The 71,436-nt window shown below is 47.7% G+C and overlaps 2 protein-coding genes across 3 annotated transcripts in view; both read right to left on the bottom strand.

Annotated features, from left to right (window-relative positions):
• Positions 1 to 19,693: 19,693 nt before the first annotated feature.
• Positions 19,694 to 42,920, bottom strand: wdr31 (WD repeat domain 31). Of its 2 annotated transcripts, XM_085965893.1 has the most exons (10): positions 42,448 to 42,910; positions 41,392 to 41,554; positions 37,914 to 38,043; positions 37,434 to 37,508; positions 35,437 to 35,581; positions 34,538 to 34,638; positions 31,924 to 31,991; positions 29,564 to 29,705; positions 26,824 to 26,986; positions 19,694 to 21,689 (listed from the first exon to the last, which is right to left on the bottom strand). In XM_085965893.1, exons 2-10 carry the CDS (start codon positions 41,436 to 41,438, stop codon positions 21,529 to 21,531), a joined length of 1,032 nt encoding a protein of 343 aa, XP_085822019.1. In that variant the 5' UTR covers positions 41,439 to 41,554; positions 42,448 to 42,910; the 3' UTR covers positions 19,694 to 21,528. The 2 variants fall into 2 exon arrangements, with proteins under 2 accessions (XP_085822019.1, XP_085822020.1); XM_085965894.1 differs by lacking the exons at positions 19,694 to 21,689; positions 26,824 to 26,986 and adding an exon at positions 27,003 to 28,328 and having other exon boundaries at positions 42,448 to 42,920.
• A 15,574-nt stretch (positions 42,921 to 58,494) lies between these two features.
• The window catches only part of LOC147101880 (ganglioside GM2 activator-like), a 13,033-nt gene continuing 91 nt past the window's right edge, over positions 58,495 to 71,436 (bottom strand). The window contains exons 1-5 of the mRNA XM_085965896.1: positions 71,394 to 71,436; positions 71,154 to 71,288; positions 65,930 to 66,091; positions 63,698 to 63,880; positions 58,495 to 61,025 (exon numbers count right to left, since the gene is read on the bottom strand). The exon at positions 71,394 to 71,436 is cut by the window's right edge and continues 91 nt beyond it. Coding sequence (XP_085822022.1) covers positions 60,870 to 61,025; positions 63,698 to 63,880; positions 65,930 to 66,091; positions 71,154 to 71,264 — 612 coding nt within the window. The 5' untranslated portion in view covers positions 71,265 to 71,288; positions 71,394 to 71,436 and the 3' untranslated portion in view covers positions 58,495 to 60,869. The remainder of the gene's footprint in view (positions 61,026 to 63,697; positions 63,881 to 65,929; positions 66,092 to 71,153; positions 71,289 to 71,393) is intronic.

Here is a 71,436-nt window from a genome sequence, read left to right on the forward strand (position 1 = left end):
CCGGAGGGCGTCGAAAAATTGGACACTCTGCTAAGCCTGGTGGAGCTGACCGGTGCCCTTGGCCAGCTCTCCAGGGGAAAGTCCCTGGGGCTGGACGGGCTGACCGTGGAGTTCCACAGGGCGTTCTGGGGGAAAGTTTGGCGACCGGGGAGATGCCCCTCTCTTGGCACAGGGCGGTCATTGTCCTGCTGCCTAAGAAGGGCGATCTCCGCCTACTCAAGAACTGGCGCCCGGTCTCCCTCCTCAGCACGGACTATAAAATCTTTGCCAGGGCCATGTCTGCTTGCCTCGGCACCGTGCTGGCCCACATGATCCACCCCGACCAGTCCTACATGGTCCCAGGCCGGACCATCCATGGTAACATCCATCTGGTCTGGCACCTGATCCACCATTCCCAGAGGGCTGGTCTATCGGTCGCCTTCCTTTCCCTGGATCAGGAGAAGGCGTTCGAGAGGGTGGATCACGAGTCTCTCTTCGGAACTCTGTGCGCATTCAGGTTCGGGACGCATTTCATCGCCCGGATCTGACTTCTGTACGCTGCCATGGAGTGTCTGATTAAAGTTAACGGGTCTTTGATGGCGCCCCTTCGCTTCGGGAGGGGGGTGCGTCAGGGATGCCCCATGTCCGGTCAGTTATATGCCATCTGCGTGGAGCCTTTCCTGCGCCTCTTGCGGAAGAGGTTGATGGGACTGGCTCTGCAAGGGCCAGGCGTGGAGGTAGTCCTCTCGGCTTACGCCGATGATGTGCTCCTCATGGTCACAGATCCCGTCGATTTGCGGAGGTTGCGAGAATGCCAGATTTACTCGGACGCATCCTCCGCCAAGATCAATGGGGAGAAATGTTCTGGGCTCCTGGTGGTTCAGTGGCGGGTGGACTCCCTGCCGGAGGAGTTCAGGCCCTTCGCCTGGAGCACCACACACCACCTCTACTTGGGAGTCTAGCTTAGCCCCGCCGAGGATGCCTGGCCGGCGAACTGGCAAGAGCTGGAGGCCAAAGTCACCGCTCACCTAGGACGCTGGATAGGACTGCTCCGAGTGTTGTCCTACAGGGGTCGAGCACTGGTCATAAACCAGCTGGTGGCCGCCATGTTGTGGTACCGGTTGGTCACTTTAATTCTCTCCCTCAGCGTTTGTCGCTAAGATGGAGAAGAAGCTCATCGACTTCTTTTGGGACAAAAGGAAGCACTGGGTCTCTGCTGCAGTTCTGAGTCTCCCACTTAGGGAGGGCAGTCAGGCGCTGGTGTGCCTTCGCACCCAGGCTGCGACTTTCCGTCTTCAGACCCTGCAGAGATACCTGTACGTCGAGAATTCTCCTCGATGGTGTGCGCTGGTGACGTATTTCTTCCGCCAGCTGCACAGCCTCAACTATGACACGCAGCTCCTGTTTGTGAAACTGGGCGGTACACGTGCCTGCCTGCGGGAGCTGCCTGTCTTCTACCGGGAACTGCTATGGGTCGGGAACAACGTTGCCTCCAACAGGAGTGGCGGCTCTCCTTCGGGAGCCGCTGCTCAGGAATCCACACCTCCACGACGGCTGGTTCAGGTGGCTGGCGGAGGACAGGGCTGTGCCTGGCAAAGTGACTAGAGTTGGGGACCTGCTCGATGGCGGAGGAGCGGGCTGGATGGCGCCGGTTCGTGGCCAAAGCCATCGAGTCGCTGAAAGTGGCACTGGGCCCCGACTCCACTAGGCGCATCGAGGAGGCTCAAGCACGTGGGGCGATCCCGTCCGAACTGACCCCCGTTTGGACGGAATTCCTCATCGGCGTGCGGCCCCGAAACCCCTCTTGGGAACCGGTGCCTCACAACTTGAGCCATCTGTGGGAAATGCCCTCCGTGCATTTTAGTTCTACATGGAGGGGTTTCCTGTACGGGCTGCTGCTGCACGCTCTCCACTTTGCCATCTTTGTCTGCTGCCCGGACACGGCATGCCATCTTGCCATCCGGCAGAGGCGGGGTCCCCAATAGAGGGCACTCTATGTGGGAGTCCTCAATTTTTCTATTGGGGACTTGGCCTGGAGGATGTTGCACGGAGCAGTCCTGTGCAACAAGGTTTTAAACAGGTTCATGGACTCCCAGGCTGCCTCCCTTTTCTGCGGCCGAGAGGAGTCCGTTTTCCATATATACTCAATGTGAGTGGTTGCAGCCCCTCTTTCACTATTTGAAGGGGCTGCTTCTCGATTTTTGGTTGCACTTCAGTCCCACGCTCCTGATCTTTGGTCACCCGGTGCGGAGGGGAGCGGGCAGATTGGAGGACCTCCTCGTAGGACTGCGCCTGGGCCAGGCGAAAATAGCCATTAACAGGTCCAGGCAGCAGGTGGTCGAGGGGGTCGTTCGGCCCGATTGCCTGCCTCTCTTCCGCGGCTATGTTCGCGCCAGGGTGGCCCTGGAGATGGAGCACGCGGTGTTCGCCGGCACACTTGAGGCTTTCCGCAACCGGTGGGCGCCGCGGGGACTGGAGTGCATCATCACCCCGGCCAACAAAATTCTAATTTAATTTGTTAAGTTTTATTTAATGTCTTAATGTTTTACAGTTGAATCACCCCATCTGAAAGAGTAGACTCAAAGCGCTAAGCAATTTCAGGTGCAGTCTAATCACTAATCATCGTTACCACAGGCTCTTCCCAGTTATTAAAGGGAGGTTCAATCACGCTGCAGAACCTCATTCTCAGCATTGCTGGTTCTGCAGCTGTCTCAGCAGCTGAAGACCAAAGAGAAGAAACCGGAAGAGGTGTCATTATGGCAGATCAACGACCCAGGGAGGGAGCTCGCAGATTCTGCGACCAGACATTGGAGGTGTTGGTATTCGCTGTGGAGAGACGGAGGGCAATGCTGTACCCAGCAACTGGCAGTAGGCCCTCGCCACAAGTCTTCTGCACCATGTGGAGGGAGGTAGCCCAGCAGGTCTCGGGCAGCACTGTGGTCCCCAAGACCCACACACATTGCAGGAAAAAATTTAACAACTTCACTTGGGTGGTCAGGGTGAGTCAATGCTTCAACAAATGCTACATACCACCGTCTGAACCTCAGTCTGCACACACTGCCCAAAACACCACACCCCCAGCACTCACCCACCAACAATCTCCACCTACCAGCACTCACACCCACATCTCACACCTTGCCCATAATGAAAGCTATTCAACAATAGCAGGCAAATCTCCCAAACACATTGCTCCACACTCACTCACACACTTCCCTTTCTCTTGCAGGCCAAGGTCGCTCACAACAGGAGGGAGCAGGAGTGCACAGGTGGGGGACAACCTGACACCCAACCACTTTGAGTTGGAGGAAAGAGTGTTGCAAATCACGGGACGCCAGGTGGTGGGCGCCGTGGCCACCAGCCACATTGACCCCCTTGGTGATAGCCATGGTATGTTCATCCCTAATCCTTCTTCTCACATCACACTTCCCCTCACCCCACAAGCCTTTCACACTTTCCACCAATCATGCCTTTCTCCCTTCCTGCCCCCCTCCCCTCATCTTAACCCGACTCTTGTGCCTTTATGCTTTCAGATAATGAGCAAGCAGCTGAGCAGCCTGTCCCTGAGAGTACCATAGAGAGCGAGGTGGAAGAGGAGGATGAAGAACACACTGCGTCACTGGCATTATGCGTTTTTTAGAGGCTAGCATAGTAGTGGGATTTGCATAGGGTGATGTACCAGGGATGAGCGGGCTGCAGCAAGGGCAGGGGGAAAGGATAGCTCGGGAGTCAGCTCCCCAGAGGGCGAGTTCTACTGCACAGGTCTCGGATGAGGACCTCGATGGGGAAGCCTTTAGAAGAAGGGTGATGGGCATGCACACGGAGATGATCGGTGCAATGGCAAGGGTGCCTGACAGCCTCTCGGTAATGGTAAGGAACATGGAGGAGTCCTCCATTGCACAGAGCTCTGCGCACACCATGGAGCCAATCATTTCCAGTCTGCAAAGGATGGTGGACTCCTAGAGAGACCGTGACGACCCAGACCTCATGTCGCGTGTGATGGGCGATGTCGCAGCTTCCATTGCAGCACAGGCAGAAGCCACACAAGGTCTTAGTGCTGTAATGCAGTCTATGCTTGATGCCACTGATTCTCAGTCTGCTCTCATGCAGTCTCCGCTCGTTGCCACGCAAGCTCTGACTGCTGCCATCGTGGCTTGGTCGACCACCATCCACTGGGGCTTTCATGGTGTCGCAGCAGGCCAGCAATCTGTGCTTCAGCAGATTGGTAGTGATGCTGAGGTGCTGCCCTGGGGGAGTGCCAGTGGGTCAGTGGAGAAGGAAGCTGCTGTTCTCTCAGGATGACAGCTTTCCTGCTTCCACCGCTGGCACTCCGCCATTGCCCTTGTCACTGCCTTTCATCCAGCCAGCCAAGACTGCTGCCGCCCATGCTGAGGTGGTGCAGTCTACAGCCAGGCCTTCCAGGCCCAGAGCTGATCGAGGGCATCCTGCAAGGCCATCTAAAGTCTCCCGCACAGACACTCAGCAGCCTTCCACCTGCCAACACTTCGTAGGAGCACTAGAGTAGGCAAAGGCATTGTAATGAGATTGCACAAGGGTGAATAGCTAATATTGTTGTTGTAAATATGTGTTCACTGATTATTGATAAATGTATTAATTGGCTTTGGATGATTTTGTGGTGTGTCTCATTTCAGCTTTGTGCCGTGGTATGGCCTGCGACAGGGATGGAATGATGGGGATGTGGTGAGCAACAGGGATCTGGGGTTTAATTTATTGGCACCGCAGTCATATGAGGCCGACCGAGTGGCTGCCTCCTCCCTCGCTCCTGTTCCTCCTCCTCCTCTTCTTCATCCTCCTCCTGAGGTGGTCCCGCAATCCCTGGTGTCAAGTGCTGGGCCCTCATGCTGGCCAAGTTGTGGAGCATGCAGCAGAGCACCACAAAATGGGACACCCGCTCAGCCGAGTACTGGAGGGCTCCTCCCGCGTGGTCAAGGCAGTGGAACCGTTGCTTGAGCACCCCGATGGTCTGCTCGATGATGCTCCTGGTGGCAGCATGGCCCTCATTATATGAGTACTGGGCAGGAGTGTTGGGATTGCGGTGGGGAGTCATGAGCCAGGTGGAGAGCGGATAGCCCTTGTCTCTGACCAGCCAGCCGCAAGCTTGATGTGGTGGCTGGGACAGAGCTGGCACACCGGTCTGGCGCAGGATGAAGGCATCGTGGCTGCTGCCAGGATAGCGGGCATTCACATTGAGGATTCGCTGTCTGTGATCGCACACCAACTGCACATTAAGTGAATAGTAGCCTTTGCGATTATGGAAGATCTCAGGATTGTTATGAGGTGCCCACAAAGCCACGTGGGTGCAGTCAATGGTGCCCTGCACCATGGGGAAGCCTGCTATCCTGGCAAAGCCACAAGCACGTTCATCCTGCTTCTCTCTGGTGATGGGGAAGGAAATGTAGTCCCTTCTCCTACTGTAGAGCGCTTTTGTGCCCTCCCAGATACATCGATGGCCGGTGAACTGCGAGATGTCCACTATATCTCCTGTTGCAGACTGGAAGGAACCCCTGGAGAAGAAATTGAGGATGACAGTGACCTTGACTGCCACTGAGGGAGCCGTGGTCGACCTGATCTGAGGCTCGAGGTCTGGTTGCAGGAGGTGGCAGAGTTCGGTGACCACATCCTTGCTGAAGCGGAGCCTTCTAATGCACTGTTTCTCGCTTAATTGGAGGTAGGAGAAGTGCTCTCTGAATACCCTCGGAGGGTAAGGCCTGCTGTTGAGGGCCCTGATGGCCCTCCTCCTCCCTCTGGTCACATCTTGCAATATTTCTCACTGCCTCCGCAATACATCCTGGAGGGCAAGGTACTGCCAGTACATTAATGTAACGATGTGTAGCACTTTGAAATTTTGTCAGAATTAATGTAACATTTTTAGTAGTCACAACACTCCTGATACTAAAGAACCTTTAAATGACTGTGTAAGAGTTTAATTCAATCGAGGTGCCAAGGCAGGGGGCGATAATCAATTTGGCAGATCAGGCACTCAGTGAGTGCTGCACACTCACGAACTGCCTGGCGCTAAAGCCCCAGGTGCTAACTGTTAGCGGCAGCGCTAAGGGGTGACTGGATTTGGCGTGTGACGCTGGATTCGCCTCACCCCAGCGCTACTTCATTAGCGCCCCAGCTAGGCACTAACGGGAGGCGCTAACCAACTGAATTTCTCCCCCCGTGTCTTTAAATCTCTCCATGGCTTTTCCCTGTCCTGTCTCTACAAACTCCCTAGCCCATGTCACCCCCAAACACTCTTTCTCTGACTCCAACCTCTTGTCCACCCCCCCTCTCCCTTCAAACCTCATCATTTTACTCTCTGGAACTCCATACCTAAATCTCTCCGCCTTTTCTCCTTTTAAAAACCATTTGAAGACCCATTTCTTCAGGCTTATGGACTCCTTTTCAGGCTTGATGCCCGTTTCCTTACACCTGTTTGTGAAGCGGACATTTTCTTTACATTAAAAGCTCTATATAAATGGAAGATGTCATTGGAGACATTGGTTATTATCTCAACTGATATAAATGTAAAAGACAATCAAGCTCATCCATGTTCATCCTATCCATTTGATGGTGGAACCTCATGCATCACCCTTCCCAGGTATTAGCAATGGTAACTCCTAGAGAAGCAAAATAAGAAAGGAAAACCCCGTGGCCAATTTCAGGAAGGACTCTCGGAAATTTTCCCCAGCCTCCGCAATCAAGCATAGTCCAGGACACTATGGTCACCCAGTACACTCCACTAGACGTAACCTCTAATAGCCCATCATCCTTTTAAAATTTATAATATCCTCCATTTCCGCTGCCTCTCTGGGTAGGAATTCTGTATACCACCATCCTTTTTGTGGAGAAGTTATACCTTAACTGTGTGTTCACCTTTTCTCGTCTAAGTTTGAATCCATGTCCCTTTGCCCTAGAGCTTGTTTTTAAAAATGTATTCTCGGAATGTGGGCGTCGCTGGTAAGGCCAGCATTTATTGCTCATCCTTAGTTGCCCCTGAGAAGGTGGTGGTGGGCTGCCTTCAAGGTGACTTGATATAATTGAGCGGCTTGCGAGGCCACTTAAGAGGGCAGTTAAGAGTCAACCACGTTGGGGTGGGAATGGAGTCACGTACAAGGACGGCAAGTTTCTTCCCTAAAGGACATTAGTGAACTCGTTGGGTTTCTAACAACAATTCAACAGCTTCATGGTCACTTACTGATACCAGCTTTTAATTTCCAGATTTTAAAACTGAATTCAACTTATCAAACTGCCCCGGTGGGGTTTGCCCTCATGTTCTCTGGATTAATAGGGCAAGCCTCTACCAGTCCTTTGTCCTAGAGCTTGTGTTAATATTCAACATCATTCTGGGTTCCAGTTTGTCTGTTCTCCTGAATATCTTAAATACCTCAGTAAGCTCACCTCTAAGTCACCTTTTTCCAATATAAACATCCTTAGTCTTTCCTCAGAGCCCAATCCCATTTAGCAACTCAGCTGTCCTTCTTTGTCCTCCGTCCAAGGCCAGGATGTCCCTCTGTGGTAGGCTACCCAGGACTGTACTTGTGTGCAAGTGCCAATGCTAGCTACAGGAAACTTTTTTTTATCCGGCACCGACGTGGTGCCGGTTCATCAAAAATTCCGGATCACCGAGCGCTATAGTAAAAGATACCGAGAGCCGAGAGCTCCGTATAAAGCAACAAACCCTGTTGCTTAGCAACAGGTTCAGAACAATGGCCACAAGTTGCAAGCGTCTCTGTAGCTTAGCAACAGCTGCAGCCACACCCTTGCACAGCAACAGATGGAAGAAGGCAAGTAATATGAAGTATGAACCTACTCCTGAATTTTGCTGGTTAACTGAGATTTCCGGTTATTTAGGTGCCAGTAAATCGAAAGTTTCCTGTACTTGTTAGGGTATTTGCAAATGAAAAGGTTATTGATGCCAATGTGGATTTTGGTGCCAGTGTTTGAGGTGTATGTTCCACAATGCACTGCAGGGAATTACTGCGGACACAAAGCTGACTCCCAAATAGCAATTTAGAAAAGGGGGATGAGGCATTCTATATTCCAGTACATAAACCAACACATTCAGAACGAGTGACAAATGTAATAAAAGGTAGAAACAAAACATTTAAGAAAACATCAATGTAAAAGTTAAATAAACAAAAGAAGCTCCCACACAGCACAATATCTGAGGCTCCAGCTGCATCCCATCTTTTGCCTTCTTGAGGATTTTTCCCCGTACATGCCTCCATGGGCCATACACATCGAGAGAACGTCACGCTGCCCCCACCTGCTCCACCAATGTTCTCCTTCAAGCACGAGCTACACAACAGTGGTCTGATGGTGAATTTCCAATTTCCCTTCCCTTCCTAGAGAGATGTTGGCCAGAGGCTAGGCTCTAATCCGCAACACCAGACCTTGGTCGGAGCAAATTACTGTTCAAGTATCATTTATTTTAAATCTCCTTTGCTGTAACATCATGATATCCTGCTCCTGCGGCACCAACTACAGGCAGTGCTACTCAGTGTCTTGTCCTATTGTCCGTCTTCATTTACTCACCATTATAGTCAACTGGAAGTGGCTAATATTGATGCTCCACATGAATCATTTTGTCTTGAGGAAAGGGGGGAGGGCAATAGTCACGTCCAGTTGACTCTGATCCTAAATTACCCAGACGCCCAACCCTCTAGTGCCTAATCTAAGTGGCTGTTTTATGTGCAGGATGGGACAGTGGGTGCAGGCTGGCTGTTCAGCACCAGAGCCAAGCCTGATCCTGCCCTTTCCTGAGGGCCACACACACATGCAGTTGAAGGGAGTTATTTGACATACAGTCTGTCGATCTTTGGAAGTGACCCGAATGCCTGTGGGAATCTGACCGTCTCAATGAATTCTACATAGGAGATACAAGCCGCAGAAAGCGGTCCTCAATAAGCTGTGCACACAACTCACCGGAAGGCGAGTTCCCAATGGTGGCTGCGTCTTAAGCGAAGAACTGGGGATGAGGGCACTTCCCAGAGAAAGGCATACAGCACAGGAAGAGGCCATTCAGCCCATCGTGCCTGGGCCGGTTCTTTGAAAGAGCTATCCAATTAGTCCCACTCCCCTGCTCTTTCCCCAGAGCCCTGGTAATGTACTTACAAATGGCTCAACACCAGCTGAATGTAATCTATCAAAGATCAATTTCCAGCTCCCCTAAAGGCTTAGTGGGTTAAAGCGCTCCGTGAAATCATACAGGCCGGACGATCCTGGGTTCAATCTCCAGTCTCTGCTTCGTTAGCTCTCAGCTAAAAAGGGGGCTACAGTTGCTCAAGCGCTAGGGAGGGGAGAATGAAAATGAAGCTTCTGTTTGCTATCCAGTGACTTGTGCTGGAAAGTACATGCGTGTGTTCAAAATAATGAGCGGTTTCGATAGCGTAAATAAAGAGAAACTGTTTCCAGTGGCAGAAGGGTCGGTAACCAGAGGGCACAGATTTAAGGTGATTGGCAAAAGAGCCGGAGGTGACATGAGGAAACATTTTTTTTAAGCAGCGAGTTGTTGTGATCTGAAATGCGCTGCCTGAAAGGGCGGTGGAAGCAGATTCAATAGTAACTTTCAAAAGAGAACTGGATAAATACCTGAAGGGAAAAAATGACAGGACTATGAGGAAAAGAGCAGGGCAGTGTGATTAATTGGATGGCTCTACCAAAGAGCCGGCACAGGCACGATGGGCCGAGTGGCCTCCTTTTGTGCTGCATGATTCTATGATTCTGTGTGGATATCCAGTAAGGATAGGATCAATCTAGTGCTCATGGTCAAAGCTGAGGTGTAGAACGGACTCTTGGAAGAGTTGCGGGAGGACGCCTGGTGACTGTGGAGCCGCACCCCAGTGAGAGTCAGCACCACGAGCAGAGGAAGAGAGAAAACTGGAAAACAAAGGCAAAATGCTGCAGCTGCTGGAAATCTGAAATAAAAACTGAAAATGCTGGACAACACTCAGCAGGCCAGGCAGCATTTGTGGAGAAAGAAACAGGGTTAACGTTTAGGTTTATGACCTTTCATCAGAAGGTCATCGAGCTGACTCTTGCCACAGAAAGCTGGAAAAGACTGGTTTCTATACAAGCTGAATGTCCTCATTTAACCGTTGCCTGGGGAGCGGGCAGGGAGGAGGGCTTGGGTGATCATTGTGGAAGTCAACATTTGTTACACTGAATTTATTGAAAAACCTCGTGAATTTATTTTAACCTGTAGAAAATAAGCATTTAAAGAGCTTATTTAGTTTAGGGAACGTGAGTTGTGATCAATTCTTTGCACGCAGCGCCCTCTGCTGGATTACCAGACACAGAATAAGAGGGGTTAACACCGACAACCTTTTCACCTGATCAACATAATTCAAGCTCTCTATAGGGAGCCGTAGTGTTGACTAGATAGAATCATAGACTGTTGCAGCACAGAAACAGGCCCAGCAAGTCTGTGCTGGTGTTAGTCTGCACCAGCTAGTTAAATCTCACTCCCCATACCCTTAAATGTTTCTCTTTTTCAGGCCAACTATCTAAATTGCTTTTCAAATGTGTGCAGCTCTTGGTACCATTTTACTGACTTCTGGAAACAATCTATTACTATTAACCCTTCATAATCATGAATATCTCCATCAGGTCACTCCTCAGCTCTAGTGAAAAAAAGCCCCAACTTCTCAAGTCTCTCTTCATAGCTGTAACCCCTCATCCCCAATAACATCCCAGTGAGTCTACGCTGTACCTTTTCCAGTGCTTCCTATACTCTGGTGCAGAAAACATTTTATTTGTTCTCAGAATGTGTGTGATGCTGGCAAGGCCATAATTATTGTCCACCCCTAGTAACCCTAAGGTGGCGATGGTGGTACTGGGCCTTTATCTTGAACCACGGCAGTCCTTGTGGTGAAGGTGCCCCTACAATACTGTCAAGTAAAGAATGCCAGGATTTTGAACCAGTGACGATGAAAGAACAGCGACATATGTCCAAGTCAGGATGGTATATTACTTGAACAGGAAGTGAGAGGTGATGGTGTTCTCATGATATTGCTTCTTTTGTCCTTCTAGGTGAGATGGTATGGGGCTGGGAGCTGGTTGATAGAGACTTGGTGAGTTTGATTTTTATTCGTTCATGGGACCTGGCCATCGCTGGCAAGGCCAGGATTTATTGCCCATCCCTAATTGCCCTTGAGAAGCCGGTGGTGAGTCACCTTCTTGAACCGCTGCAGTCAGTGTGGTGAAGGTGCTCCCACAGTGCTGTTAGGGAGGGAGTTATAGAGTCATAGAATCATAACGGCACAGAAGGAGGCCATTCAGCCCATCGAGTCCGTGCCGGCTCTCTGTAGCGCAATCCAGTCAGTCCCATTCCCCCGCTCTATCCCCGTAGCCCTGCAAGTTTATTTCCCTCAAGTGCCTATCCAGTCTCCCCTTGAAAACATTGTGTGTCTCCACTTCCACCACTTCTGTCGGCAGCGAGTTCCAGGTCATCACCACTCGCTGCGTAAAAAAGTTTTTCCTCACATCCCCCCCTGTATCTCTTGCCCAAAACCTTAAATCTGTGTACCCCAGTCCTTGTACCATCAGCTAGTGGGAACAGCCTTTCCCCATCTAGCCTATCCAAACCAGTCATAATCTTGTACACCTCTATCAAATCACCCCTCAACCTCATTTGCTCTAATGAAGACAAATCCAGCTTCTCCAACCTATCTTTGTAGCTAAGATCCCCCATCCCCAGAACCATTCTGCTCAATCTCCTCTGCACCCTTTCAAGTGCCTTCACATCCTTCCTAAAGTGTGGTGACCAGAACTGGACGCAATCCTCCAGTTGTGGCCTAACCAGCGCTTTATAAAGGTTCAGCATAACTTCTCTACTTTTGTACTCAATACCTCTATTTATGAAGCCCAAGATCCCATATGCTTTGTTAATCACTCTCTCAAAAAGTCCCACCACCTTCAGGGACCTACGCACATTAACTCCCAGGTCCCTCTGTCCCTGCACACTCTTTAAAACTGTGCCATTAAGTGTATATTGCCTCTCCCTGTTCCTTCTGCCAAAATGCATCACCTCACACTTCTCTGTATTAAATTCCATCTGCCACTTGTCTGCCCATTCTGCTAGCCTTTCTATGTCCTGTTGCAGTCGATTGGTATCATCATCACTGTTTGCCACACCCCCAAGTTTGGTGTCATCGGCAAATTTAGGAATTCTACATATTGTAAAAGCAGTGGCCCCAACACTGACCCTTGGGGAACACCACTGTCTACCATCCTCCAGTCTGAAAAACAGCCATTTACAGCTCGCTGTTTTCTGTCCTTAAGCAAATTCCTTATCTAAGCTGCCACTGACCCACCTATTCCATGAGCCTCAATTTTGTTATCCAGCCTTCTATGTGGTACTTTGTCAAACGCCTTCCGAAAATCCATGTAGACAACATCCATTGCATTCCCTTCATCAATCCTCCCTGTTACTTCATCAAAAGATTCAATTAGATTAGTCAAACATGATCTGCCTTTTACAAATCCATGTTGGCTTTCCTTAATTAGCTTAAACCTCTCCAAGTGCCCATTAATTTTTTCCTTGATTATTTTTTTCTAAAACTTTACCCACCACTGATGTTAAACTGACCGGCCTGTAGTTACTAGGATTGTCCTTACACCCTTTCTTGAACAATGGTGTCACATTTGCCACTTTCCAATCCTCTGGCACCTCCCCCACATCTAGGGAAGATTGGAAAATTATGGCAAGCCCTTCCGCTATCTCCTCCCCCAATTCCCTTAGCAACCTGGGATGCAAGCCACCTGGACCAGCTGACTTATCCACTCTAAACATACCCAGCCTTTCTAGTACATCCTGTCTATCAATTTTCACCCCTTCCATTGCTTCTACCTTTCCCACTTCTATTGATATTTTGTCAGCATCCACCTCCTTAGTAAACACCGATACAAAGTACTCATTGAGTATTCTAGCCTTGCCCTGCGCCTACAAGCATATATCACCTTCTTTGACACTAATAGGCCCCACCCCGCCTCTTACTACCCGCTTACTGTTTACATGCCAGATGATGATTTTTGGGTTCCCTTTTATGTTAACCGCCATTCTACTCTCATATTCTCTCTTTGCCAATCTTATTTTAATCTTCACTTCCCCTCTCAACTTATCGTATTTTTTCAGGTTCTCCCTTGAGGAACTCACCTGACATTCATCATACACCCTCTTTTTATGTTTCATCATCTTCTCTATCTCCCTCGTCATCCAAGGAGCCTTTGCTTTGGTTCCCTTACCCTTCCTTCCTGTTGGAATGTACCTAGCATGTACTTGGAACATCTCCTCCTTAAAGATCACCCATTGTTCCGTTACAGATTTTCCTGTCAGTCTTTGGTTCCATTTTACGCTGGCTAGATCCTTTTGCATCCCATTGAAGTTAGTCCTATTTCAGTTTAGAAGTTCCACTCTAGATTGTTCCTTGCTCCTCTCCATTGCTAATCTAAACTTTATGATTCGATGATCACTCGTAACCAAGTGTTCTCCCACAGACACTTGGTCGGCCTGGCCCACCTCATTCCCCAGCACCAGATCCAGCAATGCCTCCTTCCTAGTTGGGCCAAGAACATAGTGGTCAAGGAAATTCTCCTGAACACATTTCAGAAATTCCTCCCCCTCCTTTCCCCTAGCATTATCCCAATCGCTATTTGGGTAAGTAAAGTCCCCCAATATCACCAGTCCATAGCTCTTGCATATCTCTGCGATTTCCCTGCAGATTTGCTCCTCTACCTCCCTCTCACTATTTGGAGGCCTGTAGAATACCCCCAATAGTGTGATCATACCCTTTTTGCTCCTCAACTCTAACCAAATGGATTCTGTCCTTGTCCCCTCAAGAACATCCTCCCTTTCCAAGACTACGTCTTCCTAAATCAGCACTGCCACCCCACCTCCCTTTTTTCCTTCCCTATCTTTTCTGAACACCATGTACCCTTGAATATTAAGTGCCCAGTTCTCACCATTTTTAAGCCACTAGTCCTGGTGTGATGAGCACTGCAACCATGATGTTAGTACTTGAAAACACTTCAGCCTCAACTCTTGCACTCAAGTGGTGGGCTCTGCCGTGGTTGAGGCTGCAGACGTTTATAGGACCTCTTCCTTCTGTTAATGCCTAATTCTTCACCACCATTCTGAACTGGATGTGGTATGGCTGCAGAGCTTTGCTCTGATTCACTGATTGCCAGACTGCTTGGTTGTCTACATGCTGCTTTTGCCGTTTGTCATATAGCTAGTCAGTGTTGCAGCTTCATTAATTGACACTTCATGGTATGCCTGGTGCTGCTTCTGGCACGCCCTTCGGTTGGTCTCTGGCTTAATGCTATTGGAGCAGTGAGGGATGTACCCCGCCATGAGGTTACAGATTGTAGTGGAAAACAATTCTGCTGATGCTGGTGGTCCACAGCGCCTCGTGGATGCCCAGTTTTGGGCTGCTAGTTCTATCCTTAGTCTGTACACAATACTCAAACTGAAGCCTAAGGTCTTGTTTTAAAAAAAATCATTGTTCGGGATGTGAGCGTTGCTGGCAAGGATGGGATTTATTGCCCATCCCAAGTTGCCCTTGAGAAGCTGGTGATGGGCTTTCTTCTTGAACCGCCACAGTCCGTGTGGTGAAGGTATCCCATAATACTGTTAGGTAGGGAGTTCCAGGATTTTGACCTAGTGACAATAATGGCAATATATAATGGGATGGTGTATAACTTAGAGGGGAACTTGGAGGAGATGGTGTTCCCATGCAACTACTGCCCATGTACTTCTAGGTGGTGGTGGTCGCAGGTTTGGGAGTTTCTGCTGAAGAAGCCTTGGCGACTTGCTGCAGTGCATCCTGCAGATAGTACACACTGCAGCCATGGTACGCTGGTGGTGGAGGGAGTGGATGTTAAAATTAATGGATAGAGTGCCGATCAAGCAGACTGCTTTGTCCCGGATGGTGCTGAGTGTTGTTGCAGCTGTACCCATCCAGGCAAGTGGAGAGTGTTCCCTTACACACCTGGCCTGTGCCCTGTAGGTGGTGGAGAGGGTTTGGGGAGTTAAAAGCAATGTTCCCTCTAAGCTGCATGGCCAATGGCTTTTCCAATGTTAAGTTTCACGCATGCGTCAAACGGTGAGCCACTTGCCGCAGAATACGCAGCCTCTGACTTTTTCTAGTAGCCACGATATTTGTATGGCTGGTCCAGTTGAGTTTCTGAGTCAATGATGATCCTAGGAGGTTGATGGTGGGGAATTCATTGATGGTAATGCCATTGAATGTCATGGGGAGGTGGTTAGACTCTCTCTCGTTGGAAATGGACATTGCCTGGCACTTGTGCTGCCACTTGCCACTTATCAGCCCAAGCATGGCTGTTGTCCAGGTCTTGCTACATGTGGGCATGGACTGCTTCATTATCTGAGGAATTACCAATGGAATGGAACACTGTGCAATCATCAGCGATCAGCCCCACTTCTGACCTCATGATAGCGGGAAGGTCATTGATGAAGTAGCCTAGGTTGCTGCCCTGAGCAACTCCTGCGGCTGAAATGATTGGCCTCCAACAACCATAACCATCTTCCTTTGTGCTCGGTATGACTCCAGCCACTGGAGAGTTTTCCCCCAGATCTCCATTGACTTCAATTTTACGAGAGCTCCTTGATGCCACACTCGGTCAAATGCTGCCTTGATGTCAAGGGCAGTCACTCTCACCTCACCTCTGGAATTCAGCTCTTGTATCCATGTTTGGGCCAAGGTTCTGATGAGGTCTACAGCTGAGCGGTCCTGGCGGAAACCAAACATAAGGCACGATCTTGCCAGCCCTGGGGAGGCAGGTTTGGAGGCAGGACTGCTGGGAAAATGGCAGTGCCCATCCCGCCCCCAACCCGCCTCCATGCCATCTTCCCAGGAGGCGGGTAGCCAACCTGCGCCGGGTCCCGTCTCCTGGAGGCGGGAAGGGGATTCCAACCACATAACTGCCTGTTAACAGGCAGATAAGAGGATTATCCCCATTTTACCCACACTTAGCTAGGCTTCCTGAAGGCTGCAAACCCCGCCAGGGCCACAGAGGGGAGCAGTGGGTCTGCAGGGGTTGGAGGGGTGCAAAAGTGCACTGTGAAGGTAAGTGACGGATGCAAGTGTGGAGAGGTGAGTATGTGAGGTAAGTGGAAAGTGTTAGAAAAAGTTAACTTACCTTTGTTTCTTCCTGCAGGCTTCAATCGTTGGGGATGTGGAGAGTCTTGCATCTCCGTGGCAGAGATGACAGATGGCTGCTGCATTCTCCAATTCAACAACCATCTAATTTCTGCTAAAGAAAAAGAGTTTTGATGAGTCTTGAATGCAAGAACTCATCAAACTACACAGAGAATGGCCCGGATATTCCAATCCTTACGGGTGTGTACGTGCAGTGTACCCACCCATAGGGACATCGGAAATGCCGGTTTCAGGCATGCACAGCGCATGCACGGAAAACCGACATTTCCAATCTGTCAAGAATGCTCTTGACAGATCCTCCGGCTGCCCGAGAGAAGGGCCTCTGTGGGCAGAGAGTTCAGCTTTCTGCAGAACCTCCGCCCGCAGAAAACCCTTACAATTCTTACGCCTGGTAAAAGCAGGAGGAAGGCCTACTTTTACCAGGAGGAGTTGAAAAAAGTTTTAAAAAAAAATAAAACATTTGTTTTCACTGATTTATCATTTAAAAATACTTTTAAAAAGGTAAGTTTATTTTTAGCCCCGTAAAATACTTTCATTATTTTTTTCAAAAAATTAAATTGTTTAAAATACTTTGTCATTTTAAAAATGTGATTTAAAAAATTGTTTAAAGTTTTACTATGGGGTCGATTTTCAGTGTGCCGTGAGGCGGGCTTTTAGGCGTGCGGGGGGCAAAAATCCCAAATTCGGGGGTCCCGACACCATCCCGCCCAAAACCCGCCTCCACGTAAGTTTCAAAGGAGGCGGGTACCCGCCCCGCACTGGGACCCGCCGACCCGAGGCGGGAAGGGATTAGTGCCAATTAACTGCCTGTTAACAGGCAGTTTTTAGCCTAATCCCTATTTTGAGGGGTTTTGTGTGGGATTCTCGACGGCTCCAAACCACGCCAGGTTAGAGCAGGTGGGCCGTCGGGTTGAATGACTTGGAGGGGTCGCGATGTCGGTGTTCAGGTGAGTGATGGGTGCATGAGTGTTTGGTGTGTCTAAAGTGTGTAAAGAAGTTTAAATTACCTGTACTTACCTTTACAGCCTTCCTTCCTCTAGGTTTCGGGAGTTCATCACTCAGCCGGCACAGAAAGCAGAATGGCCACGAGCTGTCAAAAGTGACAGCCTTCAGCTTTCAGTGCCGGTGAGATTTCTAACTGAGTCTGCATAGAAGGACTCAGGTTAGAAGTAAGACTGTCAGTGTTTGACAGCTTCAAACAGCTGTGAAACACTGATATTTCATGTCAACACGTCCTGACAGATGAAATTTCAGTCTGTAACGTCACCTGTTGCCAGGTGGCCCTTAATTGGCCTGCTGAGCCCGCTGGGCGGGCTCAACAAGGTCAATCAAGGGAAAATCACGTGGATTGGCCGCATCTCGACGGAGGCGGGACTAAAACCCGAAAGTTGTAGTCCCGCCTCCTTCCCGACTTCTGAATGAAAATCCAGCCTATGTTTTTTCATTGATCTCCATTCATATATTTTACAGGTCCCTTCTGTGATTGGCTCCCCATGGCCCACGCGATCCCAGGGACGCTGCGAACTACATGCGCCCCTGGGCTACGTGGGCCCTGCGCACCTGGAGTTTGGAGAGGCCCAGGAGCGGAAGTGTGCACGTCCCTGGAGCCCTCAGGTAAGGGCGCAGATTTTTCCAGATCGCAGGTCTCCGCCCACGGGAGGCCTGCGATCGGAAAATACGGGCCAATGTCAGTGTTTGACAGCTTCTCGGAGCTATCAAACGATGACAATTCATGTCAAAAAGTTTTGACAGATGAAACGTCATACGCTGTGTAACCGGCTTCCCCTCAATTGGCCTGCGAAGCCCGCTGGGCAGGCTTAACAAGGTCAATCAAGGGAAAATAGCGTGGGTTGGCCAGAAGTCGATGGAGGCGGGACTAAAAACCCCACAAGTGGGAGTCCCGCCTCCAAAAGCTCCCCATTGGCAAAATCCAGCCCAAAGCATCAGGAGCAGATTATTGTTGAGCAAGTGATGCTTGACAGCATTGTTGACAGCCGAGTCCATCACTCTGATGATTGGGAGTAGGCTGATGGGATGGTAATTGCTGGGTTGGACAAACCTGGACAATTTTCCACATTTTCGGGTAGATGTACAATGTTGTAGCTGTACTAGAACAGCTTAGCTAGTATTCCATGGTAACACGTGATCAAATCAGTATAGAATAGTCGATTTGCCGTGGTCCCCATTGCAAATTATGTTTATAATACCAGAAATCACAAGACATTAGAAACCTTCATATGATTTTTTTAAAGCACTCAGTCAGGTGCAATATTGTTCAATCATCCCAAAACTACTTTTCTGTTAACATTGATATAAATTACATTTTTAAAAATCTATGATTAAGATCAGCATTTTTACCTTTCATTTCTATGCTCATTAAAACTAAGTTATTTACACCTTGCACCCAGTGAGTAATTTCCTGGGGTACAGGAAGGGTAACTTGCTTTGGTGCCCACTGCTTGGACAGGTGTATCACAAGGGACCATCACAATAGTAATCCAGCAATGTACACTACACACCATATAAAAGCAGCTCATTCACATACTGTATGGGAGCTGGATGTAGATTGCACAGGAGATGTGTTCCGTACAAATGGGACGGAAAGGACGTATTAAATACCAATTCTTCAGTCACTAACGCTGCTTTTTTGGTGCAGATACCTGCTATGGTGGGCATCACTTACCCAGTTTACAGTACACGTGTCGACGAGTCATATACAAGCCAAACAGTACCAGGTTGAGATGGTCAGTCAGCAGCAAGTATTGCATATTTGCAGTGCTGTGTTACATCATCACCACTCCCCCTTCTGTAGCTACATTATTTCTGTTATTTACCATGCTTTACTAACACCATTACTGCATGGAGCCCAGCAACAGATTGGCGGAACCTACTGATAAGAGTTCTCAGTACTTTGCTCCCTTAGCATAACACCACTGAGCGCAGGCTCCAATCAAGTGGGCTATGTCACTGTGTAACTGTACATAACATACTACATTTGCCAGTAATGACGTCACAGAGATAACGGAGTCAGCAGTGTATAAAACGGCATTGCCTCATGGAATCGTAGAAGTTTACAATATATTCAAACATAAGGGCCCAGAAATTCGGGTCTCCATGGGTGAGTACACACGGGGTACTCACCCGTAGGCCCAATGGAAGTGCCGGTTTCCTGCATGCACTGCGCATGCGCGGGAAACCGGCACTTCCATTCCTCTGAAAGCAGGGGTTCAGAGGTGGAATGCGTGCGCGGGGGAGGCTGCGCGTGCGCATCGAACTTAGGTTTTTTTTTTTAAAACAGGTTTTTCCGGGAGGGTCAGTCTCCAGAATTTAGAAATGTAAAAAGTAGGCGTAGGGCCTGCTTTTTCCAAGGTAAGTGGTGAATTCATTAAAATTAAAACATTTTTTCCCACAGGTTTATTATTTTTAAATACTTTAAAGCAAGGTAAGTTTATTTTTAGCCCCGTTAGAATATAAAATTATTTTTTTCAAAAATTTAAATTATTGTTTAAAATAGTTATTTCATGTGATTTAAAAAAAAATTATTTGAAGGTTTAGTGCTATTTTGGGGCCGTAGTATTTATAAGTCTTGACAGCACTTCCTGTCAAGACTTATGAATGGAGCATTCCCTGCTCCGATTGGCTGCCCATGGCCCACGTGATCCCAGGGGACGCTTCAAACTAACTGCGCCCCTGGGATACGCAAGCACTGCGCGCCGGCAGCTGGACTAGGCCCCGGATCGGAATTCCACGGGAGCCCAGAGCTCAACGGCCGGCGCGCTAGGTAAGTGCAGATCGGGGGCTTACACCCGCGGGAAGCCCCCGACCCGAATTTCTGGGCCAAGAAGGAGCAGGAGTAGGCTGTACAGCCCCTCGAGCCTGCTCCGCCATTCAATAAGGTCATGGCTGAACTTTTACCTCAACTCCACTTTCTCGCTCTACCACTGTGTCTCTTGATTCCCTTAGTGCTCAAAAATCTATCAACCCCAGTCTTGAATATACACCGACTGAGCATCCACAGCCCTCTGGGGTAGAGAATTCCAAAGATTCACAACCCTCGGAGGTGAAGACATTTTTCCTCATCTCAGTCCCAAATGTCTGACCCCTTAACCCGAGACTCCGAACTCTAGTTCTAGACTCTCCAGCCAGGGGGAAACAGCCTCTCAGCATCTACCCTGTCAAGCCCTCTAAGAATTTTATACGTTTCACTGAGATCACCTCTCATTCTTCTAAACTCCAGAGAATATAGGGCCAATCTACTCAATCTCTCCTCATAGGACAACCCTCTCACCTCAGGAATCAATCTAGTGAACCTTCGTTGCACCCTCTCCAAGGCAAGCAGGTCCTTCCTTAAGTAAGTTGACCAAAACTATACACAGTACTCCAGTTGTTGTCTCACCAAAGCTCTATGTAATTGCAGCAAGACTTCCTTACTCTTGTACTCCAAGCCCCTTGCAATAAAGGTTAACATACCATTTGCCTTCCTAATTGCTTGCTGTACCTGCATGTTTACTTTCCTTTTAACTTTACTTCCAGAAAGTTAAGTAAAGTAATTCAGCCTATCGTATCTGTCCGAGGGCAGTCCAAAGTTCATCCCACTGTCCTTCTCCCCTCCCATTGCCTCGTGGTGTCTTCTGCTTCAGTTCATCCGTTCAAAGAGCCAATGGTCTCTCCCTCAACCACTTCCTGTGGCAAGGCATTCCATGCTCCCAACAACCTCCTGGTAAGAAATTTCTCCTAACTTCCCTCCTCACTCTCTTAGCCTTGGGCAGGGGTTGTCTTATAACACTCATATCGCTAGAACAAGAACTACACCTGGTGAGAGATTCAGAGCAGGAGGAGTGGACACACGAGCCACTCGGGAGCTATATCCGCCAAGGTGCACTCCTTGGATGGGTTCCCGAGCAGAAACCTGGCTGATATTCCTAACCCAGAGCTCGGAGGCCAATTGCAGCAGTCCTACTCCTGCCCCAGCTGGGATCTATTAACTCAGCACAGACCAGGAATGAAACATGGGCCCATTCTGATCTGTGTGGCTCCGTTACTGAATGGACCATCCATCAAGGGAGTCTAGAACAATTCAATCCTGATATAATTCAGTGCAGTAAATTAATCTAAACCACTGTTCTAATCCTCATTCCTGAGGATCCACATTACACACAGACACGATTTAGAACAGGAAACTTCCTAAAAACAGAGCTCACTGCTCTTTCGCTCTTCGATTGCTGAATTTGTGTCCTACTCTTGTGTGTCTGGTCTGGTCCTGCTGTGCAGTCTTCAAGTGTTCCACTGCCATCTGTTCAGCTAGGGACCTGACACAAACGGTCCCCAGCTCTTCCGCTATGTTGCTGCATCTCCGACTTGCTCAGAACCTAGCCACCTCACTCAGACTGCAGCTGTTTGATTGGTTCACTCGGAGGTGGTGAATTCCCATATTAAAGCTGCCACACAGCAGACTGGCACCATCACCGAAGGCCAACGACGTGAGGGGTCCCGCACCATCCAGGCAAAGGGAACTCACACAGACTACAAGATAAAGAGAAAAATAATGTTTGGTCAATCTACGAGACAGCCTTTTCAAATCAAATCAAATCAAATCAACTTTTATTGTCATTGTTAGTGCACAAGTGCAGTACAACGAAATGTAGGCTTGCGGCTCCCGAGAGTGTACATTTAGATTAAGACATTTAAACATTCAACATACATTTGGCTTGTAATACATTAACATAACCATAATAAAGTGCATTGGCAGATGTGCAGGCTTTAGAGTTTATTTGTGGAGTTCAGTAGGATGACAGCCCTGGGAAAGAAGCGGTTCCTAAATCTGGTCGTACGGGTGCGAATGCATCTGTAGCGTCTCCCAGATGGCAGGAGGGCGAACAGACTGTGGCTGGGGTGGGTAGGGTCTTTGATGATGGACCGTGACCTCCGTAGACAGCGTTTCTGGTATATGTGCTCTATGGTCGGTAGCCGGGTGCCGGTAATGCGTTGGGCAGTTTTGACTACCCGCTGCAGGGCTTTCCGGTCATAGGAGCTACAGCTGCCACACCATACTGTGATACAGTTCGTCAGGATGCTCTCTATTGTGCAGCGGTAAAAGTTAGAGAGGATCAGGGGTGACAGGTTACATCCCTTCAGTCTCCTTAGGAAATATAGGCGCTGCTGGGCCTTCTTCACCAGAGAGGAGGTATTGAGGGACCAGGAGAGGTCTTCTGTGATGTGGACTCCGAGGAACTTAAAGCTGTCCACCCTTTCCACCACAGCCCCATTGATGTGGATGGGGGGGTGACTTCCGCCCTTAGACTCCTCCCATCGGAATACCCAATATAAAAGGGTCTGTACCTCTCAACAGAATTTTTAAAAAGAGAGAGGCTACCCTCTCCACCTCAAAGAAAAATCACCTGGTCTTAACAACAACATTTGCATTTATAGTGCTTTTAACATGGCAAAATGTCCCAAGGTGCTTAACAGGAGCATTATCAATAAAAACATTTTTGATGCCAAGACACAGGAGGCGGCATCAGGACTGATGACCAAAAGCTTGGTCAAAGAGGTAGGTTTTAAGGACCATCTTAAAGGAGGAGAGGTAGAGAGGTGGAGAGGTTTAGGGAGGAAATTCTAGAGTTTAGTGCCCAGGCAGCTGAAAGCACGGCCACCAGTGGCAGAGCGATTAAAATCGGGAATGCGCAAGAGGCCAGAATTGGAGGAGCGCAGAGATCTCAAAGGCTTGTAGGGCTGGAGGAGGTTACAGAAATAAGGAGCTTATTTTCGGCTGGTTTGAGCTCTCCACAACTCTCCGCACCACTGGGAGGAGCTGCTAAAAGAAATAAAGAGGCTGAGCCACGCTCACTGACTGAGGCAGGCTGGGAGGAGACTGGAGCAAGTTACTCTCTCAACCAGGAGTGGCGTGGCATAGAGAGACCAAAAAATGGAAAGTGGGATACAGATACAGGAGTGGAAAACGCCAGTTAACAGGGCCGCTCCACACTGGGTGGAGTAAGGCAAGGTCTGTCCTATCTGCTCCACAGTACCTGGACTATATGCTTATTCAAGTGTCTCTTGAAACAAACTGAGCTCAATAAGAAAGATAAAGAAATAACTTGCATTTATACAGCACCTTTCACGACCTCAGGATGTTCCAAACGCAAATGCACAAAAAAATGATAAATGTTCCAGAAAACAGAAATATTTAAATGCTTAGTACACAAACTAAGTTGGGGCACGCTATGGGTAAGTGTTTTAGATGATCGCACTTAGCCAGAGCGTTTTCATCCCTGTTTATAGGAAGCAGCCCGGAGTGAGTACTCCGAACAGGAAGTATTTATCCCAGATGAATTGCTCCTTTTTATATCAATTGATATTTAAAACAGTCCCATTTACAGGCTCCTCTGTGCAGTTGTTGACCATTCGCTGACTGAAACCACAGCGAACACCCTTTGGGGAAACTCTTACTCAGGGGGATATTCACTTTCTCTAATTGAGAACAGTGCATTCAGTAACAGTTCCAGACAGATAGCGAGCAGTTCTTTTATCAACTTCTTCATCACCTTTTGTTATGTTTTATCTAATAATTGTGTTTTACACCATGAAAGAAATCTTTAAAGGATGCAGGGCCTATTCACAGCCACTGGGTCCTATAGTGGAGAAGCATCCTGACTAGTTAAGAACATAAGAAATAAGAGCAGGAGTCAGCCATTTGGCCCTTCGAGCCTGCTCTGCCATTCAATAAGATCATGGCTGATCTTCTACCTCATCTCCACTTTCCTGCACTATCCCCATATCCCTTAATATTCAAAAATCTATCGATCTCTCTTGAATATACTCACCGACTCAGCCTCCACAGCCTTCTGGGGTAGAGAATTCCAAAGATTCACCACCCTCTGAGTGAAGAACTTTCTCCTCATCTCAGTCCTAAATGGCCCACCCCTTATTCTAAGACTGTGACCCCCTAGTTCTAGACCCCCCAGCTAGGGGAAACATCCTCCCTGCATCTACCCTGTCAAGCCCTGTAAGAAATTTGTATGTTTCAATGAGATCACCTCTCATTCTTCTAAACGCTGGAGAATATAGGCCTAGTCTACTCAATCTTTCCTCATAGGACAATCCCCCCATCCCAGGTACCAGTCTGGTGAACCTTTGTTGCACTCCCTCTATGGTAAGTATATCTTTCCTTAGATAAGGAGACCAAAACTATACACAATACTCCAGGTGTGGTCTCACCAGGGCCCTATATAATTGCAGTAAGACGTCTTTACTCTTATACTCTAATCCTCTTATAATAAAGGCCAACATACCATTTGCTTTCCTAATTGCTTGCTGTACCTGCATGTTAACTTTCAGTGATTTGTGTACAAGGACACCCAGGTCCCTCTGAACACCAACATTTCCCAATCTCTCACCATTTAAGAAATACTCTGCTTTTCTATTTTTCCTATCAAAGTGGATAACTTCACATTTCTCCACATTATATTCCATTTGCCATGTTCTTGCCCATTCACTTAGCCTGTCTCTATCCCCTTGAAGCCTCCTTGCATCCTCCTCACAACTTACATTCCCACCCAGCTTTGTGTCATCAGCAAATTTGGATATATTACATTTGGTTCCCTCATCCAAATCACTGATGAAGATTGTGAATAGCTCAGGCCCAAGCACTGATCCTTGCGGTACCCCACTAGTTACAGCCTGCCAACCCGAAAATGACCCGTTTATTCCTACTCTCTGTTTTCTGTCCGTTAACCAATCCTCAATCCATGCTAGTATATTACCCCCAATCCCATGAGCCCTAATTTTGTTTAATAACCTCTTGTGTGGCACGTTACTGTTAGATTGAAGCCCGATGCCCTCCCGGTGTTTACTCTGAATTATTCATTGGTGTAACCTCCTGTATACGCCACCACTGATCCATCTAAAGCATGCTGTTAGAAAGAAAGAACTTGCATTTATATAGCAGTTTTCACAACCTCAGGATGTCCCAAAGCGCTTTACAGCCAATGAAGCACTTCTTGAAGTGTAGTCCCTGTTATAATGTAGATAATGCGGCAGACAATTTGCACACAGCAAGCTCCCACAAAACAGCAATGCAATAAATGACCAGATCCATCTGTTTTAGTGATGTTGGTTGAGGGATAAATATTGGCCAGGACGCTGGGGAGAACTCCTGGGCTCTTCTTGGAATAACGCAATGGGATCTTTTACACCTATTTAAGAGGGCAGATGGGGCCTCAGACGAATGTCTCATCCAAAAGTTGGCACCTCAGACAGTGTAGCAGTCCCTCAGTAAGGGTAGGAATGACAAAGCTATGGAATTTAAGACTTACAATTGCAACTTAAGGGGTTTGAGATAATGACTCATCAACAGGGAGGGTGACCTGTGACCAAAACTTCATTAATGCCACCCTGAAGTCAGGTGTTGGGTCTACAACAGCAGCCCAGGGACCACCACTCCTTCCACCCTGTGGGAAGTACCTGACATTCAATCAGTGTTTGCACACAGTGAAATGGCCAAGATTGGGAACTCGGCATGTGAGGATCCTGGACATGAATCCACACTCTCCATTCATGGCACAACTTATAGGTGGTGCTAAATGGGGTACCAACACATGGCATCTAAGCTTTATATTGGCTTTTGTTATAAACAATCTCAGAAGTCTTAAATTCCACAGGGTAAAGTTGCAGTCCCTGGTCAGTAGCACAAGCATCTGCGGGAAGAATGCTCTTCTATTGGAATACGACTAGATAGACTTGCTGTTTGATGACAGGCGTTGAGGAAGTATTTGCCCAATATACTTGCTTGCATGTAAGTGTTGGCACCAAATTCATTCCCGAGCTTGGACAGTTGGCATTCACACCATCCTGGCCACATTTCTAAATGGCAGGGTGTTGTTTGAGCAGGGAGATCCATCTGAATGAAGTGAGTTTCTCACATCAGTCCCACCAAGAAACAAGCCAGACTGGAACTGCATCAATAACTCGGTTACACCAATCTCGGTTTTTGGAATCCAGACTCCTGCTGCTCCTGAATCTTACAGTTGGGTTATCATTGGTTACCATTTCCCTCAGTTTGCAATGATTATACTGCACATTGTTATGTGGATTTTGAGTCGTTTCAATCACCAAGATACATAGAATTACATAGAATTTACAGCACAGAAACAGGCCATCCAGCCCAACAGGTCCATGCCGGTGTTTATGCTCCACACGAGCCTCCTCTAACCCCTCTTAATCTAACCCCATCAGCATAACCTTCTATTGATATTTTCCTTATGCGTTTATCTAGCTTCCCCTTAAATGCATCTATGCTATTCACCTCAACTGCTTCTTGAGGTAGTGAGTTCCACATTCGAACCACTCTCTGGTTAGAATTCTCCTGAATTCGCTATTGGATTTATTGGTGAATACGTTATATTTATGGCCCCTAGTTCTGGTTTCTCCCACAAAAGTGGAAAGATCTTCTCTACATCTACCCTATCAAACCCTTTCATAATTTTAAAGACCTCTATCAGGTCACCCCTCCGCCTTCTCTTTTCTAGAGAAGGTAGCCCCAGCCTGTTCAATCTTTCCCCAAGAAAGATTGTAGATTACAGTACAACCAAGGTACAAGAGACCGATTGAAACTAGTTTCACAAAACTGCGGCTGTATCGTCGGGCAGAAGGACAGTACCTGCAGTGTCACGATTCCAGATCTTCACGGTGCAGTCATGTGCAGAGGTTGCAACCAAGGGGAGTGAGGAAGTTCCACTTGGGAGAAAGATGCAGGCTGCAGTGGTCTGTAGGTGTCCCTTGTACTCGCAAACCTTACGCTTAGCCTGCCTCAAGTCCCACAGCTAGGAGACAGGGAAGAGAAGGGAAAGTCAAACAAATGAGTTTATGTGAGTCAGTATTTTGGCTATGTTGCCATGGAGAACGACTGTGGACATTTCCTTTCCTCGGTTTACATGGGCGTGTAGTTTGTGAAGGCAGCGATCACACTGTGGGAAGGAAGCTTTCCAAGTGAAACCCGAGCCTGGGATGGTGGAAACAAGGAACTTTTTACCGTGGGAATCAGGGGCATAAATTCCATGGCACAGAAAGACAAAGGCCAAAGTTGCAGGTTGGGAAAAAGTTAATTTTGAGGGGATGAGAATGGAACTAAGGAAGGTAAACTGGAAAACAAAATTAACAAAAAGATAGAACAGCAGTGGGAAATAGTTAAAGATGATCAACAGAGTTCAGGAGAAATGTATTCCTCTAAAAAACAAGAACAAACTAGCTAAAAATGACACACCATAGATGAATAAAGACTTGAGTAAAATTGAAACTAAAGAAAAAGGCAATAGACAACAAAGGAGAGGACGACAGAAGGAAGAAGTCAAAAAACAATTTGGAAAGCAAGGAGGAACTACGAAATTAAATTTTCAAGGAATATAAAAATAAAATAGTAAAGTATTCTATATAGACACAAACAACAAAAGAAACATCTGGATAGGGATAGGGCCACTAAGGGATGCACAAGATAAACCTACAGGTAATGACAGCAAAATGGCAGAAATATTGAAGAGTTACTTTTCCTCAGTATTTACCAGGGAGACTAACAAGCTGGGCATGACACTAGAAGAGGAGATCAAAAATTATTTTAAGACATTTGAGATAGAAAGGGGGGTGATAATTCATAAACTAATCAAACCTAGAGAGGATAAAAACCCTTGGTCCGGATGGATTGCATCCGCGCATATTAAGAGAAGTTAGCGGAGAGATAACAGAGGCATTATTACAGATATATAAATTCATTAGAAAAGGGAATAGTGCCAGAGGACTGATGGACAGTTAACGTGATGCCTATATTTAAAAAAGGGAGATAGAACAAGACCAGGGAACTATGGAGCAGTTACCTTAACGGCGGTGGTAGGAAAGTTAATGGAATCTTTACTCAAAGATATGATTTAAAAGCATCTAGAAACCTAAAATATAATAAAGAGCAGTCAGCATGGATTTCAAAAGAGGTCATGCTTGACCAACCTTACTGAATTCTTTGAAGAAGTAACAGAAAGAGTAGACAAGGGCAATGCAGTAGATGTAATACATTTGGATTTTCAAAAGGTCTCCGATAAGGTACCGCATAGTAGACTCATGAGTACGGTCAGAGCCTGTGGAGTCAGGGGACAGGTAGCAGAATGGATAGCAAGCTGGCTAGAAAACAGAAAACAGAGTATAGGGGTTAAGGGTAGCTACTCAGACTGGTAAAGTGGTGTTCTACAGGGAACGATGCTGGGACCACTGTTGTTCACAATTTACATTAACAATTTCGACTCAGGAAGCGGAAGTATAATTTCAAAATTTGCAGACGACACCAAATAGGGGAGGGGGCTGTAGTTAACACAAAGGAAGAATGCAACAAAATACAGGAAGACATTAATAAAGTTGTAGAATGGGCGTGTAATTGGCAAATGAATTTCAATATAGATAAGTGTGAGGTGGCGCATTTTGGGAGGAAGAATAATGAGGCCACATACTGCTTGGATAATAAGAGTCTAAATGGAGTAAATGAGCAAAGCAATCTAGGGGTACACATTCACAAATCACAAAGTAGCGATGCAGGTTTAAAATGGCCATAAAAAAGCAAACCAAGCACTGGGGTTCATTTCTAGAGGGATAGAATTGAAAAGCAGAGAAGTTGCATTAAACTCGTCTTGAACCTTGGTTAGACCACACTTGGAGTACTGCGCACAGTTCTGGTCTCCATATTATAAAAAGGATATAGAGGCACCAGAGAAGGTGCAAAAAAGATTCACAAGGTTGATATCAAAACTGAGAGGATACAACTAACAGGAAAGACTGAATAGGCTGGGGCTCTTTAGATAAGAGAAGGTCCTCGAGTGGTGACGTGATAGAGGTCTCTAAGATAATAAAAGGGTTTGATAGGGTAGACATTGAAAATGTTTCCACTTGTGGGGGGGGCAGTCTAAAACTAGGGGCCATAAATATCAGATTATCACTGATAAATCCAATAGGGAATTCAAGAAAAACTTCTTTACCCAGAGAGTGGTTAGAATGTGGAACTCGCTACCACAGGGAGTAGTTGCGGCAAGTAGCATAGATGCATTTAAGGGGATTCTAGGTAAGCACATGAGATAGAGAATAGAACAGAATATGTTGATAGGGTTAGAGGAAGGGGGGTGGGAGGAGGCTCATGGGGAGCAGACACACCGGCATAGACCAGTTGGGCTGAATGGCCTGTTTCTATGCTGTAGATTTGATGCAACTTGATGTAAAGCACACGTGGTCGAAGTTCCTGACCAAACCTGTGTACATAGTCAACGGCTCAGAAGATGCCATCTCCACCACAAACAGGTTTTTTGTTGAAGATAAACTTTCTGCCTGACCACGTGAATTCCTTTAACTGGACTAAAATGATGGTTACATACTGTGGCCTCACAGCCCTCGCCGCTGAAACCATTGCTGCAGGTGATGCAATATCGTCCGTCAGAACTGGCATCACAGTGTGTTTGGATGTACTGCTTTATGGGGAAGATATGGGTCACCTGGAGCTCACGGCTGTCCCAGATCCTGTCAACGGAACAAAAAAAAACAAGAGCGAGGAAACCATTGGTTAACATTTCTGGCTCTTTTTGAACCTAGTTCTTCTGGATTGTTTCAGCTCTCTTATCTTAGATCACTTTCACGGGCAATTCCCAACTCCCCATTCTGTCAGGATTCTATCCTTACCTTGAGATCTAGATGCACTTTCAGTAACATGAAATGAACAGTAAACCCTGCCTCCTATTCACCTTTAGCTACTGGATTTATTCTAATACTCCAGAAGATCTCAATCCAGTATTCAAAAATGATAGAGCATTGCATCAGCGCTCATTTAAAATATCAAGCAAATTTATTTTACAAAAGGTGAGCAGGCAAATTACTAACAGTTATATATTTACAGTAGACAACCTTCCACTTAGCACGAGTCGACAAAATAATACAAAGATCACAGTTCTAAGAACTAAGCTAACACTTTTCAAACAAACTAAACAATAGTGTTTCTTTTCTTACACCAGTGGGAGTCTAATTAATTTAAACTGTTTCTTGGAAAATCAAGGCGACTTTTTCACTCTCAGGACTTTCAAACTGACCAGTGTCGTCGGAGCTTTTCATACTGATCCTGCAATCCAGACTTTTATATCCCAGAAAAGCGTTACTAGAATTTCCTGGGTACACAAGTAAAATTTAAAAAGGAACCTTCAGTCGTATACAAACTGTGCAAGATTGATTTACTCTTCTCTCTAGCCTGTAACTGGCAAAATTTGCAATGTTTTGAAATGAGCTTGGCACACAGAGCTGAACTGCAGTTGTTTTTTTTTAAACCTGCTTATGTACTGCGACTGAGTTTAAAGGAATAGCCACGATATCAAAACTGGATAAAGGTACCTAATTTCTGCCACACCAACCAGCTCCTCCATCTACTGCAACACAGCCAGAAGTCATTCCATACAAAGATGATCTATCAGGGTCAAGTTTTTAAACCTTTTTTGTCTTTCCTTGCAACATACACCATTCCCTGCTCAAGAGGGTAGAACTGAAATTGGCCAACGCTAAGATGTGTCCCTGATGCAACTCGGTCTGATTTTCAGCTATTTCTGCCAGGGAAACAGTCAATCTCTAACTGAAGGACATAGCTAGATAGTTAACCCTTATCTTACCACACCTTGGCACAGTGCACGGGGGAGCCAGGTTGTGTCACAGTAGCATCTAGCTACATGCATTTCTGTAGGGCCTGCAAAAATGTTCCATACATCCCTGAACTAGCCCAACATCTCCCTTCCCAGAATAAAATATTCTGCACCCTCTGCCAAAGGGATACACATATCTCTAGATTCATCGGCTGTACCCCTTGACAAACAGTTAGACATATCCTCAATTTAGCCTCGTATACCTTCCCCCAAATGAGTAACAGACCACCCCTTTAACCTAAAATAACAACAGAAAATGCTGGAAAAACTCAGCAGGTCAGGCAACATCCGTGGAGAGAAATTTGAGTTGATGTTTCGGGTCGAACCCTTCTTCAAAACTGGAAAGAAAAGAAACTAGATCGAAGGCAGGGCTGCAATCGGACAAAAGAATAAAAGAAACAAAAGAAGTAAAAGAGATTAGAAGCTAGACACCCCTTTAACCTATCTGCCTAAAGGTTATTTTGTTATTCAGATATAAGAAATGACTATCCCTACTAAAGTTAATCCAGCTCCTGAGTACCGTCAGGCTGAAAAGCTCCACTAAACCAGCTCCTCAATGGGGTGACCAGCACTCACTGATTAAATGACAAGTTTCAAAATAAATTAACAGAAAGGGAAAGTACAAAAAAAATGTTAAATTGTTTCACAGGTATCATTACCCTATGTCCGCTCTTTCAGCAAGCAGCCAGGGCACACTGTTAGCATGTCGAAACCCCAGCCACAGAAAGGGTCAACGCTAACGAGTACTCTAAGACAACACTGTGAGGACAAAAGGAACTTGTACAGTTAGTAGCTGGTTTTCATCAGTGGCTGGAGCAAGGCACGCTAGGCTCGTCAAGATTGAATGGAGGGCTGTGTTAAGATAGGAAGCTCCTGCAATGACCTAAAAAAGAGCCATCCTTAACCACTTTAAATTCACTTTTTGCCATTGGTATAGCATCATTTAATACAACATTTTATTTCACAATGACACACACACACGTTGCCTGCATGCACAAGACACCTGTTTAATGATCCTTGCTGAATGACCACGGTGAACTGGGCCGTGGTTTACCCACCTGATCATCTTGTCCTCGGACGTCTGGATGACGAGTGATTCTGCAGGAACCCAGCAGATGTGTGTCACCTGGAGAAGAGTCAAAGTACAATCAATCAATCAATCAGGCAGTGCTGCCATGTAACCGGACAACAACATAGCAATCGGCCAAGGAGGAGTGAGGCCACTGATTTAGTTTCCATGGAAAAGTAGACAGATGCCCAAAACACCAGTAAAAATTTCAGAATCTGAAACCGATTGAACATTGAACTTTTACATCTGGGACATGGGTTCAAATTCAGCTTAGAGTGATGGGATGAGTCTCCTCTCTCTGCTGGCTGTAAAGATCCTATGTGAAATGAGTCTCAATCAAGCCTACAGCAGTCCTGCTCCTCCTGGCCCACAGGGAACCCCCATTTTTTTTTTTTTTAATTTGCCATTCTGAGCCTGTTCTGGCCCTGGATCCACCTCCCGACAGTTTTGGCCCGAGGGTTCGCCACACAGGCCTGGGGTTAAGATTGCAGTCGGGGCGATCACGTTGTCGGGGGTCCCATCTGCAGAGTTAGCAAGGACCCCGCCGGCTATGGGCTGACGTCCTTGGTGCCTGCAACTTAAATGTGGTCGGGGCGGCAGGCCAACGGGCAAGTCACCGGCTCCATTTTAACTGCCCCCTTGCCCGGTTTCTGGTTTAATATCCCAACCTGCTATTGTCTTAAACAATAACTGATAATGGGTGAACACATAGATCTTGCGTGCATGTTCAATTTTGAAAGCAAAGTTTATCTTCAAGGAAGTATGGGTCAACTATTTGTGAGAAAGAGAAAGAGAGACAGCGCTACCTCTGACAGTGTAGGAAGAAAGGATCAGTATTGGTGGCATCACCCTGTGGTTACGACTCTTACATATTCCCATTTTCCTCTGGTTAAAGAATTTCACGAATTATAAAACAAATGAGTGGTCTCCTTAAAACCTACCTCTTCGACCAAGCTTTTGGTCATCTGCTCTAATATCTCATGTGGCTCAACATCAAATTTTGTTTGATAATTGCTCCTGTGAAGTGCCTTGGGATGTTTTATTATGTTAAAGGTGCTATATAAATGCAAGTTGTTGATGTTAATGAGTTATGTCTGCCCTTTCAGTAGGTCATTTGGCAATCAGTCACTTAGATGCCACGCAAAATTTTCATCAGATCAAAAAACAGCAAACATCAGTGTTATACGCCTTTTGTAACTGACTGAATCCAGGGACTTGAGCACAAAAATCTAGGCGGACACTCCAGTGCAGTACTGAGGGGGTGCTGCACTGTTGGAGATTCCGTCTTTCAGATGAGACATTAAAAACCGAGGTCCCGTCTGCTCCCTCAGGTAGACGTAAAAGATCCCATGGCACTATTTCAAAGAAAAGCAGGGGAGTTATCCCCGGTGTCCTAGCCAATGTTTATCCATCAATCAACGTAACAAAAACAGATTAACTGGTCATTATCACATTACTGTTTGTGGGACCTTGCTGTGTGCAAACTGGCTGCCGCGTTTCCTACATTACAACAGTGACTACACTCCAAAAGTACTTCATTGGCTGTGACACGCTTGGAGACGTCCGGTGGTCGTGAAAGGCGCTATATAAATGCAAGTCTTTCTTTTCTCTCTTGAATCCAATAGAGCACACTTCCAGTGAGCTTAGAGTACATGGATAGGGAAGGTGTGCGTTATGATCAGTTAGGTTAGACTGTAGGAGTCTACGTACTCCTAGCAAAAAATACTGAACTCGGAGAGGTTCAACAGAAAAGGTTTAATTGTTGAGACTGCATGTTGAACACAAAATGGCGTCAGAGCCTACACCAAGTCCGACTGCCTTTCATCAGTCCACAGCTTCGACTGCTCCTCCCCCGCTCTGGGCTTAACTATGTTGCAGATCGAGTTTCTTAAAGGTGTGATCCTTCTTAAAGGCATGACGCCTGATTTATAGTCTACGGACCGAAAAACGGATTGTGTCCTTTCTGTAATCGGTACGCCACAAGACAATAAAATGTAGATTCATGTGACTGTCACAGCAGAGTGGAAATTTAGTAAAGAACAAAAGAATTTGCACCGTTTACGAATTCAGGACTTCCTAAAGTGCTTCACAGCCAATGAAGTACTGTCGAAGTGTAGTCACTGTTGTAATGTAGGAAATGCTGCAGCCAATTTGCGCACAGCAAGCTCCCACAAACAGCAATGAGGTAAATAACCAGATGATCTGTTTTAGTGATGTTGGTTGAGGGACAAATATTGGCCCCAGGACACCAGGGAGAACGCACCTGGTCTTCTTCGAAATAGTGCCACCGGATCTTTTATGTCCACCTGAGAGGACAGATGGTTTAACCCCTCATCCAAAATCAATGTTCTCTCTAATTCTTTTTTGGTGCGCGGCCCCTTTAAATTTGCTGCGCAGCCGCCCACGCACGGTATCTTTTCCAGCGGTAGCAGCTGGTGAGCGGCCTGCACGGGACCTCCTGATTGGTGCGCAGCCGCGCAGCTTAGGGGGAAACATTGTCCGACATATGGCACCTGACAGTGCAGCACTCCCTCAGCATTGCACTAAAGCATTGGCCAAATAAGCATTTGGAAAACCAGTGCTCAGCTGCCAATCAGTCCTACCAGATTCCTGGAAATAGAGCAGTTTTGTAGACAGTCCCCAGTCTCCACATCCCAGATACACAAGGAATTGTCCCGGGATCCTGTACACAGTTGCAAACCATCTGGAAAGGGCAATAAAACAATATTATGATACAAACACACCACTCAGGTTAACAAGATCATACACTTGCAGAAAGAAAGCCCGACACAGGCACAATGTCTTCTCGCCCATGGCCCCAGAACAGAGTCAGGGAGGAAGAGACTGAAACAGAGCTAACGTTTCGGGTCGAGGACCCTTCGCGAAGGGTCCTCGGCCCGAAACATTAACTCTGTTTCTCTCTCCTCGACGCTGCCTAACCTGCTGATTGTTTCCAGCATTTTCTGTTGTTATTTCAGATTTCCAGCTTCTGGAATATTTTGCTATTGTGATTGAGGAAGAGACTGAACTTCTGCCACTAGAGGCACTTCTACATTTGTAAATAAAATTATATACAACATGACATTGCTCACACAAAAGGAAAAAAATGGCATCCTTTTCTTCCTGCCACGGTCTCTGCTTGTCACCTACTCTAATTGTTTGTCTCCTTCTCCGCTTGCCGCTCTGTCTCCCTTTTTCTTTTCTTTCTGCCTATATGCAAGGTTCTTAAATACTTTATCTCTTTTCCTCTCCAACTCTCTAATTTATCATCCTTTCGATATGTTTCCACTTGTCTTCCCCTCTCTGTGAGCCTCTCACACACGTTCTGTCGTTTTCTCTCAGCTTGCCTCTGACTCTCTTCCTTCCCCCTTCTTTCTGTAAGAAAATGGGAAAATGTTCCCTTTTCATTATATGCACGACTTTGCTATGACCCAGTTAAATTTACTGTGGCAAAAAACACACAAAAAATACTATGATGAATGAAGGCTTCCTGCGTCCATACCTGGGCTCACAGCTAGGCCAGTCACCACCAGTTCGTGTCCAGTAAACTCCTGCAGTGGTCCGGCCTTACTGTCTACGTCCCACATCAGGGCCATTTTATCACGTGAAGCACTGAAGATTCTGTTTGATTGAAAGCCGCAGGTTACCTGAAATAAAATGACAGGCACAATTCGAAATACGGGGGAATCCACCATTTTGTTCACATGCAGGTCGCTTCAACGCAGGACAGGATTCACCCCGCCCCCAACAACAGCTGGATACAACACCTGAAAATCAGAGAACCTAGCAACATATGAGATCTCTATGCGTATCATACGCGGGTGCGATAAACTCAAGGATATAGCACATGAATTAGACTGGACCAGGCTGCATTCACACAAATCAGTTCCGTAACCGCACTGCAATACAAACTGTTGATAAAACTCTAGTCTCACAGGTGAGCATTTCAAACTCCAAAAGTCTGGTGCCCATGAAAATGGCAAATGTGAATTAATCGACTATGTCACCCGATGAAGTGAAACAGCCATTGTTATACATTGTCCCATCTGTTACCTCTATTTAGAAGCCTCCCATCAAGTATCATGCCGCAGCTGACAAGAGTGCGGTGGGGACTTGTTCTTACACCTAGTCCATGTAAGCCACTACAAGGTCACACTGGGGGCTATTTTGACTTTGAGCGATAGTGTAAAACAGGCGATATCGGAAATGGAAATGAACATTGGGAGAGATGTGTAGCTGCTGAGAGGCCGTTTCCCCTGGCTGGAGAGTTTAGAACTAGGGGTCATAGTCTCAGGGTAAGGGGTCGGCCATTTAGGACCGAGAGGAGGAGAAATTTCTTCACTCAGAGGGGTGTAAATCTTCGGAATTCTCTACCCCAGAGGGCTGTGGATGCTCGGTCGTTGAGTATATTCAAGACTGAGAGCGATAGATTGTTGGACACTAAGGGAATCAGGGATATGGGAATAGGGTGTGAAAAGTGGAGTTGATGTAGAAGATCAGCCATGATCTTATTGAATGACGGAGCAGACTCGAGCGGCCATATGGCCCCCTCTTGCTGCTGCTTGTTATGTTCTTATAACAGGCGCCTGATCCGATATCGCCCGTTTTACACTATCGCCCAAAGTCAAAATTCCCCCCACTGAGTGCAGCAAGTCATCAGAATACAGAAGCAGAACCAGTTGCGTGGTGTTATGGGAGCGGATGGCTCCAGGTCAGCTCCCAGGTTTGCCCAAAGTGTCGTGTCCTATTGCAATGAAATGGAGGTGCTCCAGGGTACAGTGAGGTGGGAAGCAGGACTGAAATGGTAGATCTCCACTGGGCAGGTAACAAATACATGACTATATTTTTACAGATCAGATAGGGGGATTGGGTGGTTACATACTTTGGACAGAGAGTAGTCTGCCTAGACTCCCCTTCCGTTTTACGTATTAATTGATTTGGTGGACCAGCGGGAGAGTCCTGGGAGATGAGTGAAAAATCATATTTCAATGACTATCCTGGGAAACATTACAAGGATAGATATACTACTCATGAAGTTAACTACCATGCCTATGGGGAGAAGGAGTATTTATCCAACAAATACTTCAGCTTAATATTCTGGGCTTATCCTAGAATATTTGGTTAAACCAAATTCTCAGAATCCAATCAAAAACAATCAGAAGTCTGCACCGTATAGGCTTTCAAAGCAGATTAGGATCTTTATGAGGGGGGTTTTGGCATCTGTCTATTGAAATGTCTGGACCTCAGTGCTTTGAGCCTAAGCTTAATACACTTCATCTAGGATCCATGACCTCAGAAATTAAAGACATTATTATAAAGCACTGTACCAACTACTACAGAGGGGTAACCTTCATCCCTTGCATCTGACTAGACTTTAAAACTAGGCCCCAGATAATAAAGGTTGAGCCCTTTCCACTTCCACAGTCAATGGCGTATCTCCATTTCTCCTGTATTGCAATCAGTAAATATACTGCCAAGTGGTTTATAAATTGCTCTTACCTTGGTCACATCACGTTCATGCCCCATGAATTTCTGCTGCACACCACCAGATTTCCAGTTATATATGACCACTGTCTGAAGGGCAAAAAGTGGGTACATCTCAGTAACAGGCAGCAGACATCACTACTGAATTAAATCAGAAACCAAATATCTGCTCATGCATGCACATATAGATGCACACATAAAAAGGCAGCTATCACACCAATGATCTGTATTTAGTAATGGACTCTGTCAAGCTGTGAATAAGCTGGAATTTACAGTACAAACTCAATGCTACTTCACAGGGCACTGCTGTCAGAAGTCCCAAGTCTGTACCAGCCTTCCTGGGTGAAGAAGAAAGCTAGAGTGAGACAGCAAAACATGCAGCTATGGTGTGTGTGTGTCACATTAAATGTCACAAAACTATTGTACACACTAGTGTAAAGTCCTGCTCAAACACACACCCTCCATTTTTGCCCTTCCAAAAGGTGAAAATCTCACCTTGTCCTTTCCTCCAGACACGCAGTGTTCAGACGTTAGGGAGGCTAATGATGTCACAGCATCATTATGCGCAGGACTGTATTGCTGCACCATTTGAGTGATGGAACTGTGGCCTGTATCCCCATCAATCCTAGAAAGAATACGACACAGTTCAAGTTCAAGCACAATGCACAGTGTAATCTGACACACTGTTTAGAGTTTGTCCTGTGCCTCCTTGAGAGATTGCGGATATGTAATAACTACGAGTGGATCCTGCAGAATTCACGCCAGGGTACAAACAGCTCAAGCTGAGGAGGACTGGGTACTGCGGTGGATTAATACATCACCCTTTTACCTCTAGGATCTGTGTTACACCGAAGATTAATAGAATAAAAATCTGCTGCCCAAATTAAATTTTAAAAATTTGCACTTTTAGAACACGTTTCAGGCCCTTAAGATGTTCCATTGCAATTTATGAGCAATGAGTTACTTTTGAAGCATGGTCACTGTTGTTTTGTTTGTAAGGCAGTCAATTTATTCACTGCAAGATCCCACAAACAGCAATGTGATAAATGTCCAGATAATCTGTTTTAGTGATGTTGGTTGAGGGATAAGTATTGGCCAGGACACCGGGAGAACTCCCCTGCTCTTCTTTGAACAGGCGGACAGGGCCTTGGTTTAACATCTCTCCCTCAGTACTGCACTGAAGTGTCACCCTAGTTTATGTGCTCAAATCCCTAGAGTTGGGTCTTGAACTCACAACCTTCTGCCTCAGAGGCGAGTGTTCCCAATGAGCCAAGCTGACATTTGACTCTGAGCAGTAACAATCCAGCTTCTAATGGCCACAGGTCCATATTGACCAACACTCCCTACAGATTGTGACAAATAGTGCCTGTGTAATGCACAGTGATTTGGGTTACAGTGGCAATGTAACATATTTTGCAGGGTATCCTGATTTATACAAAAAAAAAAACTCGGTTTCCTGGGTTATTTAGATTTAATTAAAAATAAACCACTACAAATAAATCTTGCACTACATAGCTCCTCTAAAGAGATTTGATTTGATTCCCAGTCTTTTAGCTGATGTCAGCCAGGGCAACAGTCGGGCCACTAAAATGGGTCTCAGTTTCAATGGACGAGTGAGGGAGAAACAATAATCAACTAGGGTTCTTGCTCCTGACCATCATCTCGTGGCCAGTGTAGGAAAGTTACACAAGGACAGGATCAGGCACTGTTGTGACTTCCCCCCCCGACCCCCTGTATGGCGGAATAGTGTGCCGACACTTACTGTTCTCACATGAAGAATGGTCACTTGGCTGAAGTAATGGAGGGCTGCTGGCACTCGAGGAACTAGACTCCAGCAATGAGGCGGGGACAACTGTTGTTAACGCCCAACTGCACTGTTTAATCTAACTATACAGCTCATAAATGAGAAGTGGGAGATGAGCTGGAGCTACGAAATATCACATTTTATTGTCCCATTGCTAGTAAGTGAAGCCTGGTTACTGGAGTCTGACTACTGCATGGCAATGCTGGGTCAGTACAGCCTGCGTACTGCTGTAGACTTTATCGCTCGAATTCCACTGCTTTGTTTTATTTTGTATTTAGTCAGTGTTTAATGGAGCTTTGCTTTTCAAAAAATGATATTGTTTGCTTGGATTTCGGTGTCAAATCATTTACTCCCATTGTTGATAAATAAGATGGAGAGAGAGCGTTAAAGGTCAGGCTGGCAACAAGATGAAAATAATGCTGCCAGCTAGTGTGTTCAAGGTTGACCAAGGTTGCAACAACAGAAGAGTTGCTGAGGCACACTGAACAGACAGATATCATCAGTGCAGATAAGCATGTACTGAAGTTTGCACAGTAAAGAGCAGTAGAAGGACCAATCAAGGGAGAGAAGGGGAAAAATTAGAGTTTGCGAAGGATAAAATAGTGTATAAGAAGAAAGCTCTTTCATTCTTTAGAGGTTAGTACCAGGATGAATGCATGCCTACATTCAACTGTGCTCTATCTGCTGGTAAATACTCGGCTTGTAAATTGCTTTGTATACTGAAGAAATAATACTCTACTTCTAGATTATTCTTTTACTTCAGCATAAAAACAAAGTGATTGTAACCACCGACTGACTTTGTTACTACTCAAGTGAAACACGCAAGTTTTAACAACAACACCCGTTGCCTATATGTAGCCTGCACAGTGCCATGATATCCGGCCAAGTGGCCAACCAAGACAAAAAATCTGGACATGCCAACTTTAGAGCATTTGAAATTTAGGAGAGGGGAGCAGGGGGACCTTTCAAAGGTAGAGAAGACCATAAAAAAGCAATGGAATCCTTGGTTTTACATCTAGAGGCTCTAAATACAAAAGGAGATAATACTTAACTTATGCAAGAACTTAGTTATGCTGCAATTGGAGTATTGTGTGCAGTGGTAGGCACCCCACTGTAGAAAGAGTATAAAGGCAATGGGAAAGGTGCAGCACAGATTCACTTGGATGCTGCAAGTTACAAGGGGTCCCAGTTATGGAGATAAACTTGAGAAGTTATGGCTTTTTCCACTGCAACTAAGGTTAAGGGGAGATCTGATAGAGATCTTCAAAATTATGAAGGATGATGATAAGATAAATAACGATAGGCAGTAATGAGAGGGCACAAACTTACGATCACAAGAATAATCAGAGGGGGATGAGGTTAGAAAAATGTTCTTTGCACAGAGGGAGATTAGATGGAAATACATGTCTGCCATAAAGTGCTATTCCAGCAGAGTCCATAAATTTGTTTTAAAGGGAATTAGATAGTGGCTTGAAAAAGAATATTAAAGAATATGTGGAGACATCAGGGGCGTGGGATCAGACTTGGTGGCTCATGTGCAGATTTGATGGGCCAAATGGCTGCTTCTGTGCTCTAACATTCCATGATTCTAAGAATGGTAGCAAAGAAACAACTCGGATTAGGTCAGTCACTGCAGTATAAAATTTAACACTTTTGATTTTTCTTTAGTAAATACGGGAGTAGGATGGTACTTGAAGATAAAGCTAGAAAGGGCCTTAGCTCAGAGAGCTCCTTTAACTTACAGATTCACTGTATGTACTGTAACTGAAATGACAACATTCACAGCCCAGTGGTTGTGGTACTGGACTAGCAGTTCAAATACTTCCATGGCAAGTGGTGAAACTGAATTCAAATAATTGTGGATTGACGCAAGAAAAACAATGACCGTGAAAGCTTCCAGAAGGCTGCCAGATTGCGACAGATCTGCCACCATGACCATGTGTGGCTTATGTGTGACTCCACTCCCACACATTGCGGTTCTCTTCAAATCCTCAGGACAACTTGAGATAGGCATAAATAGCGCGTCACCCACATCCCAAGAACAAATATTAAACAAATCTAAATTTGCACATGCGTTTTACTAGAGATCAACGTGCAGAATGAGGATAGGTTTATTATTGCAGTCTATCATTACCACCTTCGATCATGCGCTCCACAGACTCACCATACCTGTATCGGGATATGTTGCGTTTCTGTTTACTCTGCAGTTTACCCATGGCAGCAAAGCGTTAACTGGGATCGTCTAACAGTCAGGTGAAGAGCTTACTGGCTGGCATGGCGTCAGCTGCAATTAACAGCACTTTTAAACCAGACGCATAGTGGAGCCCAGAGCCTGTGAGAAAGCAAATGCGATAGAGCAAGAATAATATTGAAGAAGTTATAAAGCACTAATTAAAAGGCACTTTTTAAAGCTCCACTTGAAGCAGGCTGGGGTGTAATCAGCTTCCAAAGATTTTTGATAAATATTTTGCAGAAACAATAAGTTTATATAAAAGCCAGAAAATATGCTATAATTAAATTTCATAGAAGATATCAAAGAGAAAGGGCATTCTATTGAACTATCCCATAATCTGTACAATTACATAGTTCCATAGAAAGTGTTAAGAGTTTGACATTATATTATGCAATACTCTGACCAAGACTTTATTGGATATGTTAACCCTGCTCATCAATGAACATTGTTTATCCAAATTATCTAGAAAAATAAAATCTAGTCATGTGTGTTTGCAAACATGAGATCACAACAGGTGCCAACATCTTTACAACGCTTGCAGCATGGAAACTGAACCTGAAATATCCTATTCCTGTGTACTTTCAGCCCCACAAACGGGGGAGTTGTGCAGAAATTTCAAGTAACTTTTCTGAGGCAAGGAAGACAAAATGGATTTAAAATTACATTTTGCACAGACCGTGCTTTGAGACTAGTACTAAATTCATTAGGCTCATGAAATAATTGACTGTGGACTCCATCTCTGGACATATTATCTGGTTGCCAGGGAGATGTTGGCCACAACATGTCCTCTGTTTTGTACTGACAGGCTGTCAATGCAAATCCTATTTGTGCAGATTGACCAGATCTGCAACACTTATGGGTGTCCATCTGTTGAGACGTTGACTCTGAATGGATGGACAAGTCAAAATGGCCTTCCTCATTCATAATTATCTTGTAATCTGTGCCCAGTTGCTCCTATATCAGTAACCTGTAGGATGACACTGAGCTCTTACCTTAACAGAGCTATGACAAAGGCTGATTACTCTGCCCATTGACTGCATGGGCTGTTTTCGTATTTGTGTTTCTCCCTCCGCTCGGACAGAGCTGCCCCTGTTATCTCTCCATATATTCTCTGCTCTACTGATTGTCAGGTGTCTTTATCTTTGCGCCTCTCCTACATTTATTGTCCCCGCCTCCTGCCTCTGGGTTGCACCTGGCAACGCCTCTCCGGTATCCAAGGGGGGGGTTCACCCCCGCTAACCTGTCCCACGCCACAACTTCCGGTCCGTCGCTCTAACTCCTCCCACCGTCCCGAGGGTGTGGAGCGGAGGACTCGCGGGACGGAGCCGCTTCCTGCTCAGTGGCCCAGGTGGCGGGAGTGGGATGCTTGATGTCTGAACTCAGCAGCCGAAAGAGGGAAGTACAGCCAAGTCAGTGACTTAATTTATAAATATAGGAACCATCAGACATTTTTTTTTAAATAGAGATCGACATGATGAAAGGTGTTGACCAACAAGCAAATTAACACATACCAAAAACAAAATACTGCGGATGCTGGAAATACTCAGCAGGTCAGGCAGCATCTGTGGAGAGAGAAACAGAGTTAACGTTTCAGGTCAATGACCTTTCGTCAGAACTGGGAAAAAGTTAGAGATGTAACAGGTTTTAAGCAATTACAAAGGCAGGGAAAGGGGAGGGGAGGAAAGAACAAAAGGAAAGCTCTGTGCTAGAGTGGAAGGCAGGAGAGATTAAATGACCAAAGGGATGATTGTACAAAGCAAAAGGAAATGGTAATGGGACAGATAAACAAAAGTGTGTACTCTTTTGGGTACGAACAAATAAACTGTCAATTAACAAATATACATTAAATGAAACTTAACAAATTAAATTAAAATCTCATCGCCGGGGGTGATGATGCTCTCCACTCCCTGCGGTGCCCACTGGTTGCGGAAGGCCTCGGACGTGCCAGCAGACACCGCATGCTCCATCCCCAGGGCCACCCGGGCACGAACGTGGCCGCGGAAGAGAGACAGGCAGTCGAGCCAAACGATCCCCTCAACCGCCTGCTGCCTAGACCAGTTGATGGCCATTTTGGCAAGGACCAGTCCTACGAGGAGGTCCCCCGATCTGCCCACTCCCCTCTGCACCGGGTGATCAAAGGTCACGGGCGTGGGACTGAAGTGCAACCAGAAATTGAGGAGCAGCCCCTTCAAATAGTGGAAGAGGGGCTGCAATCTCTCACATTCTACATATACATGGAACACGGACTCATCGAGGCAGCAGAAAAGGCAGGCGGTCTGGGAGTTCATGAACCTACTTAAAACTTTATTGCATGGGACTGCTCCATGCAACACCCTCCAGGCAAAGTCCCCAATAGATAAAGGGAGGACTCCCGCATAGAGAGCCCTCCACTGGGGACCTCTGCCGGACGGCAAGATGGTGCGCCAAGGCGTGTCCGGACGGCACACGAGGATGACAAAGTGGAGGGTGTGCAGGAGCAGCCCATACAGGCAACCCCTCCGTGCAGAATGAAAAGGCACGGAGGGCATTTCCCCGAGACGGCTCAAATTGTGAGGCGTTGGTTCCCGAGAGGGGTTTCGGGGCCAGACGCCGATGAGGAATTCATCGCCCCATGTGCTTGAGCCTCCTCAATACACCTAGTGGAGTCAGGGCCCAGTGCCACTTTCAGCGACTCGATGGCTTTGGCCATGAGCTGCACGTTGGCCCAGGACAGGCACTGCGCCAGCTCCTCCGCCACCATCCAGCCCGCTCCTCCGCCCTCGAGTAGTTCCCCGACTCTGGTTACCTTGCCAGACACAGCCCTGCCCTCCGCCAGCCACATGAACCCGCGTTCGTGGAGGTGCGGATTCCTGAGCAGCGGCTCCCAAAGGACAGCTGCCACTCCTGACGGGGGAGAACTCCATCTGCAAGCGACCTTGTTCCAGACCCATAGCAGTTCCTGGTAGAAGACAGGCAGCTCCCGCAAGCAGGCACGGGTACCCCCCAGTTTTACAGACAGGAGTTGAGTGTCATAATTGAGGCCGTGCAGCTGGCGGAAGAAATACATCGCCAGCGCACACCACCTGGGAGGATCCTCGATGTACAGGTATCTCTGCAGGGTCCAAAGACAGAAAGTCTGGGTGCGAAGACACACCAGTGCCTGACTGCCCTCCCTAAGTGGGAGACTCAGAACTGCCAAAAGGAAGTGTACATGGGAATGGCAGAATCATCAACAGCTGCCATCTGAAAAATAGGGGCAGAGGTTATGGTCTGAAATTGTTGAATTCAGTGTTGAGTCCAGAAGGCTGTAAAGTGCCTAATCGAAAGATGAGGTGCTTTTCCTCGAGCTTACGTTGAACTTCATTGGAACAGTGTAAGAGGCAGAGGGCAGAGAGGGAGTGGAGCAGAGAATTAAAGTGACAGGCGACCGGAAGCTCGGGGTCACCCTTACGGACTGAACAGAGGTGTTCCGCAAAGCGATCACCCAATCTGCGCTTGGTCTCCCCAACGTAGAGGAGACCTCATCGTGAGCAGCAAATACAGTATACTAAATTGCAAGAAATACAAGTACATCACTGTTTCACCTGGAAGGAATGTTTGGGGCCCTAGACAGTGGGAAGGGATGAGGTAAAAGGGAAGGTGTTACATCTCCTGCGCTTGCAAGTGAAGGTGCCGTGGGAAGGGGAAGGGGTGTTGGGAGTGATTGAGGAGTGGACTAGGATGTCTCTGAGGGAGCAGTCCCTTCGGATTGCTGAAAGGGGAGGGGGTAAGATGTGTTTGGTGGTGGGATCACGCTGGAGGTGGCGAAAATGGCGGAGGATGATCTGTTGAATGTGGAGGCTGGTAGGGTAAAAGGTGAGGACAAGAAGAACCCTATCGTGGTTCTGAGAGGGAGGGGAAGGGGTGAGAGCAGAAGTGTGGGAAATGTAACGGTAACGGTCAAGAGCCATGTTAACCACAGTAGAGGGGAATCCTCGGTTGAGGAAAAAGGAAGACATATCGGAAGCACTGGTATGGAAGGTTGCATCGTCAGAACAGATGCGGCGGAGACGGAGAAACTGGGAGAATGGAATAGAGTCCTTACAGGGAGCTGGGTGGGAGGAAGTGTAGTCCAGGTAGCTGTGGGAGTCAGTGGGCTTATAGTGGATGTTTGTCAATAGCCTATCCCCAGAAATGGTGACAGAGAAGTCGAGGAAGGGAAAGGGAAGGAAGAGTCGGAGATGGACCAGGTGAGGGAAGGGTGGAAATTTAAAGCGAAGTGATGAAATTTTCTAGTTCAGGGTGAGAGCAGGAAATGGCACCGATACAGTCATCAGTGTACCGGAAAAAAGAGGTGAGGGAGGGGACCTGATTAGGACTGGAACAAAGAATGTTCCACATATCCCATGAAAAGGCAGGCATAGCTAGGACACCTGCAGGTTCCCATAGCAACACGTTTGGAGGAAGTGAGAAGTTGTTCAGTGTGAGAACAAGTTCAGCCAGGCGGAGGAGGAGGGTGGTGGATGGGGACTGGTCGGGCCTCTGTTCAAGGAAGAAGCGGAGCGCCCTCAGGCCATCCGGGTGGGGGATGGAGGTGTAGAGGGATTGTACGCCCATAGTGAAAAGGAGACGGTTGGGGCCAGGAAACTGGAAACTGTTAAAGTGGCGGAGGGCGTTGGAAGAGTCGTGGATGTAGGTGGGAAGAGTTTGGACAAGGAGAAAAAATAGAGTCGAGATAGGAAGAAATCGGTTCTGTGGAGCAAGAACAGGCTGAAACGATGGGTCTACCAGGGCAATCCTGTTTGTGGATCTTGGGAAGGAGGTAGAAGCGGGCTGTGCGGGGTTGGGGGACTATGAGGTTGGCAGCTGTGGAGGGAAGATCTCCAGAGGAGATGGGGTCAGTGACAGTCTTGGAAATGATGGCTTGATGTTCGGTAGTGGGGTCATGGTCCAGGGGGAGGTAGGAGGAGGTGTCGGAGAGTAGGCGTTCAGATTCCGCAAGGTAGAGGTTGGTTCGCCAAACAACAACAGCACCACCCTTGCCAGCAGGTTTATTGACAATGTTGGGGTTGGATCTGAGAGAATGGAGTGCTGCCAGCACGGTGGCATAGTGGTTAGCACTGTTGCCTCACAGCGCCAGGGACCCGGGTTCGAATCCGGCCTCGGGTGACTGTCTGTGTGGAGTTTGCACATTCTCCCCGTGTTTGCGTGGGTTTTCTCCGGGTGCTCCGGTTTCCTCCCACAGTCCAAAGATGTGCGGGTTAGGTTGATTGGCAATGATGAATTGACCCTTAGTGTTAGGGGGATTAAATAGGTGGGGTTACGGGGATAGGGTGGGATATGTGTCGGTGCAGGCTCGATGGGCCGAAATGGCCTCTATCTGCATTGTGGGGTTTCTGTGATTTCTGTGAAGTTCAGAGGGAGGTAGGTTGGAGTGAGTGAGGGGAGCAGAGAAATTGAGACGGCCGATGTCACACCGACAGTTTGCAATGAAAAGATCGAGAGAGGGTAAGAGGCCAGAGGGAGGGGTCCAGGTAGAACTCTGAAAACGGGAGAAAGGGTCAACTGTGCGGGGGGAAGACTCCTGGCCAAAGAAGTGGGCATGGAGATGAAGGCGACGGAAAAAGAGCTCAGCGTCGCGCCAAGCTCAAAATTCATTGAGGTGGGGCGTAAGGGGATGAAGCTGTTTCACCTGGAAGGAGTGTTAGGGGCCCTGGACAGTGGGAAGGGAGGAGGTAAAAGGGCAGGTGCTGCATCTCCTGCGCTTGCAAGGGAAGGTGCTGGGGGAAGGGGTGTTGGGAGTGATTGAGGAGTGGACCACAGTGTCATGGAGGGAGTGGTCCCTTCGGAATGCCGATGGGTGGCGGAAGCTGTGTATGGTGGTGGGATCATGCTGGAGATGGCGGAGGATGATCTGTTGAATGTGGAGGCTGGTGTGATAGGTGAGGACAGGGGGAACTCTATCGTGGTTCTGGGAGAGAAGGGGTGAGAGCAGAGGAGCGGGAAATGGAACGGACACGGTCGAGGGCCGTGTCAACCACAGTAGTTACAGGTAAATGAGTGAATAATTTAAAATATCACCTTGGATCATGCAGCTAACATAGCCTCATTTTGCTTACCAAGATTGTTTTTAATTCCACATTTCCCTGAATTTGGGCCCTTGATTACTTGGGATGCTGTCCTGCTACCAACTGTCTGCTCTGTTTTTAACTCCAAAGTTTGCAATCTCCACAATTGTCCTGCCCAATATTTATCCCTCAATCAATATGACTAAAACAGATTATCTGGTCACTATCACATTGCTGTTTACAGGAGCTTGCTGTGTGCAAATTGGCTGCCGCGTTTCCTACAACAGTGACTACACTTCAAAAAGTACTTCGTTGGCTGTAAAGTGCTTAGGGACGTCTGGTGGTTGTTAAAGGCGCTATATAAATGCAAGTCTTTCTTTCAACATGACTTGCTCCCTCATCTCTCCCATTCCACTGCTGAAACCGTATCCATGCCTCTCCCCTAGTATGGCCTCGTCGCTTCCAACCTTCCACAGGCTTCGACTCATTCACAACGCCGCAGCCCCTTGTCCTCGTGTGCACCAAGCCCCACACTCCCATTGCCTCTGTCCTCTCCACTGGCTCCCTGTGCCCCAGCGGGTCAATATCAAAAATCTCTTCCTCGCTTCCAAATTTCCCCATGGCATTGCCCACTCTGCCTTAGTGATCTCCTCCTGCCTTATGACCCACAAGCACCTTCTGCTCCTCTGACACTGGACTTCCTCCTTCCACTCTATCTGCTCCGCCATTGGTTGATATATATTCAGCTACGATGTCCTTGCTATCTGGAATTCTTTTTCAGCTCCCTGCTTTCAAAAACCGACTTTTTTGTATTATTCTTGGGGTATTGGCATTGTTGTCAAGGGCATGTATTGCCCATCCCTAGTTGCCCTTGAGAAGGTGGGTCTCCTTGAACTGCTGCAGTCCTTGTGGTGAAGGTACTCGTACAGTGCTGTTCGTTAGAGAGTAGAGAATTGCACTGTGCCTTTGGTTTCCTCATTCTAGCCTCCTTTCATTTCCACATTCTGGGTGTCTACCACATCTTTTTCCTTTTTATTGTAAAGCACTATTCCTTCATGTGAGGCCCACTGTATAAATGTAAGTTTTTCTAGCCATTTGATGCCATGTTCCATCCTTGGGACCCTGTTTGCTCTCAGCTGGTATGCACCAAGCTCTCCGCCCTGTTCTTTCTGTTCTAACCCTCTCTGTTTTAGAGTGCCTGTCGTCCTTGTTGCCCTAGTCAGAGGAATCTAGAGCCTCTCTTAGAGCCCCCTTGTACCTATCACAGTACCTCAGTACCTTGAATCCTGCTGTGTTGTTGCACATAGTGACAAGATGGAGGTGGACTGTCAGTGTTGTACAAGATTATTACTTAGGACCTGCCATTTTTGTGGTTACCTGCTGCCATCTATTAACTTACCTCAGGATCTTTGGTCCCTCTCCTTCAAATCTGCCGTCATCACCCCTCTCCAGTCGAAGTACATTCCCACTTGGGGGAAAGGTAGGGCAACCAAAGTCAGAGCTCCCTGGATGATGAAGGAGATAGAGAGTAGGATGAAGCAGAAAAAGGGAGTGTATGACAGATGTCAGGTTGAGAATACAAGTGAGAACTAGGCTGAATATAGAAAGTTCAGAGGGTAAGTGAAAAAGAAAATAAGAGGGGCAAAGAGAGAGTATGAGAATAGATTGGCAGCTAGCATAAAAGGGAATCCAAAAGTCTTCTATAGGCATATAAATAGTAATCAGGTAGTAAGAGGAGGAGTGGGGCTGATTAGGGACCAAAATGGAGACCTATGCATGGAGGGAGAGGGCATGGCTGAGGTACTAAATGAGTACTTTGCATCTGTCTTCACCAAGGAAGATGCTGCCAAAGTCATAGTTAAAGAGGAGGCAGTTGAGATACTGGATGAGATACAAATTGATAACGAGGAGGTACTAAAAAGACTTGCTGTACTTAAATTAGGTTAGTCACCAGACTGGATGGGATGCATCCTCGGATGCTGAGGGAGGTTAAGGAGGAAATCGCAGAGGTACTGGCCATAATCTTCCAATCCTCCTTAGATACGGGGGTGGTGCCAGAGGACTGGAGAATTGCAAATGTTACACTATTGTTCGAAAAAGGGTGCAAGGATAAACCCAGCAACTACAGGCCAGTTAGTTTAACCTCGGTAGTGGGGAAGCTTTTAGACACGATAATCTGGGACAAAATTAACAGTCACTTGGACAAGTGTGGATTAATTAAGGAAAACCAGCACAGATTTGTTGAAGGCAAATTGTGTTTAACTAACTTGATTGAGTTTTTTGATGAGGTAACAGAGAGGGTTGATGAGGGCAATGCAGTTGACGTGGTGTACATGGACTTCCAAAAGGCGTTTGATAAAGTGCCACATAATAGGCTTGCCAGCAAAGTTGAAGCCCATGGAATAAAAGGGACAGTGGCAGCATGGATATGAAATTGGCTAAGTGACAGGAAACAGAGAGTAGTGGTGAACGGTTGTTTATCGGACTGGAGGAAGGTATACAGTGGTGTTCCCCAGGGGTCGGTACTAGGACCACTGTTTTTCTTGATGTATATTAATGACATAGACTTGGGTGTACAGGGCACAATTTCAAAATTTGCAGATGACACAAAATTTGGAAATATAGTGAACAGTGAGGAGGATAGTGATAGACTTCAACAGGACAGAGACAGGCTGGTGAAACGGGCGGACACGTGGCAGATGAAATTTAATGCAGAAAAGTGCTAAGTGATACATTTTGGTAGGAAGAACGAGGAGAGGCAATATAAACTAAAGGGTACAATCCTAAAGGGGGTGCATGAACAGAGGGACCTGGGGGTATGTGTGCACAAATCGTTGAAGGTGCTAGGACAGGTTGAGAAAGCGACGAAAAAAGCATACGGGATCCTGGGTTTCATAAATAGAGGCATAGAGTACAAAAGCAAGGAAGTTATGATGAACCTTTATAAAACACTGGTTCGGCCTCAACTGGAGTATTGTGTCCAATTCTGGGCACCGCACTTTAGGAAGGATGTGAAGGCCTTAGAGAGGGCGCAGAAAAGATTTACAAGAATGGTTCCAGGGATGAGGGACTTCAGTTACATGGATAGACTGGAGAAGCTGGGGTGGTTGTCTTAGAGCAGAGAAGGTTGAGAGGAGATTTGATAGAGGTGTTCAAAATCATGGGTCTAGACAGAGTAGATAGAGAGAAACTGTTCCCATTGGCGGAAGGGTCGAGAACCAGAGGACACAAATTTAAGGTGATTGGCAGAAGAACCAAAGGCGACATGAGGAAAAACTTTTTTACGCAGCGAGTGGTTAGGATCTGGAATGCACTGCCTGAAAGGGTGGTGGAGGCAGATTCAATCACGGCTTTCAAAAGGGAGTTGGATAAGTACCTGAAGGGAAAAAAATTGCAGGGCTACGGGGAGAGGGCGGGGAGTGGGACTAGCTGAAGTGCTCTGGCAGAGAGCCGGCATGGGCTCAACGGGCCAAATAGCCTCCTCCTGTGCTGTAACCATTCTATGATTCCTCAAAAAAACAACGCTTGACCCGTCCGTCCTTGCAATCTACCGCCCCATCTCCAACCTCCCTTTCCTCTACAAAGTCCTTGAATGTGTTGTTGCCTCCCAAATTCGTGCCCATCTTTCCTGGAACTCCATGTTTGAATCTCTCCAATCAGGTTTCTGCCCTTGCCACAGTACCGAATCAGCTCTCATCAAAGTCACAAATGACATCCTTTGTGACTGTGACAAAGGTAAACTATCCCTCCTCATCCTTCTCGACCTGTCTGCAGCCTTTGACACAGTTGACCACTCCATCCTTCTCCAACGCCTCTCCACTATCGTCCAGCTGGGTGGGACTGCACTCGCCTGGTTCCATTCTATCTAATTGTAGCCAGAGAATCACCTGCAATGGCTTCTCTTCCCACTCCTGCATCGGTACCTCTGGTGTCCCCCAAGGATCTATCCTTGGCCCCTTCCTATATCTCATCTACATGCTGCCCCTTGGCGAAATCATCTGAAAACACAGCGTCAGTTTCCACATGTACGCTGATGACACCCAGCTCTACCTCACCACCACCTCTCTCAACACCTCCACGCTCTCTACATTGTCAGACTGCTTATCCAACATCTAGCACTGGCTAAGCAGAAATTTTCTCCAATTAAATATTGGGAAGAGCGAAGCCATTGTTTTCAGTCCCCGCCACAAACTCCGTTCCCCAGCCACTGACTCCATCCTTCTCCCTAACATCTGTCTGAGGCTAAGCCACGCTGTTCGCAACCTTGGTGTCATATTTGGGCAGCACGGTGGCATAGTGGTTAGCACTGTTGCCTCACAGCGCCAGGGACCCGGGTTCGAATCCGGCCTCGGGTGACTGTCTGTGTGGAGTTTGCACATTCTCCCCGTGTTTGCGTGGGTTTCCTCCGGGTGCTCCGGTTTCCTCCCACAGTCTAAAGATGTGCGGGTTAGGTTGATTGGCTATGATAAATTGACCCTTAGTGTTAGGGGGATTAAATACGTGTGGTTACGGGGATAGGGTGGGATATGTGTCGGTGCAGGCTCGATGGGCCGAAATGGCCTCTATCTGCACTGTGGGGATTCTGTGATTGACCCTGAAATGAGCTTCCGACCACATATCCGCAGCATAACAAAGACCGCCTACTTCCACCTCCGTAACATCGCCCCTCTCCGTCCTTGCCTCAGCTCATCCACTGCTGAAACCCTCATCCATGCCTTTGTTACCTCTAGACTTGACTATTCCAACGCACTCCTGGCTGGCCTCCCACATTCCACCCTACGTAAACTTGAGGTCATCCAAAACTCGGCTGCCCGTGCCCTAACTCGCACCAAGTCCCGTTCACCCATCACCCCTGTGCTCGCTGACCTACATTGGCTCCCGGTTAAGCAACGCCTCGATTTCAAAATTCTCATCCTTGTTTTCAAATCCCCCCATGGTCTCGCCCCTCCCTATCTCTGTAATCTCCTCCAGCCCCACAACCCCCCGAGATATCTGCGCTCCTCAAATTCTGCCCTCTTGAGCATCCCTGATTATAATCGCTCCACCATCGGTGGCCGTGCCTTCTGTTGCCTAGGCCCTAAGCTCTGGAATTCCCTGCCTAAACTTCTCTGCCTTGCTACCTTTCTTTCCTCCTTTAAGACGCTCCTTAAAATCTACCTCTTTGACCAAGCTTTTAGTCAATGCCCTAATTTCTTATGTGGCTCCCTGTCAAATTTTTGTCTTATAACAGTCCTGTGAAGCGCCTTGGGATGATTTACTACGTTAAAGGTGCTATATAAATACAAATTGTTGTTGTTGTACTTGTGATACATGAAAAAACCTTCTGTTTCATGTCTGCATCCCCAACTTGCAGTGCCCATCAGTGCCAACTGCCTTACCTTAATTCTTGGAGCCCCTGTTAGTGGTTTAGCCCTTTAGTCTTCTATCAAGTTTAAATACCTGTTCTCAACCCACAATACCATTTGTTGACGTTTGATATGTCGAGGATACTATATGCGCCCCAGTTTGCGAGAGCATTTTTATGCATGGGACACATGGCCTCTACAAATGAGCGATGTGTTTCACATCCAGGCTGCTCCACCCATTGTGCCAATCTCATGTCACATTAGGTTATCCGAGTTGCTAAGATTATTGTTTGTAAATTACCAATAATAAATTGGGCATCTACTCTAATAAATTTACAGGCGGAGCCACAGTAGAATGCTGTAGCTGCTTGCGGTAGTTGAGATTAACACCTGGTGTGCTGATAGATGTTGGAGGTGAGGATTTGTAGCTTAGCTTTTTAAGTTCTATTCATAAACGTTAATTCTAATGTCATCCAAATTATAATCTGCCACAGATGGAACATGTTGATATTAAGTAACCAAACATGGAAAAAACATTGCCCCATGCGAGGAAGCTCTTGCTTCATCCTCGAGAGCCTGCCTGCACTCAGCTAATACGAATCTGGCCCTTTCCTGAGCTCTCTTTGCCCTACAGCACTGTTTCTCAAACTGGGGTCCATAGAGACTTTCCAGGGGGTCCACGGCCGGAGGCAATTTCAAGTCTCTTTATAAAACCGACACCGATTCAGTTCTTGCGAATTATTCTCGACGGCTGGGCCCGTCTCCTCACAGAGGCCCACAGCTCTCACTCACTTTGCAACGAGCGCTCCCTGCCGGTCGAGCCGATTCCTCACCCTGGCGCCGCGACTCTGTGTCATCGTCTTTCGGATGAGACTTTAAACCAGGTGGACGTAAAAGATCCCATGGGCACTATTTCGAAGAAGAGTAGGGGAGTTCTCCCCGGTGTCCTGGCCAATATTTATCCCTCAACCAACATAACATAAAAAAAAAACAGATTACAGTATATGGTCATTATCACATTGTTTGTGGGAGCTTGCTGTGTGCAAATTGGCTGCCGCGTTTCCCACATTACAACTCCAAAAGTACTTCATTGACTGAAAAGCACTTTGAGACGTCCGGTGGTTGTGAAAGGCGCTATATAAATGCAAGTCTTTATTTCCCGACATGTGATCAGAGAGCCTGCGGGGCCCTCCAAACACGTGCCTGAACGTGATCACGCAAACACGTACACTCCCACAGTGCAGCTGTTACAGAACACGCCGGTGGGACAGTGGGCGGCGAGTCGTGTTTCCAGCAGCATCTCTGCATGTGGATGGGTGCTCGTGCCCTCACTCACCTTGGCCAGCCTCCTGACGGCTTTAAAAGTTGTACAGCACTAAGAGGCTAATAGTGGCCATTTGTTGCTGCAGAGTGCCCAGAATTGGTGTGAGAAGCAGGCACACCCAGCTCACTGATATCTGTAAGTAAATACCCGTTTTCTTAAAAGCATTATTAACACACTCTTCACATGCAGCACTTTCATGTTATGAATATTGTATAGTATAATTTAAATGTGGGCGTCCGTGATTACGAATCGATTGGAAAAGGGGTCCTTCAACCAAAAAAGAACCACCACTCCATAGCATCAGTTATATTGGCCCAGAAATTCGGGTCGGGGGCTTCCCGCGGGTGCAAGCCCCCGACCTGCACTTACCTAGCGCGCCGGCCGTTGAGCTGTGGGCCCGCCTGGAATTCCGATCCTGGGCCTCCTCCAACTGCTGGCATGCAGTGCTTGCGTATCCCAGGGGCGCAGTTAGTTCGATGCATCCCCTGGGATCACGTGGGACATGGGGAGCCAATGGTAGCAGGGAATGCTTCATTCATAAGTTTGACAGGAAGAGCTGTCAAACCTATAAATACTATAAGCCCCAAAACATCAGTAAATCTTCAAATAAATTTTTTTTTAAATCACATTTTTTAAATAAACTATAAATTACATGAAATAACTTTTAAACAATAATTTAAATTTTTGAAAAAAATAATTTTATTTTCTAACAGGGCTAAAAATAAACTTGCCTTTAAAGTATTTAAAAATAATAAACCTGTGGAAAAAATGTTTTAATTTTAATTAATTCACCACTTACCTTGTAAAAAGCAGGCCTTGCGCCTGCTTTTTAAAAGTGTAACTGCTGGAGACATACCCTCCCGGGAAAACCTGCAAAAAAAACGTAAGTTCGATGCGCACGCGCTGCCTCTCCGGCGCACGCGTTCGACCTCTGAACCCCTTCTTTCAGGGGAACGGAAGTGCCGGTTTCCCGCGCATGCGCAGTGCATGCACGAAACCGGCACTTCCATTGGACCTACGCGTGAGTACCCCGTGCGTACTCACCCGTGGAGACCCGAAGTTCTGGGCCATTGTGTATTTTTCTGTGGGTATGCAGTTGGCTTTGTATTAACAGCTCCTATTTCCAATTCTCTGCTCTGTACAGTACATTGGTCTGCAACTATAACGCATCAAATACTTCCTATGTTGCACCTCATTCATATTCACTGAATGTAGACACGTTTGTGAAGCAATAAAGAGTACATCAAAGGGCCATAAAATGCCATTCCTTTTGCATTTGTTTGTATTGGAAGATAATTTCCTACTTTATTTTTGGGCAAAGAATGAATAGCATTGTTGGAGAATATAGATCTGCTTTTGTAGTTTTTTCTATGAAGCCAAGGCAGAACAAGGCAAGCACTATGGGTAGGATAAAGTTTCTAATGAAACGTTGGTTCAACATATTACTTTATTCCTCAAAAGTCCATGTGGACTCAATTAGATACAACATTAATAGACAGTTAACAAGAGTCTATCAGATCTATTTTAATACAAGCAGCAATGAAGTAGTTGATTACAGACTTGCATGCTTGGATTACTGGGCTGGGTTCAGATGCTGTCTCCCACTCTCCCAAAGTGACCAATAGCAAGTCTACTTTTCCCTCCCTTTGTAGTCATTTCATTGCCCATATAAGGTCCTATTTTTGAATTTTACAATTCTATCATACCACTTAGGTCATCGGGTTTTAGCTGGTGACCCTTAGGTCATTGAGGTTAACATCGTTGGGCATCTTATGACTCTCAGGTCAATGAACAGAGAGCCCACAATCTGGGCTGACTCTCCAGTGCAGTACAGAGGAAGTGCTGCACTGTCGGAGGTGCCGTCTTTCGGATGAGACTTTAAACCGAGGCTTCGTCTGCCCTCTCAGATGGACGTAAAAGATCCCATGGCACTATTTCGAAAAAGAGTAGGGGCGTTCTCCTTGGTGTCTTGGCCAATAAATATCCCTCAACCAATATCACTAAAACAGGTTGTCTGGCCATTATCACATTGCTCTTTGTGGGAGTTTGCTGTGCTCCAATTGGGTGCTGTGTTTCCTACATTACAACAATGACTACGCTTCAAAAAAGTACTTCATTGGCTTTGGGACGTCCTGAAGCCGTGAAAGGCGCTATATAAATGCCAGTCTTTCTTTTCTTTTTAAACAAAGTACATCAAACGCAGTGGCCAAGATGGATGCAAAAATTGGAGGCAGAGTGGGAATCGTAAAGAGAGTATGGTCTTTCTTGTCACTGTTGGTTACTTCAGTGTTCCACAAAGCCTCTTGCTGGGATATTGGCAGATTGCAGGAGAAACCCATCTCTTTTCAAGGATTCAATACAACAATATATCAACTTGTATTCATATAGCGCTTTTAAAGTGGTAAAATGTCCCAAGGCGCTTCACAGGAGTAACTATCAAGCAGAATTTAACACCGAGCCACATAAGGAGATATCAGGACAGGTGACCAAAAGCTTGGTCAAAGAGGTAGGTTTTAAGGAGCGCCTTAAAGGAGGAGAGAGAGGCAGAGAGGTTTAGGGAGGGAATTCCAGAGCTTAGGGCTTAGGCTGCCGAAGGCACGGCCGCCACTGAAGGAGTGATGAAAATCAGGGCTGTGCAAGAGGCCGGAATTGAAGGAGCGCAGAGATCTCGGAGGGTTGGAGGCAGTTACAGAGATAGGGAGGGGCGAGTCCATGGAGTGATTTGAAAACAAGTCTGAAACTGAAGAAGTTTCATAGACCGCACTCGGTAGGTGGACTTTCAGTGAGCTGCAAGATTATGACTGGAGCAAAACGAGAGCTGGATTGATGTTTAGCGCAGGAACAGAAGAACAGGTGCACCTCGGTGTACTGAATCAGTTCAAATATCTACGCACTGCCACACTGAAGGTTGGCAAACTGCTGCTGCTGCAGTGGACACTACCCCACAGTGTACTTTGCCTGTCTCCAGTCGACCAAGGGTTTTTAAACTGGATCCCCGGACCCCCTGCGGTCCATGAGGGGGATCAGATTTACACACTTCTATCCTGAGATTTCCAAAGTCTTGCATATTTGTTGACTTGCTGACAGGTTAGGGGCAATTTTAAATCCCCCTAACCTGCAGAAACTGGGCCAGTGGCGCGGGGTGTTATTTAAATGTAGAGTCAAGTGAATTACCTGACTGGGGATTTTAACGCCACTGTTCTGATAGATCACTGATGAGCTAAGTGAATGGTGGAACAGGCTTGAGGGGCTGTTCCTGTGAGGATCCCACCTAATTGTATGCAAATCATTAATGGGACTCCGATGGTCTTTAAAGCTCAGTCTGAGTGGGTGCCCACTGTGCCCCCCCTCCCCCCACATAGTGAAAGCTGCCCTGGAAAGGTAAGTGTTAAACTGTCCTCTGTGGAACCAGGAGGGGCAAGAGTGCTTCTTGGGGCCCAACAAGGAAACTCTGGAGCTCTGCTGCCCCAGGTTCCTTCCTTACAGTCCCGCCCACAAACCCTGTCCCTGCCTCTTATCCAGCTGGTGTATGGGCCCCAAGGCCACGCTGTTTTAACCACCTGACCAGCTGCCTCTTTCCGCCCCTTTCGGACTGAAAATCCATAAAGAGGCTGAAAGAGAAAGGTGGGATTTAGCTTTTCAGGTCATCCTCGGTCAATTTATGGATCAGACTCCCTCGGGAGATGGTGGAAGCCGTTAGTGTCGGTTCATTCAAATGCAAATTAGATAGATTTCTGTCAGAAAAGAATATTTGGTGATACAGTATTTGAGACATGACGTGGTCTGTGTAGCATAGCTGGGAGGAGCAGGTGAATTTGGACCAATGGATCCCAAAGCTCTCCACCACTGGGGTTTTCCTCGTGTCATGTCTGGGTCTGTTGTAGACTAATTGATAGAGATTGATTGCTGTGATTAGTCAACAACACTATTATCATTGTATCATGTGACTGCCAGGATGGTAGAAAGCGAACTAGATAGACCGTGGTCTTTTGTCATCTACTAATTCCTGTGTTCCTTGCCTTGCGGCACAGCACCCTCCGATCCTTCTCTTTGGGCATCCTGCCAGAAACCCTTGAGGAAATGAGTTGGGAGGGCAGGGTACAGATAAACAGGCCAGGACACTGGGGAGAAACTCCCCTTCCCTTTGAATAGTGCCATGGTATTTATTAAATCCACCTGAGAGGGCAGACGGGACCTCGGTTTAACGTCTCATCCGAAAGATGGCACCTCCGCCAGTGCAGCACTCCCTCGGCGCTGCACTGTGATGTCAGCCTGGATTTTGTGCTCGGACACAGATGGGATGATGGGACTTGTCACATTAAAGAAAATGATCCAGAGAAAGTGTCACAAAGGCAGACAGAACTTTTATTTTATGAATGCAAGGCATGTTAATTTCATTCATTTAAAACAAATTCAACACAAAATTTTACAAACAGAAGCATTATTGAAAGTCCAGATTCTGGCACCTGCTTGGAAACAAAGTATTTAGCAAGTATTTTTTTTTTTCCATTTCTTTGCAAACAGAATGCGACGAGGTAAATCTTGACATACATCATTGTGTACTGGAGTGTCATGTGATTGTAGTGAAATTGATGCATGGGTCTCTCCCCATTCCACCCCCCCCCCCCGCCCCCAAAACATAATTTTGCAGACACTCTTTCATGATGCCCCTTTACAAAGCAGGATTGCAAATCTCCTGAAATGTTGCTAATGTTCTATGAAAGACAGATCATAGAAAAAATGTGTACGAATCAGCCTCGATCACAGGAATAACATGACACATGCAGCCGTATTTAACCATTTGAACATACATCCTATCTTTAATACACCAACTAATAACCTGTATTGCTGCAATCTGTCTGATTCTGACTGTCCTATGGCATCAGTTGAAGTGCTGGTTAGTTTGAAGTAATCGTAGCCTTGCTGTCAACCAGCTGAGTAATTACATCTAATTATAAGGCTTTTGATACAGTAAATAAGGAGAAACTATTTCCGTTGGCAGGAGGGTCAGTAACCAGAGGCCACCGATTTAAGATAATTGGCAAAAGAACCAGAGGGGAGATGAGAATTATTTTTAAACGCGTGTTGTGATCTGGAATGTACTGTCCGAAAGGGCGGTGGAAGCACATTCAGTAACTTTCAAATGGGAATTGGATAAATACTTGAAGGGAAACAAATTACAGAGCTCTGGGGAAAGAGCAGGGGGGGTGGGATTAATTGGATAACTCCACCAAAGAGCTGGCACAGGCACGATGGGCCAAATGGCCTCCTTCTGTGCTGTATGATGCTATATGGGGTTGCAGTTTATTGATCGGGTAAGGATGACGCTCTGTGACTGTATAGAGGTGTTTAAACCGTGGCTCGCAGACTTTGGGCACCCCATGAGCCCCATCTATCCGATACAGCTGGGGTGGGGGGGGCTGTTCTTCAAGTTTTGCCCGAAGCGGGTGCACAGTTGGCAGGGTGCCCTCTACCTGCCTGGTGGCCCAGCGTGAGGCGGTCGGATTCTGACGTCGTCAACATGCTGCAGCTCGCCGGGCTGTGGGTGGGCAGGCGGGGGAAATCCATCGGCCCCTGTGCTGGGCTGGGGGTGGGCAGGCGGGAGAATCCATCGGCGCCTGTGCTGAGCCGGGCTGTGGGTGGGCAGGCGGGGGAAATCCATCGGCCCCTGTGCTGAGCCGGGCTGTGGGTGGGCAGGCGGGAGAATCCATCGGCCCCTGTGCTGGGCCGGGCTGTGGGTGGGCAGGTGGGAGAATCCATCGGCCCCTGTGCTGAGCCGGGCTGTGGGTGGGCAGGCGGGGGAAATCCATCGGCCCCTGTGCTGAGCCGGGCTGTGGGTGGGCAGGCGGGGGAAATCCATCGGCCCCTGTGCTGAGCCGGGCTGTGGGTGGGCAGGTGGGGGAAATCCATCGGCCCCTGTGCTGAGCCGGGCTGTGGGTGGGCAGGCGGGAGAATCCATCGGCCCCTGTGCTGAGCCGGGCTGTGGGTGGGCAGGCGGGAGAATCCATCGGCCCCTGTGCTGAGCCGGGCTGTGGGTGGGCAGGCGGGGGAAATCCATCGGCCCCTGTGCTGAGCCGGGCTGTGGGTGGGCAGGCGGGGGAAATCCATCGGCGCCTGTGCTGAGCCGGGCTGTGGGTGGGCAGGCGGGAGAATCCATCGGCCCCTGTGCTGGGCCGGGCTGTGGGTGGGCAGGTGGGAGAATCCATCGGCCCCTGTGCTGAGCTGGCCGGATGGCAGGTCAGGTCTGGGGAGTGAGGGGTGGTGGGGGGTCTCAAGCCGGCTGGCAGCGAGACTGAGTGTTTTTTGAGTGGGGGACCAGGAGGGGCACTCCTGCTTTTCCTGGGTCCACAACAAAAAAAAATGTAGAAGTTTCCTGGGCCATTTTTCCAGCGGTCCCAGTTCTCTGCTGAATGAAACACTGCCTGGTGATGAGGCCTTTCAGAGCTGACATGCAAAGGCAAATACTATCGTTCTTCTTCATGGGGGCGGAAGTGTCAGACTGCTGGAGACATGCCCGATTCAACTTAGAACTGAAACAATGCTTTCACTGCTGCAGGACAGCTGTTACTATTAGAGAGAAGCAAAATAACACTAGACAGCCAGCACTGAGGTTGGCATAACTTAGGTGGGCGGAGGTTAAAAACAATGTTGACGATTTCCCGTTCTGCGCCTCCGAGAAGCTACAGTTTCTGGAATGGAAGGGTACTGATTGGATCTGATCATTCCGGCTTCAGAGAGAAAGAGACTTGGAGACAAGCCAGCTCCTGCTCGTTGCTGGTCAGGACTCCCATCACCTTGTAGTTGCCGGTGGTCATCCAATATGGGAGGTAGAGAGTAGGGATGTAGAAGTTAGTTTGTGGCAGAGTGTACTCGCCCTAGATACCAAGAAAGAGAGCAGTGTTACGAGACAGGCATTTAAGCAGGAAATGTTCAATCATGTAATTGAAGCTTCAAGCTTCTACTTGCAGTGATTTAATGACAGTCTTTCTCATACTGGCTTCCTCATTAAATTGGCATTTTTTTCCCTTCCTCTTTCTGCCAACTTCCTCCCCTCCCCACCTAAAAGCATCGACTCCTTTCACATGAAATTCTTTTATCTGCTATCTTAACAAAGGTGTTAATCAGTTAACAGGATGATGGTTTTGTTAAATAGCACTGAATGACAATATCTCACAAGGGATCTCTCTCACTCTCTGTGTACCTTTTCAGTCTGAAGGTTGCTGGCTTTACTTTCTGGTCCCTCGATAGGTGGACTATCCCATGTTACACCTGCCCATCCCATCACAACATCTAGTCATGTTTGTTCTTGATCTGTTTCCATCAACTTTTCCGACAGCCACAACCCCAACAACATACCCTACGACTCCCCGATAATGTGCCTGTATTGTCACCTTTCTCATCATGATTAGCCCGATCCCGAGTGATACAATGTGGAGATTTTTTTAACACAGCTTACACCATCCAGTTGTCTATGTGCAAACAAAGAGTAGCTCCCTATCACTACATTTCAGCCCATTGCCTGCATCCTCCCGGAGAGATAATCTCCGAGAGAGAATTTTGTTATTTTATTCCACCCTCCACACCACTTTTAGACCTACAGAAAAGTGGGTGTTCCAGTCAAAGGGTCAACACCGTACTCGTGGGTGCAGGTCTGTCTTGTTGCATTTGCGACAAAGTTTTTGTCAAATTTTCAGGTTTTATATGAAAATGAAGCTGGAAAGAGCCCGTGGGTATCAGGACAGTGCCAGGGCCTAGAAAGGGGAAACGTGAGCCAAGCCATCAGACAGAATCCTGGCCGCTGTTACACTGAGTTAATGGAATGGAAAATGGATTTTTAATGAGGATAATATGCAAGGTAGAGCCGAATCTTACCCTGTGGAACTAATCCAGGCTGGGCCTCATTCACTGGGGTGGATATTCAGTAGTTCTAGAGTTCTGGTGAGACCCAACTGTACCTGTCTCTGGTCGAGCAACACTCCCAGGGGGTCAGAATTCTGGTGAAGCTGACTCAATCATGGCATACAAGAGAGAATTAGCTGAACACACACAGAAAACACATGAAAGGGGGGAAGAGCAGGAAATGAGATTACAGGAGATATAGAGCCAGCAGAGGCACAATGGGCAGCGTGAGGTCTGTGATTCTGTAATTGCTCTGGTTGCCGTTTGTGGTGGTGTTCCAAGTGCTTTTGTGAAGATTTCCTCTCTTAGTGAAACATCAAATATGTATTAAAAGAGTGAACAGATTTAGGACATTGCTGCACACAGTGACCAGAGCAATTCTTAACCTGCTCATTATCGAGGGCCTCCACCATCGGGACTCATGTTTCTTCAGGAAACATTCGGAGATCGATTTTTCAACTTGTCGCCCGAGCTTAAAACCGTCTGTTACAGAAAGGGCCCGATTTTTCATTTCTAATCGATTTCAACGGAAATGAAAACCGGTCAGTTTCTACAACGAGTGGCTGATCCGCAACGGCAGCTTCATGCCTGGCCGGCGAATTAAAAATCTAGCCATCCGTTAATGCCCATCAACGCAGCTTCGTTTGACGAGCTTTGGGGCTCGGGGAGTAATTCTACAGAATTTACCCTCGGGATTAAGCAGGTGAGACACCGGTCATCCTAAGGTAGATCATACACGGTGCATGGAAGCAGACGGGCTGAATGGCCTGTTCTTGACGTGTGAGCTAGGTGGCTACGTGTAAACTTGGGGAATGAGCTGGACCTGGTTCTTCATGTGTCCCTCACTGCTTACACCAGTTCGGCTCCAGAGATGGTTCATGGCCACTAACCTCAGCACTGAGCTCCTAATCTCAGCTCAGCTGTTGCGAGGAGCTGCAGGCTTGGTCTCTCCCTCATGGCGAGGGGAGGCCAATGGGAGAGAGAGTCACTGCAGGCCGGTCTTGTTCTGCTGTTAGTCGTCACTTTCAGAGCAGCACCGTGGAGGCCTGGGATAGACAGGCCACTGGGGCTGGTGCAGAGAGATCCTCCCCTGAAAAAGGAGACGGTGTGAAAATACCTTGAAAAAGAGGGAGTTTTACCTACAAAATAAAAAGTGTCAGCTTCTGTACAGTACACACTGGGCAAAAGTGAAAGATGTGCTCCCATCTGGTACTGTACGGCTCGTGTGTGCGTGTGCCAGCTCCTGGCCATGTACAGTACACTTGGTAAAAGGCAAACATTCACTCCCATCCAATTGTGTAGAGCTTGCATATCTGAGTGCCAGCTCCTCTACATGTACAGCACCCAGAGTAAAAGGGAGCAATCCACTCCCATCCAATACTATACAGCTTATGTGTGCCTCAGCTCCTGGACGTGTACACAGCACACTTGGGTAAAATCCATTCCCACCTGACACTGCACAGCTCGTGTTTGAGGGCAGGAGACAGGTGATGGTGAAATCGGGGATTCATTTTTCGAATCCCTCAGGTAATGTAGCAACAGCAGCCATATAAATGATCGCAGTTCCCGTACACGTACGGCTGATCCCAGGACTTAGATTATGGCGTGCGCTGTTACTTTGCGTGTGGTAGGCTGAAGACCGCCTTACCGCTTTGAAAGGACAGTGACAAGGGAGTCCGTACGTAAACAACGGTTCCGGGCAGTTTTGTCCAGGTGGGATCACCTCGTCCAGCAGCTGACAGACATCGTCGTAAACGCAACTTCCGATTTCATCAACACACGGAATTCTCAACCAAATTCCAGCAACTTCCTTATCCAGCGTTATATTAACCTGTCAAGCAACAACAACTTGCATTTATATAGCGTCTAACATAGTAAAATGTCCTAAGGGGCTTCACAGGAGCGTTATCAGATAAAATTTGACACCGAGCCACATGAGGTATTAGGTCAGGGTCAAATAAGTAGGTTTTAAGGAGTGTCTTAAAAGGAGGAGAGCGGGGCGGAGAGGTTTAGGGAGGAAATTCTACTGCTTAGGGCCTCAGCCGCTGAAGGCCCACCACCAGTGGTGGAACGATGAAAATCAGGGATGCACAAGAGGCCAGAATTGGAGGAGCGCAGATATCTTGGAGGGTTGTGGGGCTGAAGGCGGTTACAGAGATAGGGAGGGGCGAGGCCATGGAGGGATTTGAAAAAAAGGATGAGAATTTTTAAAATCGAGTCGTTGCTTGACCAGGAGCCAATGTAAGTCAGCAAGCACAGGGGTGATGGGTGAACGGGACTTGGTGCGAGTTAGGATACGGGCAGCCGAGTTTTGGATGAGCTCAAGTTTACGGAGGGTGGAAGGTGGGAGGCTGGACAAGAGAGTGTTGGAATAGTCGAGTCTGGAGGTACCAAAGGCCCGGATGAGGGTTTCAGCAGCAGATGACCTGAGGCAGGGGCGGAGACAGAACAAGGATGCAGAACTGATGAAGAAGCAGAATTCCGTCACCGGGTCTTTACTAGAGCGAGTCTCTAACCACCTCCCCTTAACATTCAATGGCATCACCATCGGCAAGTCCCCCACCATCAACATCCTGGCGGTCACCATTGACCAGAAACTCAACTAGATCAGACCATATAAATGCCGTGGCTACAAGAGCAGGCCAGAGGCTGGGTATTCTGCAGCGAGTGGCTCACCTAACACCCCAATGACCTACAAGGCACAAGTCAGGAGTGTGATGGAATACTCGCCACTTGCTTGGATTGGTGCAGCTCCAACCCTCAAGAAGCTCGACACCATCCAGGGCAAAGCAGTCTGCTTGGTCAGCAGCCCATCCACGCCCTCCAATAGTGGCGCTCCGTGGCTGCAGTGTGTCCTATCTACAGGAAGCAAAGCAGCAACTCACCAAGGCTTCTTTGGCAGCTCCTCCCAAACCCACAAGCTCCACCACCTAGAAGGACAAGGGCAACAGGTGCATGGGAACACCACAACCTGCAAGTTCCCCTCCAAGTCACACACCATCCTGACCTGGACATATATCACCACCGGGTGTAGGAGTGATTCTACTGGGTGTAGGGTGTAGGAGTGATTCTACTGGGTGTAGGAGCGATTCTACTGGGTGTAGGGTGTAGGAGCGATTCTACTGGGTGTAGGGTGTAGGAGTGATTCTACTGGGTGTAGGGTGTAGGAGCGATTCTACTGGGTGTAGGGTGTAGGAGTGATTCTGCTGGGTGTAGGGTGTAGGAGTGATTCTACTGGGTGTAGGGTGTAGGAGTGATTCTACTGGGTGTAGGGTGTAGGAGCGATTCTACTGGGTGTAGGGTGTAGGAGTGATTCTACTGGGTGTAGGGTGTAGGAGTGATTCTACTGGGTGTAGGAGTGATTCTACTGGGTGTAGGGTGTAGGAGCGATTCTACTGGGTGTAGGGTGTAGGAGTGATTCTACTGGGTGTAGGGTGTAGGAGTGATTCTACTGGGTGTAGGGTGTAGGAGTGATTCTGCTGGGTGTAGGGTGTAGGAGTGATTCTACTGGGTGTAGGGTGTAGGAGTGATTCTACAGGGTGTAGGAGCGATTCTACTGGGTGCAGGGTGTAGGAGTGATTCTACTGGGTGTAGGGTGTAGGAGTGATTCTACTGGGTGTAGGGTGTACGAGTGATTCTACTGGGTGCAGGGTGTAGGAGTGATTCTACTGGGTGTAGGGTGTAGGAGTGATTCTACTGGGTGTAGGAGTGATTCTACTGGGTGTAGGGTGTAGGAGTGATTCTACTGGGTGTAGGGTGTACGAGTGATTCTACTGGGTGCAGGGTGTAGGAGTGATTCTACTGGGTGTAGGAGTGATTCTACTGGGTGTAGGGTGTAGGAGTGATTCTACTGGGTGCAGGGTGTACGAGTGATTCTTACCGTTAAAGGTGCTGCAAGGGTAACTGCGGAGGAACCTGCAGCGTTGGCTTGTAGATCACCAGGAATACTGATTGGATCGGGTTGGATTGAAAGAGCCTTGAGGACTGCCGGTTCCTTCTCACTCCCACAATTAGCCCAGGAGAAGGTGGCATGATACGCAATCTGAAAAACAGGAAAGAGTGTGATGTGTGCGAGAGGTGGACAGGTATCTGCCGCCCTTGAACACGCTCACCGCACAGAGTGTCAATGGGCAGGTTGAGTCATTCTCTGATCTGAACCACTATTTACATTCGATCAACACCTCGGTGCACCTTGATACCGGAGCACACAGCAGGCCAGAGCGTTTTTCACATGGAAACAAAGAACTTGCATTTCTATAGCGCCTTTCACAACTTCAGGATGTCCCAAAGTGCTTTACAGCTAATTAATTACTTTTAGAACTGTTGTAATGTAGGGAAACATGGCAGCCAATAGGCACACAGCAAGCTCCAACAAACAGCAATCTGATTAAAAACAGATTATCTGGTCATTGTGATGTTGGTTGAGGGATTAATATTGGCCAGGACACCAGCTCTTCCCGTATAATACCATGGATCTTTTACATCCATCCGAGAGGGCAGATGGGGCCTCGGTTTAACGTCGCATTTGAAAAACGGCACCTCCGACAGTGCAGCTCTCCCTCAGTACTGCCCCTACAACAGTGCAGCTCTCCCTCAGTACTGCCCCTACAACAGTGCAGCTCTCCCTCAGTACTGCCCCTACAACAGTGCAGCTCTCCCTCAGTACTGCCCCTACAACAGTGCAGCTCTCCCTCAGTACTGCCTCTACAACAGTGCAGCTCCCCTCAGTACTGCCCCTACAACAGTGCAGCACTCCCTCAGTACTGATCCTACAACAGTGCAGCACTCCCTCAGTACTGCCCCTCCAACAGTGCAACACTCCCTCAGTACTGTCCCTCCAACAGTGCAGCACTCCCTCAGTACTGCCCCTCCAACAGTGCAGCACTCCCTCAGTACTGCCCCTACGACAGTGCAGCACTCCCTCAGTACTGATCCTCCGACAGTGCAGCACTCCCTCAGTATTGCTCCTACGACAGTGCAGCACTCCCTCAGTACTGATCCTCCGACAGTGCAGCACTCCCTCAGTACTGCCCCTACGACAGTGCAGCACTCCCTCAGTACTGATCCTCCGACAGTGCAGCACTCCCTCAGTACTGCCCCTACGACAGTGCAGCACTCCCTCAGTACTGCCCCTACGACAGTGCAGCACTCCCTCAGTACTGATCCTCTGACAGTGCAGCACTCCCTCAGTACTGCCCCTCCAACAGTGCAGCACTCCCTCAGTACTGCCCCTACAACAGTGCAGCACTCCCTCAGTACTGCCCCTACAACAGTGCAGCCCTCCCTCAGTACTGCCCCTACAACAGTGCAGCACTCCCTCAGTATTACTCCTCCAACAGTACAGTACTCCCTCAGTACTGATTCTCCGACAGTGCAGCACTCCCTCAGTACTGCCCCTCCGACAGTGCAGCCCTCCCTCAGTACTGCCCCTCCGACAGTGCAGCACTCCCTCAGTATTGCTCCTCCAACAGTGCAGCACTCCCTCAGTACTGCCCCTCCGACAGTGCAGCACTCCCTCAGTACTGCCCCTCACGCTTGGATCAAGCTGGCTGCTCCTAGGCTGGCAGTTCCATAGGGAGCTCCTCATTGCTTCATCTCTCTCCATGGGAAGCTGCTGCCATCCTTTGCCCTTTCCCAAATCTCCTCACTTCCACTGTTCAAGTTCCCCAGACTCTCTTAGTTGGCGCATTTTAACCCTAACTACAAGTTAACTGCTATTTTAAACCGCCATTACCCATCCCCCAACCCCCTATGCCTGCTCTCTGCTTCACTCACTGAGCTGCTGGATCTCTCCTCAAATTTGGCTTCCGAATTCTTGGACTGCTCTGGACATCAAGACTACGCTTCTGAACTGGACTACACCGTAAGACTCATCTGCTGTGTCTCTGATTTGCTGTTCCGCTGCTAAAATTTAAAGTAATTGGTCGGTTCCCGTCCTTCCCCCATCGCTGCTGTTCTCTGCTGAGCCTGTGATTGGCTGACTCCTCCTGATTTTCCAGCTTTGCTGGTTTCTGGCTAGTGGTTTACATTTCTCCGCCGCTTCTGATCTACGGTGACTTTCAACTTCGCCGTCATCTTTCTCCCCCCGCAACCAATTCTGCACATCTCCTGGATCCTCATTCCCACGGCAAATACCTCCATCCTCCAATTCTCTACCCTTCAAATAGCTTCTGGATTTCACTCGCCCGCTATATCTGTCTCTGAACTTGGACAACAGTTTGTCGCTGCTCCATGCTGACTCCGCCCTACCTACATCAACTTTATCCCTCCACGGGACCTCTGATCACCCTCCTATTGTCTCCTATCTGTTACTACAAGGAAATATGTATCCTAACAATTGCTACATAACCAGGCTTATGTAACTTGAGTTTTCCCTATGTCCATTCGCGCACACATTTTGGCTGCCGCTCCAGATCTGAGTCGATCACTTCTATTTCTACTTTTTTTTGTCCTTTTTCTTTTCTCTCTATCCCTCCCTGACCGCTCTCTCTTGTCGTCATGCCTCCTTACATTTCTCCTCTCTCGGATACACTGCCCTCCCAAATCCCTACCCCAATGTTTCATTACTCTTCGACCTTCCTACTCTCCTGCCGCCGTCCCAGGCTTCACTCCCTCTTAGATAAGCCCACAGCTTCCCTCTGTGCCTCTCGTGACATCCTCCGTAGGATCCACTGTGGCACTCGTCGCTGCCTCCTCACAAGCAGCAACCCCATCCTACTCTCTCGCCAATCTTCCCGCCCAGCGCGTCCGCTGGGGGCTAATTTTGACAATCTCCTCCCCGTCCAACTCGTCCCTCCCAGCGCTGACCCTGTGAACTCTTGGCAGTCGATCAGCTATCAGTGCCCCCTCTCCGCATCTCCCTCCAGAATGTCCGTTCACTTGTGAACAAGGCACTTGCCATCGATGAGCTTATCATACATGATTGCATCGACGTCACGGCCTCGACGGAAACCTGGCTGAGGGGTGATGACACTTACCCCTAAATGAAGCCTCCCCGCCTGGTTATACCTTCCACCACTTGCCCCACCCTGGCCGTGGTGGTGGTGGTGTGGCTCTCATCACCAAATCACACCTTGGTTTGTCCCCCTACTCCTCAGGCACTTTCTCCTCCTTTGAGCTTCTCACCTTATTCCACCCCTCTCACCTCTCATTTAAAATTCTCGCACTCTACCGCCCACCCAAGGACTATAAAAATGTTATCACCGAGATATCTTCACTGTTCTCCTCCCTCAGCCTCTGCACCGAGCGACTTCTCATCCTCGGTGATTTCAACCTCCATCTCAATTCATCATGCTCTCTCTCCTCTGAGTTTACTACCTTCCTATCCTCCTTTAATCTCTCCCTCCATGTAAACTCCCCAACCCATATTCACGGCCACCCCCTCGACCTTGCCATCTCTTGTGGCCTCGCTACTCCCATCGTGTCAATCGCATTAGTCAGGCCGTCTCTGACCACTTCCTCGTATCGCTCTCCACCCACATCCCCATTGCCCCACCCCCCACCAACTCTACTTCCTTCTGTGTCCGCCCCTGGGAAAAAAAACTCTCCCAACTCACTTACAACTGCATTTATGAAATCCCAACTGTCCAGCCTCTGGCCCTCCATTCACCATGATACTTCTGCAGCTACTGATCTGCTCAACCACACCCTCACCACCACCTTTGATGCGCTAGCCCTTATTAAAACCAGTACTCTCTCTCACCCTGGTACGGCCCTCATCTTCGCTCCCTTAAGTCCAAGGGACGCAGACTTGAACGGATATGGCGGACAACTGGTTTAGCCATTCACCGCCAGATCTGGCTGGACCACGTAACACATTATCGGGTCCTGCTCTCGTCTGCCAAAACTGCTCACTATTCCAGGATCATTCTGGAATGCAAAGATAACCCCATGCTGCTTTTCTCTACTGCAAACCGTCTTCTTAGACCCCTCTCCCCTGTCTCCTCTATCCTCGTCTCCAACAACAAGTGCGAGGAGCTCATGGACTTCTTTGTCTCTAAGATTGAGATCATCCGATCAGCTGCCTCTGCCACTTCCCTTCCTCCCCATGCCCACCGGGCCAAAATTCCTCTAAGGTCCCCCCCGCCCTAGCCCTGAACTCACATCTTTCCTCAGTTTCTCTCCGATCTCCCCTCATGCTCTCTCTGCGCTGATCTTGTCCAGGAGGCCGACTTCCTGCTCCCTTGACCCTATTCCCACTAAACTGCTGACCACCCTTTTCTGGCTCCCATGATAGCTGACGGTTCTCTCTCCTCAGGTACTGTCCCCCTCTCCTTCGAACCTGCCGTCATCACCCCTCTCCTCAAAAAAAAATCCTTACCCCTCCGTTCTTGCAAACTACCGCCCCATCTCCAACCTCCCTTTGCTCTCCAAAGTCCTTGAACGTGTTGTCGCCTCCCAAATCCGTACCCATCTTTCCCGGAACTCCGTGTTCGAATCCCTCCAATCAGGTTTCCGTCCTTGACACAATACCGTAACGGCTCTCATCAAAGTCACAAATGACATCCTTTGTGACTGTGACAAAGGTAAACTATCCCTCCTCGTCCTTCTCAACCTGTCTGCAGGTTGACCACTCCATTCTCCTCCAACGCCTCTCCACCGTCGTCCAGCTGTGTGGGACTGCACGCGCCTGTTCCATTCTTATCTATCTAATCGTAGCCAGAGAATCACCTGCAATGGCTTCTCTTCCAACTCCCGCATCGTTACCTCTGGTGTCCCCCAAGGATCTATCCTTGGCCCCCTCCTATTTCGCATCTACATGCTGCCCCTCGGCAACATCATCCAAAACACATTTTATTCACACAACCATTGGCGGCCGTGCCTTCAGCTGCCTGAGCCCTAAGCTCTGGAATTCCCCTCCTAAATCTCTCTGCCTCTGTACCTCTCTTTCCTCCTTTAAGATGCTCCTTAAAACCTACCTCTGTGACCGTCGCCTGCCCTAATTTCTCCTTATCTGGCTCGGAGTCAAATTTTGTTTGATAACGCTCCTGTGAAGCACCTTGGGACGTTTTACGACGTTAAAGGCGCTATATAAATACAGGTTCTTGTCCTGAAACAGCAAACCATGCTGACTGCCTTGACTGCAGAGAAATAAAAGGACCTACCAGCTGCGGGTTCTTGGCGTTTGGCGTCTGAATGTGGAATGTCTTCCCCTTACCCACTCGAGACGTGGAACCACATCCCAAACAAACGAGGAATGCAAAAATTACCTTCATCGCACTGATCCCTGTGTTAAAGATCTGTGGGGGGGAAATGCAGACAGTGAAGGAGCAAATCTAGCACTAAAATAAAAATGACCTGGTTACATCAATATCTCTGTAAGCGTAGCAAATCCTAAGAAATACCTGCAGACAGCGTTCTGATTGAGGGACTGAGCGGGTCTTTGCA

Source organism: Somniosus microcephalus, chromosome 23 (genome assembly GCF_052327205.1).
Source record: "Somniosus microcephalus isolate GS21.2 chromosome 23, FLI_Smic_1.0, whole genome shotgun sequence".
Taxonomy (NCBI): domain Eukaryota; kingdom Metazoa; phylum Chordata; class Chondrichthyes; order Squaliformes; family Somniosidae; genus Somniosus; species Somniosus microcephalus.

Coding starts and splice junctions, on each gene's coding strand:
- wdr31 (XM_085965893.1), bottom strand. CDS start 41,438: ATGGGTAAACTGCAGAGTAAACAGAAACGCAACATATCCCGATACAG. Junction 34,639..35,436: donor TGGCCTAGCTGTGAGCCCAG/GTATGGACGCAG, acceptor TGCCCTTTCCAG/ATGGTTTGCAACTGTGTACA. Junction 29,706..31,923: donor TCCGAGGACAAGATGATCAG/GTGGGTAAACCA, acceptor TTCCGTTGACAG/GATCTGGGACAGCCGTGAGC.